Raw genomic sequence first — 60,948 nt, 5'->3', positions numbered from 1 at the left:
AAATGGCAAATGATCTGAGATAGGTTATACATGTACAATCATAATAAACATATTTCCACATAAGTCAAGAATTAGAACAAAAGGGAAAAAAAACAAAAAAGAAAAAAAGTGAAAATGGTATATGCTTTGATCTTAATTCAGACTACGTAGTTCTTTCTCTGAGCGTGGATCCATCATGAGTCCTGGAATTGTCTTAAATCAGTGTATTTCTGAAAAGAGCTGAGTCTATCAAAGTAGATCATTATACGATGTTGCTATTACTATATATATATATGTTACTGATTCTGTTCACTTCACTCAGCATCAGTTCATGATAGTCTTTCCATATTTTTCTGAAATCTGCCAGCTCATCATTTCTTATAGCACAATTATATTCCATTAACCTCATATAGCACAACTTGTTCAGCTATTCCCCAATTGATGGACATCCTTTGAATTTCCAATTCTTTGCCACCACAAAGAGAGTTGCTAAAATATTTTTATATGTGTGGGTCCTTTCCAATCTTTTATGAGCTCTTTGGGATACAGATTTAGTAGTGGTACCACTGGATCAAAGGGTCCAAATTGCTCCCCAGAATCAGTTCACAATTCCATCAACAATGCAGTAATAGTCCAATTTCCCCACATCCTCTCCAACATTTATCACTTTGCCTTTTTTTTATCATATTAGGCACTTTGATAGGTATAAGATCTTAATTTGCATTTCTCTAATCAATAGCAATTTAGAGCATTTTTATATGATTATAGTAGCTTTAATTTCTTCATCTAAAAATTGCCTGTTCATATTCTTTGACCATTTATCAATTTTGCCTTCCTCCCTTAATCCACCTTTTCTTCTATCAGCCTATCCCTCTCACTTATCTCCTTTTCTTCCTATTTCCCTATAGAGCAAGATAGATTTCTATACACAACTATGTGTGTGTGTATAAACACAAACACACACATATACACACACATTCTTTCCTCTTTGAACCAATTCCAATAAGAGTGAAATTTAAGCATTACTTACTATCCCTCCATTTTTTTTTATCCCCTATAAAAAAAGTGCACTTCTTTTATGTGAGAAACATTTCTCCATACTACCTCTCCCTTCCCCTCCTCCTCCCAGCACATCCCTCTTTCTCACCCCATCATTTTTAGACCATTCCAAAATAAGCAACTTATATTCATGCCTTCTCACTATATAAGTTCTTTATAATTGCCCTAATAATAATAAAGTTCTTAGAAATTACATGTATCATCTTCCCATATAGGAATGTAAACAGTTTAAGTTTATTGAGCCCCTTATGCTTCTTTTGAGTCTTATATATGAATGTTAAATTTTCTATTCAGCTCTGGTCTTTTCATCAGGAATTCTTGAAAGTCCTCTATTTCATTAAATATTTTTGTTGTTTTTTTTTTCTGAAGGATTATATTCAGTTGAGTATTATTATTGGTTGAGTAAATTATTCTTAGTTGTAATCTTAGCTTCTTTGCCTTCAAGAATATCATATCCCAAATCCTCTACTCCTTTATCATGGAAGTTACTAAATTTTGTGTGATTCTAACTGTGATTCTACAATATTTGAATTGTTCCTTTCAGGCTTCTTTCAGTATTTTCTCTTTGACCTGGGAACTCTGAAATTTGGTTTTTACTTTGGGATCTCTTTCAAACGGTGATCAGTAAATTCTTTCAATTTTTATTTTACTCTCTAAATCTAAAAATATTGGCTGTTTTCCTTTGTAATTTCTTGAAATATGTGTAGGCTCTTTTTTTCTTTGAAGATCTGCTTGTGGCTATTTCATTGTATTATCTTCTGAGTTTGTGTCTTGGTCTCATTGTAGTAGCTTTTAATGGCCAAATTCTTTTAATATTGGGCAACTAGGTGGTGCAGTGGATAGAGTGCCAGGCCTGAGTTCAAATTTGGCCTCAGACAATTACAACCTGTGAGACCCTAAAAAAGTTTTCTTGTCTGTAAAATAAGCTGGAGAAGAAATAACAAACCACTGCAGTATCTTTTTCAAGAAAACTCTAAATGGTGTCACAGTGAGACACAACTAAAAAATGACTGACCTTCCTTTTTTCTTTTTTTGTTTATTGATTATTATTCCTTTCTAATTTTGACTTTGAATATTAGATACCTAGGGGTAGACAGACACTATCCCAAGCTTCGGGTATGTGATGTGTGTATCTGTGTGTGTGTGCGTGTGTGCACATGTGTGTATGCATATGTATGTGTGCTGGGCTACTCTTGTTTTCCATTGCTTTGCTTTTAAAGACATCCAAAATCTAATGCCAATATATTTTTTCTATTTATTTATTTCTATTACCTATTTCTAGTTATATTCCTCACCCTTCATTTTTAAGTTCCTGTCAAACTGACTTTCTTGCTATTTCTCACATGTGACTCTATATCTCTATCTCTGAACTTTGCAAAGTTTATGTGCAAAGTCTTACTTCTGTTCTGCCCAGTGAAGTGCAAGTGCCCTTTGGCAAAGTCCCACTCATCATGCCCTAGTTATTGGATTCTGTGCCAGTTTTTCATGCTTCTTTCACTTTGCATTCCATCTTGTATCCATGGAAGGATATCATCCTGTTATCCATGGACTTTCCACTAAGACTTGTAGATATTGCAGAAATCATTTTAAAATACCATGATATTCATATCAAGAGAAATGAGTTAAAGTCCAGGGACCTCTTTACATCTCCAAATAATTAGATCTGAGCCAAGGAGTGATCAAGATGTCACTTGCCATTTTAGGATATAACCAATCAATAAAGCATTTATTAAATATCTACTATATATCAGGCAGTGTCCCAGCATTGGGGATACAAAGGCAAAGAATTAAACTTTCTGTACCCTGGTTACTCAGTATGTAAAAGGGGTTTGAACTTAATGGTCTCTAAGATCCCTTCCTGCTCTGGGTCTTTAAATTTGGGAGATACAAGATGATTTGGATAAGAAGGCAGTAGCATTGGGGGATCAGAAAATGTTAACTGCTGAATGAGGCATTTAACCTGAGCCTTAAAAGAAAATAGGGAGTCTTAGGAATGGAGGTAAGGTGGCAGGTACTTTGGCCTGGAAGATGACCATAACAAACACAAGGAAAGTTACTAATGTATGGAGTTTCATTCTTTTCCCCTTAATTTGCTTTCTCTTGACTTCAAATTCATTTTTCTTCTTCATCAGAGGTTGTAGGATGATTTGAAGAAGTAGGAAAAAGAAAAGTAAATGCCTTAATGTTTACCAAGCCTACCTTATTTCCACAGTCTTTTGCCAACTTCATTTTTACTTTTATTTATTTTCCTTCCAGAGAAGAAGAGAATGCTTCATTATGGAAAAGACATTTGCTTTAGTGCTCTGGAAACAGAAACCTAAAATGGCAACCCTTTCCAAAGAAAACAGTTACTTTGAGTGGGACCTTGGTGCAATTGGGCTAGCTCCAGGATCCAGGAGGGGGTTCTAGTTTCCCTAACAGAAGTTATGTGGGCCCAGTTTGGTTTTCAGCACCAAGATCCTATGAACAATAAGCTGCTAAATCAACCCAACCCCTCCCACCCCCCCCCAAGTTGGTTGCCTGTAGGAGTCACTTCTGGCCATCTGAGCTGCTGCTTCAGGAATGAGTTAATTTCCTGAAGGCCAATTGGCCTAGATTAGTCTCAAATCTCTTTCCCAGCCTTCTCCCCTCCCCTACTCCAGAGGTTTGGGCTGAATAAGGCTGACCTCAGGAATGTGGCAAGGGAAACATCTGTTTCGCTCCAAGTACCCTTGTTTCACAGTCAGAGAACGTTTGGGCTGGATCATTTGCTCCAAACCTATGAGACCTGCTTCCTGGTTTTCCCTTTTGCCTTTTGTAGAGGTGTTAGGATGAGAGGTGGTTGTTGTTTTACTTTCATTCTCCAGGAGGACCGTGACATCAGGCAGGAGATGCTAGACATGCAAGTGAACTGGATTTAAGGGAGGGAGGGAGGGTGTGCAAAGGCACCTGGCTCACGTTCCCCTCCAGAGTCATCTGGGTCCAGTGGCCAGATATAGCTCAGGATGACGGGAGATGGTCCAGGATGCAGTGGGAGACCTTGGTCTTTTTAAGCTAAGGTATTCATATTTAACCAGTAGAAATATCATTACTTGAAATCACTAAATATTAGAAGCTCCTGTTTTATATTATCCAGGTTGATATGGAAAGGATAGTTAGCTAGATGGACAGATATATGATAGATAGATAGATAGATGTAGACAGACAAACAGACAGACATAGCAACATAGAGCATTTGTTAAATTAAGTACTTCTTGGGTATGACTACACCAAGTATGGGGGCAGAAAAACAAAAAAGACACAGTTTCCTTGAACTTGTGATGTTCTTTCAGGTGCTAGTAGAAATATGATCACTTGAGTTCACTGAATATCAGAAGTTTCTATATTATAGCCAGGCTGAGCACAGAAAGGATAGCTAGTTAGACAGACAGATAGATAGATGATAAAGATAGATATAGACATAAATAAATAGATGTATATATTCATATAGAGAATGAAGCCAATAACTTCATGCAACTCTATCTCATTTAAATCCAGTTACAAGTCCAAAACAAATGTGTATATATGTGTATGCATGAATATATGTACACATATAAACACACATACACATAAGATCCTTCCCTATAAGATGAAAAAAAAAAAGATGGGTGGTTGGAGTCTCCACATGAATGTTAGTCTGAGAGATAGTGAAAGAAAGGATAGAAAAATACTGGGAGCCAAGAGAATTGGGGAAATGAAATTTTTAAAAGGTAGAAGAAATTTTAAAAGGTTAGATTTTAGCCAATTAAAGCTATTCAGTGTTTTGTAGCTGAGAGATAATATGATACAATAGAGAACTGGACTTGGAGTCAGTAAGATTTGACTTCAAATTCCACCTCACATTTACTAGCTGTGTGACTTAACCTCTCTGGGCCTGTTTTTCATCTATAAAATGAGAGAACCTGTCTCCATGACGTCTAAGATACCTTCTGATTCTATATATATAATCCTATAAAACACTGGTATGCTCTGCATTACCATTTCCCAACCATTCACTCCTTTTTAGGAAGATGCCCCTCCTTCCATAGTGCTCTTTATAGTCCTCAAAAGTTTCCTGCACCATACATAGGATCATAAAATCATCGCATAAAGGGACCTTGGGATTCATTTAGTTCATCTCCTTTATTTTATGGAGGTAAAAACTCAGGCCCAGGGAAATGAAGTGACCTGTCTGAGAATACTTGGACAAGTTGCAGCAAAACCTGGCTTTCATTCACTCCCACTAGTCTGATTCCAAATCCAGGCATTTCTCCATCAGACTAGTCTGCTTTAAGTGCCCAGTTAACTAAGCATATAAGTCTCAATAAAAGAAATACATGAAAAATTGATAGCTTCCCATATTTTTAATTATCATTCAATTTCTTCCCATTTAAGACTTTTAAGCTTTACTTGAGGAATTAATTACATGTAAGGAGGTACACAAAGGTATATCATAACTAAATACAGAGGCACTAAATAATAAAACCACAAATGTGAAGATTGTACCTGCTGCCAGTTTACTTCTTTGTATAACAGACAAATCAATTAGATTGATTGTTAGCTAGATAGTTGTTTAGTTGTGTCTGACTTGTGATCCCATTTGGGGTTTTCTTAACAAAGATACTATAGTAGTTTGCCATTTTCTTCTCCGGCTTATTTTACAGATGAGGAAACAGAGGCAAATATAGAATTAAGTGATTTGGCCAGGGTCATACAGCAAGGAAGTATCTGAGCCCAGATCTGAACTTACAAATTTGACTTGAGACCTGGCACTCTTAAGCCATTTAGCTGCTCCATAAGTAGGTAGACAGACAGACAAATAGAGCATTTCTTAGGTATTTAATATGTGCCAGGCATTCTTAATACAAGTACAAATAAGCAAGACAGTCTCTAACCTTTAGAAGTTTGTATTCTAATGAGGGAAGATGGTACATAAAGGTGAGCTGGAATGTGGAGGCAAGGATTGAGAGAAAGCCACGAGACAAGTCCTGGGAATAATGTGAAATATGGATCAAGTCCCTCTTTTAAAAAGTTCGAGTAGATAGTAACGGATTAGGAGCCTGGAGCAGAGATTTCTTGAGCTTGGGAAGGCAGTTGGTAAGGAAGCTGGAAAGCTGTGTCAGTAGTGAATAGGATATTGTTGCCTCTGAGAAAAGGAAACCAGGTTGGCTGCCAGCAGGGTAAGGTTGTGGTTCTTCTTCAGGCCGTTAATAGTAATCATATGAATGATGAAATTTTCTTCCTGGAGAAGGAAAAAGAAAAACTTAGGGAAAAGGAGTTTGGTAGTAGAGGCAATCCCTACTTCTCATCTTTATAAATCTCTAGAGACCATATAGAAAAATCAGAAGGGTGAAAAGTAAAACTTTTTTAATAGTTATTTTATAGTGAAAAGCCCTCTTTTTTTTAAAGTGGTTCTCTTGAATTTGTAAGGCAAGATGCTGCCTAAATTTGTGGGGGTATCAATAAGGAAGAAAGAAAGGATAGTAGAAACTGATGAATCATTGATTAAAAATGACAAATTAATGGTTAGAACCAATAAATTAGTAGATAGTAGAGAGGCTAGTGATAGAATTTTCTAGCTATTAGCTGATAAGCATATCAGTGAAAGTCAAACTGACAGAAAGTAGAGCCAGCTATATTTAACTTTCCCTGGGACAGAATCATATAGTTCCTTAGTGATGTCCAAAAGCCTATGTGTTATCTCTAAGTGCTTAGTTATTTCCAAGTTTATGGGGAAGAGCATGTAGACAAAAGAATAAATGACCTTAAAATGGTTCTTTTTGTTTCCCTTTGAAAAAGGATAGGACAGAGCTAGAGAAGTGTTACTAGAAAATGATCTGGTCATTTCATTGGACTATAAGTTCAGTATGAGTCATCCATGGTAATATGACAATCAAAGATGCTACAATCTTTGCTGCTTGAGGAGAGATATGGGGCACAGGGCCAATCCAGTGATGGTCTGAGAACATTGTGCCCTGGTCAGAACATACCTGGTGTACTATGTTCAGTTCAAAGTATCAAAAGTTAGGAAGGACATTGAGAAACTGGACAGAATCCAAAAGAGACTAACAAGAGTTGTTAAGGACCTCAAAATCATTACCATATGAGAATTAGTTGAAAGAACAGGGGAGACTTAACCTAGAAAAGAGATTTAGGGGAGACATAGCCATAGTGGGGATTAGAATTGGTATGCTTGATCTCAGAGGAGAGAAGTGGGAACCAGAATTGCAGGAAGATTTAAATTTGATATAAGAAAAACTTCATAGTGATTAGAAGTATCTAAAAGTGAAATGTGCTGTTTTGAGAGAGTGACTGTCACTCATTAGCTATCTATGAAGTACCTACTGTGTGCCAGGCACTGTGCTAAATACCAGGGATATAAAGAAAAATAAAAACATATTTCCTGTTCTCAAGGGGCCATCGTGTAATGAAGGAGAAAACAAACAACTATATAAAAGCATATAGAGATAGATTGGAAGTAAGCAACAGAGAGGAAAGAGTGAATTGTCGAGCAAAAACTTATTTAGGAGCTTTGGAACACTGTGTTTTGTTCTTCATGCCCCAGGACCTCACCCCTGATATGATGCTGGACCAGAGCCCAGAACTAATGAAGTGATCACAAAATAATATGTCTTACCAATCCTTTTCTCCCCATCCAGTATGTTCTACTAGTACGCACACTAGAAAATAATTGATGGCAACTTGCAAATTTGTCAAAAATTGTACATTTGCCAGCTCATTTTATATTTCAACCTTGAGGGTGAAATCAAGCAGAGATTGAGGAGGAATGTGAGTTTCAACAAGTTCAGACATACATACTCATTCCTTGACTTATAAAATGTCTTTATCAGAATCCATTTCCCACCCCAATCCCACCTGCACAGCTCCACATAGAAGTGAGACAGTACAGCTGAGAGATGGGTTGGAATGCAATGATGTGACAATGCACTATACGTTGGACATCTGAAAGCTCACTCAAGTTTTCTACTTTCTCTAGTATTACACATTTAACCATACATTCTTCAAAATGCCAGTACCTTAGCCTATTTTTCAAAATTCTACTCAATTACCACTTCGTCCCTGAAGGCTTCCCTAATCTCTCCAACTGTCTTCATCCTCAGACTTGGCATAGAATTTTGTATTTTAATTTTCTAATATATAGTATTTACTATTATGAATGAGGGAAGTTATTATTTTACTATCATATTAATAAGCAATTGGGTTCCAGACCTTCTTCCTTTATTTCCTCATTTAAAGTCCAGCTCTAGTAAAAAGTTAATCTCTGAAGAATGTGTTTGATGGATGATATCCTAACTCTAAGATACTTTTATATCTTGGATCTACTTAATTAGAAGAGATTCCTTCAGTTTAGAATGTAAACAAAATCTAGTTTTTATGTGGGAGGGAAGCTCCTATTCCCTCAATCAGAGTTTATGTTGACCAGCTCATGAAGAAGAAAACTAACCAGAGCCATCTTGATGGAGATGGATTATCCTGTATAGATTGCTGGAGGTGGCTGAGTCTCATGATCAAGCCACATTCTCAACAGGAGTAAGGGAAGACTTCTAGCCCAATTTCTCCATTTAGGTTTGGTTTTTCAGTTGTCAAGGGAATTCCCTTTTAAGTATTATTTAAAACTTTCAGGCTTTCCACATCTTTTGTCTTTAATTGTGAAAGAAACCACTAACCACTGATTTATTGATTATTGGCGATCCAAATTAATAAAATGACTATTGTTTATCCAGAAACTCTGACTCTTGGGATTTTTCATTCATCACATTACTTAGTTAATATAATTGTCTGAGTTGAATACAAACTTCATGAAAACTACTATGCTTTATCTAAGCTTTGCAGCTCTATCAGGATTTTGTATATACTTATGACTTGATTTCAATTCCACAAAGATCTGATTTTGCTAGAGTGGGCACTCTCTTCACTAATGCAAATTTCAACATTTTGATGATTTTGTATATAATCCCTAAAAGGGAAAAAACTAAGACTTTCTGTGGTTTAAAAAGTCACCATGATGTAGCCTCCAAGATTTAACCAGGCTGGTCTTAGACAATAGATATTCTGTCTGTCATCAAATCCCTGCTTTTAGTTTTTCCAGCTGTGTTGAGCCTGCCAAACACTGTGTATCACTGGCATAATCTCTGAGAACTAGGGTCACTCCCATGACACCAAGAGACATTGTAGGGGGACTTAAGTAGAGATCTCAATATAAACCATAAAATGATACTTCTTGACTTTTGTCTTCAGTTATTAAGGTTACAAAAATAACCTTTCAAAAGTTTTCCCAAATATCTACTGATTTTCCCCTTTAAAATAAAAAAGAATTAAAGTACTAGAAAATGTTGAGAGAAGGAGAGCACACAAATATGTATCACACTTTAAATATATATATATATAAAATAATGTCTAATGACATTTTAGGGCAGTTGTGGCTCAGTGAATACAAGGCCTGGAGTCAGGAGTCAGGAAGACTTATTCAACAAGTTCAAATCTGTTTTTAGGCACTTATTAGCTGAGTAATTCTGGGCTAGTCACTTAATTCTATTTGCCTCAGTTTCCTCATCTGTCAAATGAGCTGGAGAAGAGAATGACAAAGCACTTCAATATCTTTGCCAAGAAAACCTCTAATAAAGAATCAGACCACCTGAAACAACTCAACAAAAACAAAGATGATATTAAGACTTTCATAGAACACAGAACAAGTGCTAACAGGAACAATCAGGAGTGGTCATACTTCATTTGACAGATACAGTCATTGTGACTTACATTATGACACTCCACTCAATTCCAGACAAACTGACCAGGTAGCTGATAGCCATACTCTCCATTCCATTTCTCCCCTCCTTGCATATGCTATTCCAATGCACTCCCTACTTATCTCCACTTCTTAAAATATTTTAACTTTAAAGCTAAAAATCTGGATCTTTCACCTACTTAAAGCCCCTGTCTTTAGTGTTCTCTTCCTTCTCAAATCCTTAAAGCACTTACTTATCTATGGAAATGTAGTATACCTCCAGTACAATGGAAGTCTTCTGAGAGCAAGACTTATTTTTCATTTTCACAACATCTACCATAATGCCTAACACACAGTAGATACTTAATAAATGATTACTAATTGAAAAATTTTACTTAGAATATAAGTAGGTGACCCTTACCTGTGGCCAGTACAGATTGGATTTATTTACAGATGGGTCTGTAAATTATTAAGCACTTAGTAGGTCCTGAGCACTGTGCCTAATCTATATGTCTCAGAAATATTCAGAAATACTTTTCTTTCATCCCTTAACCCACCATCTTCCATTTTCCTCAAATAATAAATATTTTCTCCTTTTTTCTTAAAATCTTCATTCTCCCCTTCCTCCAGTCAAAGTAACTAGGAATTCCCAACAGAGACATTCAGTTAATTATCATTAATGATGATTTTTTAAAATGGTGAATCACCAATTGCTTCACTGTCTCTTTCAGTATGAATTTCACTTACTAGGGTACTTGCGAATAGTCCTGAATGGTTGGAAATTCACATCCGTCTCTATTATGCGACAAACATATTTCTCATTGAGTTTGACGGGGTATCTCAGGACAGAATACACTCTATATGCACCATTCATCTGCTCCTCGAAGATCTCCACGGTGCTGTAATTGGACAAATCCCTCTCTCCCCGGTCCAGCCAAGTCACATTTGGCAAGTAGTACCAGCCTGAGGAGACGCAGGTGGCCACGGTTTCATCATCGATTTCCTTGAATTCCACTCGGGGTTCCTCAGAATCTAATTATACAAAATAACAAAACAATTATTGGCTTTCTGATTTTAGCCCCAGTGATAACTGCCCTTGAGTGCTCTGGGATAAGCAGGAATCTTGGGCTGACTTTCAAATTAACCTCTTGTGCTGTGTGATCAAACACTCGTTTCCTGGGAGTAGAAACATAATGGAAAAAACCACTGATCTTGTAACAATGCTGTCTATCTCTACCTTAATCTTATGTATTGCTATTTTGGTCTGGATCTGTGATTTCATTTCAAGCCCTGCATAAAAAGAAAATTGTACATGTAGAAAGTAGAGAGTTAATTCAAAATCAAGATCTGTATTCAAGGCTTATCTCTGATATATGCTGATTACTGAAGTCAGGGCACCTGCCTCTCTCAGGCCTCATTTCTTAGGAATTGCAATCCCTGGAACAAATTCTACATCCAGTCTGAGAAGATTAAGAGCTATTTTATCCTCTCCTGGAAAATTCTAATATGTTTTTCAAAGGTCTGCCAGCCCCTTCTCAAAGCCAGTGTACAAATTTTAAATGGAAATAGTTCTAATTTATTAAATTGTTCAAGGTTTCAATAATCAAATGAATACAATATAGGAAATAAAGAATTTGGAAATGCATGAAATGTCCTTTTAAATATGGGGGCAGCTCTACTGAATTCCACGGATATTTCATGAATGTCTGTGACATACAAAATATGATGTTAAGGGCTATAGAGAATTCACTGAAATTTAACACACACCATTGCTCTTAAGAGTTACAATTTAAGGAAGAGAATAAGGTTAACTAATATGAGATCTTGGACAAGTCTTGCTATTTCTTCAGACCTCATGTTCCTCATCTCTAAAATGAAGGAATTGTTACAAGTGAGTATTTAGGACCTTTCTAGCACTGACTTTCAATATCAATATATACTTAAATATCACCTGTATATAGAGAAATCTGCTGGGCACTGAGAATGATAATAAAATTAAGACAGATATATTCCTTGCCTTTTTGGCTTTCACAATCTAGTATTCAGATATGATACATACACAAACACCTGGGCTGCAATATATGTGACAAATAAATACAAAAGGAACAAAACAAGTTCTTTTCCAGACCCAAACCTGGGGGAACAAGGAACACATGGATTATTGCCAAAGAGAATAAAGAAGTCTTCATGGAATAGATGGCATGTCACCTGAACCTTGAATGTTGGGGAGAATATCAAATAAAGCAGAAATAAAGGAGAGGGAAAAAAATTAACAAAGGCAGCCTAGCACAGAACAGGTGGGATGGATGACATTAGTTCCAAGTGGCTAGAAGGTGGTATACAGGGAGGAGAGAAGAATGAGACAAAACTGTAAAGAGAAAGTAATGATTATGAGGAATCTAAAACACTAGCAGGAGTTTGAACTTTGTTTTGCGGGCAATTAAAGAGTTTTGGTCAGGGGAATGACCTGATAGGATCCATTCTAGATTAATCCAGAAACAGTGTAAAAGACAGAAATGCCCCAAACACATCCTCTCCTTACTTGCCCCCTACTGCGATCTATTCTTCTCTTAAATGCAACTCAAGCACCATCTTCTACATGAAAACCACTCTGATTCCACTCCCCACCTCCCCAATGTGTTAGTATCCTTCCTTCCAAATTATTCTGTACTTAAGGACTTTGTATGCATTAGTAGGGCAGCTAAAACGGATAGAATGCCAAACATGGAGTAAGGAAGACATCTCCCTGAGTTCAAATCTAACCTCAAATATTTACTAATAAATATTTACTTAACTGTTCTGTCTCAGTTTGGGAACCAATAAGCGTCCTTTTTTAGCTCCAAAATTCTGTTCTAGTTCCTGCTTTGTCATTAACTGTTTGCCTCAGGTTCCTCACCTATAAAATGAACTGGGGAAAGATAGGGCACACCACCCCAGAATCTTTGCCAAAAAGAAACTCAGATAGGGTCACAAAGAGTTGGACATTACTCAAAAATGTATTAACTTTATATTTATACTGTATTGGTTTTTATATATAATTGTTATCTTCCCCATTAGAATATAAACTCTCTTAGACTAGGAATTTATCTCATTCTTTGTACATGCAATTCCAGTGCCTGTTCTAGCACAATGCCCAGCATATAGTAAGTCTTTAATAAATGCTTTTTGATTGGTTGGATGGAGTTTGGAAAAATGTAGATGAGGGGGAGAAAAGTGAAGAGATTATTGCAATATTCCAGGCAGTTGACAACGAAGGAATATGCTAGGATAATAACAGTGAAAACATGGAAAAAAGGATATATTCATTGTTATTCAGTAGTTTTCAGTTGTCTAATTTTTTGTGACTTTATTTGGGATTTTCTTGGCAAAGATACTGGAGGGGTTGATCATATCCCTCTCTAGTTCACTTCTTCACATGAAGAAACTAAGGAAAACAGGGTCACATAACTAGTAAGTGTCTGAGGCTAGATTTGAATTAATGAAGAGAAATTTTCCTTATTCCTAACCAAGCACTCTATCCAAAATAGTCAATGGAGGCTACACAACCTAGCACAATGTCTGTCATGTAGAAGGCATTTAACAGATGCTTTAATAGATGAATTCACAAAATCTTATAACTGATTAGATGTGAAAGGTAACAGAAATCCATTTTCCTTCCCTTCCACTCTCCATCTCATTAAAAAAAAAAAAAGTGTTATAACAAATATGGACAGCAAAGCAAATGCCCACAAAAGCTATGTGTAAAAATAGATGACTCATTCTGCACTCTAAATTCATTACCTAACTAATGCATGGCATGTTCCATCATGGAAAAGTTAAAGAAAATCCATTAACCTGACCATGTTCATAACTCAATGAATAATGGTGTCACTATCAGGAAAAGAGAAATATTAAAGAGGAACAAGCCTGGGGGAAAATATTTTAGCTTGAGTTTATTTAAGCCAAATTGATTTTGGAATATATAGGTAGAACTCCTCATTCAGAGTTCTCTCCTGCTAGAGGGACAACCCCTTTCCAAAGGACTTATCAGGCCTGAATAACTCAAACGAATAGTGGAAGGTATCTTCCAAAAGTTCTGTCTGAGCTCTCTCTCTTAATCACAGAAGAAAGTTGGGGGTTAGAGATACAGACTGAAAAGATTTCTGTATTGAAGATTTTGTGAAGAGGCATTAAATGATTCTAAATGTAGGAGAAAAGAGATTCTACTTGCAATTCTGCTATTAACTGGCAAAACTGAAGCTTTGGGCAAGTTCAATAACTCTGCAACCATAACATGAAGGGTTGCACCAAATAGCCTCTAAGGACCTTTTTAGTTCTAGAATTTCAGGTATACTGATGAATTGACAATGTAAGTAAAATAGTGAATCTGAGACCAAGTACTCAGAAATTCTCTAAAAGCAGTTAGGTGGTATAATAGATAGTGATGAATGTGGAGTAAGGCAGACCTGAGTTCAAATTCAGCCTCAAACACTTACTGTTTGACTCTGTAATTTTTCTCAGACTTGTTTATCCCATCTGCAAAATGGGAATAACAATTATATGTACCATCTAAAATGATATACTATAAGGATTAAATATTATAGGACATATTGTAATATAATATATAATATACATTATATATATTATAAGGATCAAATTAAATAACATAGGGAAAGTACTTTGTAATTTTTAAAGCACTATTTAAATATTAGGGTTTGCAGATACAGCTTCAAGTAATTCCCTTACCTTCTACAATTAGCTTAATTTTACTTTCTCCCCGTCCAGTTGGAGACATAGCAAAGCACTTGTAGATTGCTTGATCCTGGAAATTCACATTTTTTAATAAAAGGGATAAGCTTCCTTCAGAAATTTCTTCACGATCCACAGAAACTCTTTTCTCATACATGGAGTTCTGTTCCTCCACTTGTTCCTTGTCATTTTTAAACTGGTAAACCACTTTTGAGAACATCTCAAAAAAATCATAGAACCTGAAGAAACGGAAATAATCATTGTCATCTTCCACCTCAAATTCCTCTTCGATGTCTTCTCTTTCCCAGTAAAACTCAAGGTCGTCTGTGCCTTTCACGAAGGAGAAATGGCAAGGCAAGGTAACATCAGTGTAAGGGTGGACTCTTAATTCATCGATAGCCACTGGGAACATCAGAGATGGAGACAAAGTTAAGTAAGATGCCCACAAAATGAATGATTCTGAATTTCTCAGGACATAGTAGCTTTATAAGGACCAATGGTTACAGGAACTCAGAGGTCTGACTTTATGTCACTAAACAGAATTTCAGATGAAATGCATTGAAATTTTAGAATTAGAAATGTTTCATTCAAATCCCTCCTTTTCTTTCTCCCTAACCCTCCCATCCCCTAAAGAAAGGAAATAAAATGACCTAGCTAGTAAATGACAAAGCTGGGCTTAGAATTCAGGCTTGTGAAACTAAAAAGGATACTTGCTGGTTGCCAAACTTTTTGACCTCAAAGATTACTATATTTCATTTGGTAGAAGAGTAGAGTCTGCATTTTGTGAGTATGGGGATTCATAGAAGAAGGGAGGACTTTTTTTTAATGGAAAGAATGGGAAAGTAAGGAACAAGTGTCCCAAGGGGATGGGAGGAAGATCTAGTTAGTTTGAGATTATGGGTGACTTGTCTAATTGGACTAAAAATAAAAAAGTAAAAATAGATCATCAGGAAATCTAAGAAGGAAGGAATCTTAAAAAGAATTTAAACCAACATCCCCATTTTATTGATGATAAAAATGAGGTCAAAAGAGTGACGTGATTTGCTCCTAAGTCATACATACAGCTAGTAAATGTTGAAGAACCTTCTCTGCAGCACTGTACTTTTTCCATGACACTGTGCCTCCATTTTATAGTGATGTCTCACAGGCAGTGGGAAAGATCCAGCTCATCTCTATCGGAGAAAAGGCTAAAAAGAGTATTTTAAGGGGAAATTCTGCAAATAAATGAAACTTCATTTGCTTTTTGTAAGTGGAACTTGGATATTAAGAAAAGTAAGATTCCACAATTTTGGACACAATTTTGTACAAAGAAGCTAGACTTTCAGTAAAGATATTTGAGGATAATTAGACTACTAGGTAGCAAAGTAGATAAAGCACTGGGCCTGCAGTACAAAGACCCGAGTTCAAATCTAATTTCACATCTTTATATTACCTGTGTGGGCAAGATATGCCCTCTATATACCCCAGTTTTCTCATTTGTAGAATACAAAATAAATTTTTGTAAAAAAATAAAAAAAAATTTGTAAAAAAATTTATAAAATAATAACAATTACTTCCCAGAGTTGATGTAAGGATGAAATGAGATAATAATTGTAAAAATGCACAAAGTTTGGCATATAATACATGTTATATAAATCTTAGCTATTATTATATTTAATCTTTTTCTCATAATAACTTTTGGCATCCCTCTAATGTGATTATAATACTCTCTTCACCTACTGACAACCATACTCTAATCTCTCATTTGTTAAGTAACAAGGAATGCTGGTAAATGTTTAACAGCTGACTCTCCAAAAAGCTATGGGACACACTGTTAAGTTTAATCTTCATTATTAACCTTTTCTTCATCACTTTCTCAGTCTAGACAATCAACAAAGCAATAAATCAAGTCCCTATTTATAGCATTTGCAGATTTCCAAACTACAAATGTTCACAATGAAAATTTTATGCTGAAAAATTGTAGTTAGCTCTCCCAAGCTGGGAATATACAACTCATGGTCTAATATTCCAAATTTTAAATTTATATGCACCGGGACTGACTAGGAGGGTTATGACCTCCCTTTTTTTCATTCTTTATCTCATGCTGTCTTCACCCAGAGTTCTCTCCTGCTAGAGAGACAACCCCTTTCCAAAGGACTTATAGGGCCTGAATAACTCAAAACGAATAGTGGAAGGTAAAAATCAGTCCAAAAAAGCATTTATTAAATATTTATCCAAGTTCCTTGCTACTCCTCCGATTTCTTTATATTAGATCACCTTCCAACATCAAAAATTTTCCCTTTCTCTAGATAGGAAGCTAAACTCTTAGATTTCTCAGTTTGAGGTTGCTGACAGTCTGAAAGAATGAACCTGGCCAGGAAATCTATGCTTCTCTCATTAGAAAGCTGTATTCCAGGATTTAACTTTTCTTTCCTATGTTCAGGAGTCTGGGATTCAGAAACTCACCACTTAGCTATTTGGTCCATAGATCTATGGTCTCGCAAACTGAGAAATTATACCATTGCCTCTCTAAGGCTGAGCCAAAGAATATGAAATTTAAGACGTTTTTTCTTAAGCCATATCCACAAGAATACACCAAGGATGCCTCTAAGCAAATCTAAGTTTATTTTTCTTGTGGGTATGTCCATATACTCAGGATGTGTACAGGTCTTTGGAGGAAAGTGGAATCACTGATATTTTGTGGCAATTCCTTTCCAGAAATTCCATATTTGCTTTTCTTCAAAGGAAATTTAAAACCACAAGCTTATACTATTAGCTTGGAGTACTTTAGGACCTGGAAGAAAGATAGAACCCATAAGAGAGGAAGATGTTATGGGCTACTATGTTGTTCCATTAAGTCTGACTCTTCCTGACTTCATTTCCTTTTCCAGCCATTTTTACAGATTAATTAACTGAGGCAAACAGAGGTTAACTGCTCATAATCATACTATTAATTAAGTATCTGAGGTTAAATTTGAACTCAGATCATCTAGCTGCTCAAGGACAACTATTGATCTTGCCATTATATTTTCTGAAATAAAAGTTGTCCTATGATCAACATATGTATAGTTACTATCACTGTTTGTATGGGATCTGGGGACTCTATTAGTCATATCTGTTGAGCGCTATTCTGAAATTTCCCAGAGAGAATTTTGGATAGGAAAAGCAAACCAAAGAATGAATGATGTTTTGAGGGCAGGTCTCGAGATTGGACCAGATCCATATAAAGGATACCTAGGATTCTGGACCACAAATTATAATTAGTTAGTTGGTTTTTCTCTGACTCTCTTTATATGGGTTAGCTACTTCCTACTCCTATTTTATGTATGCAATTGAGTGATCCTTTTCTGTCCCTACATTAAAGAAAAGCATAGATCTGGTAAATGTTTAACAGCTGACTCTCCAAAATGCCATGGGACACACTATTAAGTTTAATCTTCATTATTAACCTTTTCTCCATCACTTTCTCAGTCTAGACAATCAACAAAATGATAAATAAGTTTTGTTTAAATTTTAATTAGCCAATTTAAATTAGATTGGGACTGAGGTTGGATCCAGCTTCCATAACCTTGGAGAGACAAGAAGAATTATTGGAAGTCATAGAGAATATTTGCGTGCCTGAGGATTGTTGAAAGGTTAGATCAGTTGGTTGAATTACCCCAACCATGGTTTCAAGGTATAGTATCTTGACCACAGGTGGGATTTTCCAGGGCAGACCTATTTAAAAAAAAATCTCAATTCAGGTTATTAACCATCTATCTATGGGAGAATGGGTCTCAGTCTTCTACAGTTGTGTTATTTCCTTTTATAGTTTTAATAATGCTTTCTAAAGAATATAATAATACTTGTTAGGCTGTCTGTCCAAATTTGGGGTTTAGAAAATATGGCCACTGCAATTTAAAGTTTTTCATTGTGGGTTGTGTGTGTGTGTGTGTTTGAGATTGCTACAATATGAAGCCCTATGATAGTACATGATAGTCCAGATGGGTTTCTCAAAAACAAATAGAATAAAGAAGGAAACTATTCCATTCTCAGGTAAACTTCAAAGTTAATCAAGGGAATACCCACAATCCTTTTTGTAAACCGACTCACCTGCATGCTGAATGAGCAGAAGTATGCTGATGATCATCACCAGAAAGGAAGACATCCTCAAAGCATCCCACGGGGAAAAACAGAACATCTGCTTTTGCAAGAGAGAACTTTAGTCAAAATGATCACAATGATGCTGAAGAAGAGATTGGGGAGATCCATACCAGTAACCAACAGTTCTCCAAATTCCCAGCAAGTATTGAGGGAAAGATTTGAACCCAGGTCTTGTAAGCCTAGAAACAGGCTTACAAGACTTTATACTGTACCATGATGCTTTCCTTATGCAATATGCAGTCTTTTTCTAGGCTCAGGAATAACTTCTGATATAATACTTCATGGATTCAGGATTTCTTCCAAACAAATGATTGCTAACCCTCTTTGGATTTTATTAAGGAAGAGGCAGCAAGATTAAAGTCAGGGCAAGAATGTAAGTGTATGAACATTTAGTATAAAAGAAAAGAAGGAAGGAAGGAAGGAAGGAAGGAAGGAAGAAAAGAAGGAAGGATTTGCATCTCTGGCATGTAGAATACTTCTTTGTACATAGTAAGCTCTTAATAAATACTTATTTATTCATTCATATGGTCATATGAAACATACTTGCATGTAGCATGAAGATGAAAATTTCTAGACCTTGCAATTGCTATCACCTTCTTCCTCTTTCTCTTTCCTTCTCTAAGCACAGATCAATGATGGGAACCCTAACAAATGGACATTTCCTATCTTAGGGAGTACTCCCCTTTCTTGAGAGGGAAGTATAGTGAGAATAATTGATATGATTTAAGTTATCTGTATATGGCCTTGCATAACTTTTTGAACTTTACATCTGATGTACCTCCTGTGGTGGAGGAAATTTTTAAAAATATGTCTTTCACTTGATATCCATATTGTTCAGTAAGCATCTTTGTGAGGAGAGACTCTATTATTTGCATTTCAGGGTGATCCTGGACAAAAGCCATACCTAAGGTTTTGTTTTGTTTTGGTTTTTTGAGTCTAAGTTCCCAATTTTGCTCAAGCTGGAAGGGTAGCTCCTTTTGGACAGATCCCACGGTGATCAGCATGACTTAAGTTGTGTTTAAATTTCCCTGGGGTTATTCCATGGTTAGAGAAGAACTGGTCAGAACCGGACCCTCTTTGGGATCAAGACCCTCAAGATGTGAGCCTGTCTCCTTTGAGGTCTTCCCTAGACCACAGATCCCCTCTAGAAGGAAGATTACTATGAACATGAGATGGCAGCAGATTTTTATTTCTTCTGCTACATTAACTGCTGTAGTAGTTAAAATCTATACAAGGCATCCCTAGAGAACTTAAAATACCCAAATGCCCATTACACTTATTAAATTTGCCCGTGGCAACTTTGTGGGACTATGGACAGAGTTTGCTTTCACCTCTCATTTGAAATATCCAAGCAACTCATAAGAATCAGATCTTGTGGTCAGCCAGGGTATGATTTTCTTTACTCATCTCTCAAACTCAAGAGCTCTCTAATTTAACCTCATGTTGCTTATGAAGTAACGGGGACAGAAAAATGATTTTTGGAATCTCTGGTTGTTGTATTGTGCTCAGAGAAGAATCTAGGGAAGAAAAGGAGAATTCCCAGCAATTGGGAAGTTCAGGAACCTTGAATCACAGATTGTATAGAGATCTCTTCAGATGTCTTTCAGGTAGGACACAGAGCGGGACAAGAGTGCGTCTTCATGGCCCTCAGTTAAATGATTATCAGAAGACAGTTCTAGCCACTGAAAACCAAAAAAAAAAGGCCTTCACCATATCTTTCCAGAAGATGTATGTCCTTCACCAAGGAGGGCTAGGGCCCATGTCCAGTGTCATGAGAGATGATCCAACATAACAAAAATCTACACCTTGTAATTTCATTAAGTGGATGTGTGATGGGACCAGATCAACCAGGGGCTGCCCCTGGTTACCCTTGTCACATGTGAAGCATGAAGAAAAAAGTGAAGTATTTCCCATTTTGGAAAGATCTACTCTAAACTTCTAGTAGAACACAACTTGGAGTCTGGGAGGTATAGAGGTAAGGGGGAAGAAAGAGACCTAAAATGCAGTTTTTGAACTCTCTAAACACCAGAAAATAAAACTGAAAATTGGAGTGAGGCAGGGCTGTGCAAAGTCACCAGCCCAGTTCTCTTCTCTGGAACCATCTGGGTCCAGTGGCAAGATATAAATTAGAATGACTGGAGATGGCCCTCAATGCAGAGTATTCATTTGCCTTCTCATCAAAGATAGAGTGGGCAAAGTCAAGCTAGAAGGAAAACAGTAAATTAGGCTACACAACAAGGTAGTTTTACCCATTTCTGTGACTATCCTCACCTTCTCTCCCTCCACCCATCCTTCTGCCTTTGTATATACCATTCTCCCTGACTCTACATCTTTTTTTTCATTTAATGCTTTTTTTTTCCCTTCATTTCATTTCTCAGTGGTTCTTACCCCAGGTTCATGAACTTTAAAACATTATTTTTTGATATGTTTCAACATAATTCTTTTCCTTTGTAATTCCTTGTATTTTGTTTTTAAATATGTAAAAATATTATTTTGAGAAGAGTTCCATAACCTTCATCAGAATGCCAAAAGAGTACGCAATACAAAAAAAGGTCAAAAACTTAAGTCTGTATCTTTCTCTGCCCGTTGAACTCCCTACCTTCGTTTTTTGCTTTTCTCCTCTCATTTCTGTTACCTTTGGCTTTTTCCTCCTTTTCTTGTTCCTCTTTGTTGTTTACCCTGCAGATGAGAGATTTATGCAAATGGATACTCTCATTCCTGATGTGAATCTCTTCCTTGCCCTGCCAGTTCATCCTAGTGGGTCACCCTTCCTCAAGCTTCTCCTCACCTCAGTCTAGATTCCATTCAGCTGTCAAACTGATCTTCTTAAAGTTCAGGTGTGACCATCACTACTCCACTACCCTTCAAGAACCTTTTGAGATCCTATTACTTCCTGAGGATTCAATATAAAATCCTGTTTGGCATTTAAGCTGCCTTTCATAATTTTTCTTCTTCTTACTATTTCAGTCTTCTTATAACTTATTCATATTCAACTACTATATAGATCTAGTGGCACAATTATCTTTCTATCTCCTGACTGCATTTTCATTGGTTGTCCCCCATACTCTGAATATTTTCCCTCCTTATCTATGCTTCCTGGCTTTCCTAGCTTCCTTCAAGTTTCAGCTAAAATTTCATTTTCCACAAGATATTTTCAATACCCTTTAGTGCTTTTGCTCTGAGATTATCTCCAATTTATCCTGCTTGTATGCCATTTGTACAAAAGTATTTACATAATTGTCTCTCCCATTAGACTGTGATCTCCTTAACATGAGGGACTAGTTTTATATTATTTTGTTTTGCCTTTTTTTTGTACACCCAGCACTTGATACAGTGTCTAACACAAGTAAGCACTTAAATGTTTGTTGATGACTTCACTTGATCCTTCATATCCTTGTCTATTCTTTCTCTCCACATCCCTATTACTCTCTTTCCCTTTATCACCTTTTTCTATTCCTTAACTGTTCCTTAGCATGAAATTTAAGTATATTTTTATTACCACATTCATTTTTTTCTTTCTCAACAGTATTTTATTTTTTAAATACATGTAAAGATAGTTTTCAAAGTTTTTTAAGACTTTATGTTCCAAATTTTTCTCCCTCCATTTATCTCCTCCCTCCCCAATCTAAGTTAAACTTGTGCAATCCTTTTAATTTCCATATTTGTCATGTAATATCACATTCATGTTAAATCATCAGTTAAACTTTCATGCTTCCTGTTATCTTTATTTTTAAGTGTGTTGGGTATATATTTTATATTTTCTTTTCACTAGTTAAAAAATGGAGGTACTTTTTACTTGCATATGAAGCATGACATATTTTTCCCCCTGTAAATCAATGACCTTTGATGGAGAAGGAATTGCTATTTCAGAGTTAGAAAAGTTTTAATGACATTGGAGAATAAATTTATTATACCCTCTTAAGGAATCTTTTTTTTCCTTTTTTATATATCCACTAAAAAAATATTAATGACAAGGTCTTCCAGCATCTCACCAAGTATGCTTTTGGGATCCTCTTCCCACAGATATAATAAGATGTTGGTGGGGAGCTAATGTGTAGATATAATACATATTTGGTTTGGGGCAAATGAGAAGGCATTTCCTTAGGTAACTAGTTTTTAACTTGATAAGCCCTAGAGAATGAAGCTAAATAAGCAAGAAGATAGGTCTGCTACCACTTGAGTATTCCCTGCAAATTTGTGGAAAGAGAAAAACTCAAAACACTTCAGGAGCAATATACAAACACAGAAGAATGTCCTTTCCCTTGATGTGAAACAATACTGGAACTAAGTGTAAGAGCTAGACAATCAAAATAACAATTGTTAGAAATGGTTTCATTTAGAACATGGGACACTAAGCACAATTTTTTAAAAAGTATTTAAAATAACAAGAAATAAATAAAAGAAAAAATAAAAGCCATCTGGCACACAAAGAGAAAGGAGTCAAAGATGGTGAGAAAACTAAATTACACACAAAGAATAAAGTGAGTCATGAAAATTAATAAAATAAATGTGTTTCATAGAAGACTAAGATTTTTCTTTATCACGGGTGAAAAACTGATTACAAAAAGGAATATGAATACTATACAATTCTACAGTTTGTGGGAAATTGAGGAAATCCCATAGAAAGAATACAAAATAGAGTAGGAAAGAGAATGTCAACAATGATCATGCATATTGCAAATAGGATATGTATCCTTGTAAAGGCTGTAAGAAATTAGGTCTGTATAAAGATCTAAGTGGAAAGCATTAAAATGGATAATGCCTCTCATCCTCCAAACTAATAAAACATTCCCTCTGAAGATGCTGCTGCTTACCTGTGTTACAACTGGTCCCTCTGCATAACCAGGTGAATCCACTGAGATGGAGGATGTCTGGCTTAGGAAGAAGGGTGTGTCCCAGATCAAAGTGGGAAGAACCAAGGATAGAGTGATGACAGTCTCCAGGGAAGGAGTTTAATGAGATGAATATAATACACCTACTAAGCCATGTTTATGACTTTATATTTTAAACTACAGTGGTATGGAATAAATACAATTGATTGGCAAGTATTCACCGCCTGCCTGCCTACCATGTTCAACCTTGTTCTACTACAAGCTACTACAAGCTTGTTCTACTACAATGGTTGGGGTTTCCAGGAATTTATTTTCTCAGTTACTCTAGTGAATCCTAAGAAGAGATTAAAAAAGTCATCACCAAATGGTTCTAGAAGAGATTATTCTATCAATTGATTTAAATAAAATTATCATATACTTACTATTTAATAATGTTGTTCCTAATAGGCTCACTTATACAATACAAGCACAAGGATCAATGGCAAGAATCTGACTTCTTCAGATATTATTTATTATTAAAAATATGTTTAAAAGAATTACGTTACCTATAGCAGATTGCTTGCTATCTGGGCAGGGGGGAGAGGTAAGGGAGGGAGGGAAAAAATTTGGAACACAAATATTAAAAACTATCTTTACATGTATTTGGAAAAATAAAATGCTATTAAAAATGAAAAAATAAGTTTATAAAAAGCAAACACAGGAAATGAGTAAACAAAAGAACAAAAGAAGCAAAGAATATTGTGAGTCAAGTTAATCAAATACCAAAACACCAGAAGTAAAGTAAATATAAAGAGAAATAAAACTTGATATCTTGAAATGTATGACATATTTCAGGAACATACATTAGAATGAGCCCTGCCAAGAAAAACATGATAAGAGATAAAAGAACCTGGAACAGCTAAACTATTTTAAAAAAGACTCAAGCTAAAATAACAAGATGTGTTCAAAAGAACAAAAGGTCAAAAATATCAAAGGAGTTAATGAAAAAATATGAAGGAAGGAAGTTTAGGAATACCAGATATTAAATTGTATTATTTGTTGTTCAGTCAATTAGTTGTGTTTGACTTTTTATGACCCCATTCTGGGTTTTCTTGGCAAAGATACAGAAATAGTTTACTGTTTCTTTCTTCAGCTCATTTTACAGATGAGGAGTCTGAGGCAAATAGAGCTAAATGACTAGCCCAGGATCACACAATTAGGAAGTGTCTTGAACTCAGGTCCTCCCAGCACTTTATTCTCTGTGCCATATAGTTTTCCCTAAACAGCATTATGAGGCAGTAATTAGAAACTCTATCTAGTAAGATTGATTAAAAAATAGAAAAGTGGATCAGTGAAACAGAGTAGATATACAATACATAGTAATAAATGATTACAGTAACTTTGTGTTTGTCAAATGTAAACATTTAAGCTTTGGGGATAAGAATTCACTATTTGGTTAAAAAAAATTGTTAAGAAAACTGGAAAGCACTCTGGCAGGAACTGGGTGTAGACTAACTTCTGAAACAACTTATCAATCAATATGGATACATGGCCTAGATATAAAAGGAGATATTATAAGCAAATTAGAAGCATATGGATCATATTATCTACCAGACTTATTAATAGGAGAAGAATTTATGAATTAAGCAAGAGATAGAGCGCATTATAAATTGTAAAATGGACATGGATAATTTTGATTATATCAAAATTAAAAGGTTTTTTTTAATAAATAAGAGGTTTTGTATAAATAAAATTGTCACAATTAGAAGAAAAGCGGAAAGTGCATGGGGGTGAATTTATAGTTTCTCAGATAAAGGTTTCATATCTTAAACATAGGAAGAACTTTATAAAATTTATGAGAATATGACATTACCCAATTGAGAAATAATTAAAGGTGAAAGGATAAGAACAGGCAGTTTTTTAAATGACATCAAAGCTATATGTAAGTATATGGAAAAAATGCTCTAAATCATTATTGATTAGAGAAATGCAAATTAAAACAACTTTGAGATATCATCTTATACCTATAAGACTAATTAACATAAGAGAAGGGGAAAATGACAAATCTTGTAGGGGATGTGGAAAAATCAGGACACTAATTCACTATTGGTAGAACTATGAACTGATACAATCATTTTGGAGAGCAATCTGGAATTATGCTAAAAGAGTTATAAAATTGTTTATATCTTTTGACCCAGAAATATCATTACTAGATATGTTTCCCAAGGTAATCGGGGAGAGAGGAAAGAATATATATATACACATATACATATGTATTATATACACACACACACATACACATATATACATTTGTATGTATGTATATAGGGGTGTATATGTGTGTATATCAAATGATGGTCTTCTCTATTGTGGGATGGGAAGGCAGAGAGGGAGATAGTTCAGAATTTAAAATTAACAAAAAATAAAATAAAATTTAAAACTAAAACACCTACAAAAAATCTCAATACTTAATGATATCAAAAAAATATCAAGCAGAAATAATGAAAATCTTTTCAATATGAAGAACATTACAGAAAATCTAAAAATGCCAATATATGGAATCATGGAAATTGAACCAATTAAATTTGCAGATAAGACAAGTGAAATGGAAAAATAAACAAAAAATAACCTAGTTAGAAAGAGATTTGGAAATCACATAGCTACAAATGATTAATCTAGAGGTTGAGACAAGATGTAGCAATTTCAGGGTCACAGAGATTCCAGAAAATTCAAAAAAGCAAAAAAGAATCTGATCATTATATTAAAGGAAATAATTAAATGAGGAGTTAAAAAAGTACTTTTTAGTAACATTTGGCAAATAAAAACAGTCCATAGAATCCCCAAAGAAAAGTTTAATTTCAGTTCTCCCACAAACATTATTGTTAAATTGCAAAACTACAATATCCATATTTATATATACATCTACACACATATCACATATATCTATACATGTGTATATATCTATATATCAGTACAGTGTAATAATGTGTAGATGTGATATATTAATATATTAGAATAATAACTTCCCTTTACTTATTGCACAATCCAGGCAGACTGTCTCTTTTGATATTCTATACACACAACATTACTGGCTTTGCACAGGCTATATACCCCAAGCTTTGAGAGCATTTAGATGGATTCTTCTCTCTCCTCTGCTTCTCAGGATCCTTATATTACTTCAAAACCAAACTCAATGAATTTCCTATAGAAGTCTCTTTGTAATATCTCCAACTGCTAGTGTCTTCTCCCAAACTACCTTGTATTAAATCTATATGTGTATATATGTATATACACACATGGACACATGCATATAATTATACATGAATGTATATATACACGAGCATACGCCTATATATGGATACATGCAAAGGTATATATATACATTTTTGCATGTGAACATAGATCTGTATGCATATATCCACACATATATGTATATACATAGGTTTATATATTCACATATACAAACATAGATATCTCTCTCTCTCTCTCTCTCTCTCTCTCTCTATATATATATATATATAGGGGTGTGTGTGTGTGTGTGTGTGTGTGTATGTGTGTGTGTGTGTGTGTATGTGTGTGTGTGTGTGTGTGTGTGTGTGTTTTATACATGTATATTAGCAAGAGGATCAGTTGGCTATTCTCTAGACAGGGGTCCTCAAACTTTTTAAATGGGGGCCAGTTCACTGTCCTCAGACTGTTGGAGGGCCGGACTATAGTAAAAACAAAAACTTTGTTTTGTGGGCCTTTAAATAAAGAAACTTCATAGCCTTGGGTGAGGAGGATAAACGTCCTCAGCTGCTGCATCTGCCCTGCGGGCAGTAGTTTGAGGACCCCTACTCTAGAACATGGGAACGGAAGTCATGCATCATAGTAAGGCTAAGATTTTGTGAAAGACTTTAGGTGCCAAACAGGATTTTGTTTTTAATTTTACACATAATGGGAAGCCACTATAGTTTGTTGAACAGAGGAATGATATGGTCAGAGTTATTATGCTTTAGGAATATCACCCTAGCAACTGTATGAAGGATGGGTTGGGGGAAAAGCCTTGAGATAGGAAGAATAATGAAAAGTTAATTGCAGTAATCAAGTAAAAAGTGAAGACCTTAATTTATGTAAACACGGAAGATGTTCTATAATAAAAGTGTATGAGCAGCAGGTATGGGCAAGTTTACCAGATAAAAATGAAATTAGGAAATATTTATTAAAATAAATATACAAAAGAACATGGACAATGATGTGGTTGATATAGCAAATGATGTAGTTTGTAGGTGATCAAATAAAACACCAAAATGTTGGGGTTTGGTCATTTGAAGAATTCATAATGGCCATTCTCTGCAGCAAAAGGTAGGTTTATTTAGAAGAAGAGATTATAGACAAAATGAAGAGATACAATGGAAACAGAGTTGGGAGAGGACATAACAAGAAAAGGAATTTTAATTATTTATAATGGAAAATATATGCTCCCTAGTGAAATTCACAATTAGCTAAAAGGAAGGAAATACCTCAAGAGGTTGGGGCATGCTTTTATCTGACAGGCTAAATATTAAAAGGGATTTATCACCCTCAAGGAGCTAATTAGCTATAAGGAGACAGACACCATAAGGCATAATGGGGGATGAGAGGAGAAAAACCATGTGGCATAGGGGAGGAGTAAGGAGAAAAACACAAAACAGAGTGTCATGGCAGACTGTCTCAAAGGTGTTCAGTAAAGATGGCATGGTTCCCTAGGCAGATTTGTAGAGAAATTTAACCTCAGGACATGACTGGGATTTCTTGGCTGGGCACAGCAAGATGGGGCTGCCCCTGACCTCTATAAAGGGTAGGGCTCAGAGGTTTGACCGTAACTTGAATTTCTGACTAGGGACCTCACCAGAGGGTGGGACCATGGAGCTAAACTAATCTCTATCAGAGCCTTCTCCTTGCCTGCCCCAGGGAACAATTCCTTCAGTGATCCAGTTTCTCCTTGCCAACTACACCCAGCTACCAAGAACCTCATTTTTTCCTGTAATTTGCTAAAGAAACCTTTTGAAAAGTGAGTTTGGGGGTCCCTAAACAGAAGAGGGTCTAGCAGACCAACACTGAAATTTTAGAGGCCAAATCCTGGGACACTTGTTAAGTAGTATCCAGAAACTAGGGATGTAATGTATGGCCCGTGGGATGGAAATGTTACAAAGATGAACTGAAGCCAAAGTTTGGTGACATCCCAGGGGTGCAAAGTTGGTTACCGGGCACAATAGCATAAATTAGCACAGGGTCAGTTTGCATCTTATTGGGGGGGCCCACTCAGATACTGTGTAGTTTTTGCTTAGATTCATTCACCCCAACAATCAGTTTCCCTTCAAACAAATGCAACCCAAAGGCCTTTGGGGTATGAGGTAATGATCTCATCTTGCTATTTCCTGCTAGAAATAGGCACACTGCTGAATAATCCCATAGGATCCCAATCTGGAGCGGTGCTGAGCTTAAAAGGTAGGCCAAGAATTGATTGAAGATTCAGTGAATTGGATCAGCTTCCTGAAATTGATCAATACCAATGTTTAGTGATTATTATTTGAAGGTGAATTGGCCAAAGCCTCGAGGGAAACAGAGCAGAGATTAGGGACAGAAAATGACTGGTTGAGGAGGTCTCCAATTGGACACATTTTTCTTATTAGGATTTCCAGAAATATTTAGAAAAGGCTCATATTACAGTCTGCAGTTTGGCCAAAAAGTTGAGAGAGAAGCCTTAAACATAGAACCCTCCTCATTCTTGGGCAATATTCTCTACCATTCAGACTTCTGTAAATATCTTGCTTCTTTTAGGAGTATTTCCAATAAATTAATATAAATCTTTTTATATTAAAAACATTTCCTTTTTCAGCATTAACAGCATCATGTGAAAAAGATTTTAAAGTGATGACCAAAAAATAAACCAAGATTAGCTCCAGATGAATAGATGAAGGGATGCTAAAGCCAGCTAGAATTACTTCCTGAGATCCAATTAGAGATCCAGTTATTAAATTTTTGATATGATCATTTACATCTCAGAAAACAGCAAACAAATCAGGGTTTGATTTATTGTTTTGGTGATTGACTAGGCTGAAGAAAGTGATGGGAAATATTAATAATAATATTAAACTTAAAAATGTGTCCTGCATGTTTTAAAAAAAAAATAGTGTTTTGTTACACTTTTACTAACACACCCCTGCAGACATGATTTAGATATAAAAGGTCACAACAAAAAATTAGAGGATCAAGGAAGAAATTACCTATCCTAACTAACGTTAGAAAAAGAATTCATTCTTAAGAGAATTAGAGAGAATAAATGGATATTTTTGATTACATAAAATTTAAAAGTTTTGGCATGAATGAAATCAAAGTAGTTAAAATTGAAGGGAAACCATAAACTGGAGGAAAACCTTTGTAGCAGGTTTTCTTGATAATGATTTTAATTCTAAGATATACAAAAAAGTAATTTGAATTTATAAGAATGAGGATCATTTCCTAATTGAAAGAAGTTCAAAGGATATTAATAGGTAATGTTCAAGGAAGTAAATCCAAGCTATCAATAATAACCTTATAAAAATGCTTCATATCATCAATAGAAAAATGAAAATTAAAGCAGCTCTGAATTTCTATTTCATGCCCACCAGTTTGGCAAAATTGATAAAAAGGGAAAATGACAAATATTACAGGTACATAGACCCCTTTAACACATCTTACTGTATTGTTAATGAAGCTATGAATTACTCCATCCAGTCTGAAAAGCAATTTGGAACTTTGCTCCCAAAATCAATAAACTATGCTTCCCCTTTGACTCAGAGACACCATTCCTAGCCCTATACTATCAAAGAGAAGGTAATCTAGTTGCTTGGTTTTATATAGTCAATGAAATTGAGCTGACAAAAATCAAGTGACTAGTCCAAGGTCACACAGGTGTTAAATTGCAAAGACAAAAATCTATGCCTTTTCTTTAAATCATTATGCCTCCTAAAAATATATGAAAAAGTGCTTAATGTAGCTTAAGAGAGAGAGAGCAAATTAGAACTCTATCCACTTCTTTGGGGGGGGGGATAGGAGGGGAGGCAATAGGAGTTAAGTGATTAGAACAGGGTCACACAGCTAATAAGTGTTAAGTGTCTGAAGCCAAAGTTGAACTCAGATCTTCCTGCTTCCAAGGCCAGTGCTTTATCCACTGTTCTGCTTAGGTGCCCCCTCACTTTCTTTTGGTCCAGGGATAAAAGTATCTATTGTATGTGTCTGCCTAATGAGGTTGTATTTGTGCTTTTTGATTTAACCTTAAAGCTCACATCCAGTAAGTTCTCTGTCTAACATAGTGTCCAAATCCTGCATCTGCATGTTTCAAAGAATTCTGCCATTAGCAAGAAGAATTATTGAAACAAATAAATTCAAGAGAAATAAAAGGTACAAAGGCCTTCTTCTCTGTAGGTTGCAGGAGCAACTATGCATCACTCCAAAGCAAAGCAGTCATTCAGCATCAATAAAGTAGCAGGGCAATGAAGTACCAGGGTTCTATTTTATGGTATGGGTTCTAGGAGAGAATACATATTGAACTTCCTCACCTTCCCATCAAGAGAGGAACATCCTGACAAGAATATAATTTAAAAGAAATACGAAGGGAGAAATAATAAAGTCTTTTAGAATTGTATAATTTCAGTTCTGGAAGGATCCTTCAAGATCATCTAGCACTTTTATAAACCATCTATGAAGGGCAAATCCAACATGGCAGAGAAAAGTCAGGCAGTTGCTCGAGCTCTCCCCAGTTTCCCTAGGAAAGAACATAAAACCAAGTTTCTGAACAGATTCTGGAGTGACAGAACTTACAAAGAGATGGAATGAAAACATTTTCCAGCTCTGCATAGCTTGGAAGAACTTCAGGAAAGGTCAGTCTCACTTGAGTGAAAAGGACATGTGACCCAACAGAACAGTGTCCAAGTAAACCAACTGAAGGGTCTTAGCCACAGCACAGATCGGTGACTGAAATGTCTTGGTCCTGACTTTATGAGACTGAAGAAGCACAGATCAATGGGGTGGCCTCCAGCCCCAGCTTAGAAGGCAAGTGGTAGACAACAATAGTCAGGACCAGATCTGACTACTCCAGTGAGTGAGTTAGAAACCCCAGAGAGGCCCCTGCACTCAAAGCCAGGAAGCTTGGGACAACATCCCTAATGGCTCAGGAGCAGGCAGAGAGAGAGAGAGAGAGAGAGAGAGAGAGAGAGAGAGAGAAAGAAAGAAAATGAGAAACAAAACAAAAAAACATAGAAAGTTAAACAAAACAAAAAAAACATAGAAAGTTACTATGGTGACAGGGAAGTCCAAAATACCAATCCAGCAGAGAGAAAAATGCCTGAAGATTGGAATATATGGCCCTGGCAATCAGTAGTCTCAGAAGGACGTTACAAATGGCCCCCGAGCAGAGATGGGATTGGCCAGGAACCTTATGAGTTTGGCTGGTCTGATCATGGGAAGGGAGATGAGACCCCAAGACTGATAAAGCAAGCCAAAATTAGGTGTGACATCACAGGAAGAGGCAGTAGGGAAAGAAGCAGGAAGTAGACAGATTTACAGACAGAATTAGGATGTATGTTACAGAAGGCAGCAAAAGAAGGGAACCAGGAAGTAAGGATTTGGCATGTTTGATAGCCCCCAGGAAAGAACACGGGCCCCATTAGAATGGAAGAAATTTGGGGAATTGAAAGAGGCAGTTAACACTTACAGGGTTGAATCTCCATATGTTAAGGAGATGCTGGCTTTCCTAGCCTCCAGCAGTATAACCTTGCCCTGATTTTGTGGCTCCCCTACTGGTGGCTGCTGAGAGGTTAGTAGGTAAAGGAGAAGCTGGTCTTCTTATCCAGAAATTAACTAGAGAGAACACTAACTCCCGTTGCCAGAAAGCCTCCTTAGATAAGGATGCAAACTTTGAGGAGATGATAAAAAGATGTAAGATTGTTGACTGCAGTGTCTTTCGAGCTCAGCTTGCAAACTCCTGTATCCAGTTGCTCTGTGGAACAAGAACCACTGCTCAATGAGGCCGGGGCCAGAGACTTCCAAAGGCCTGGGATTAGGCCTGCTGGCAATCAGTAGTCTCTGAGGGAGAGGTTACAAGTGAGGATTATCAGGCCCCAGAAGGGAAGGTTCAACAGCCTCATTGTAGGAACACATAATGGGTCAGGGTGTAAGTTTGCCCATGATCATGCCCATTGACACAGCTATGTAAGTTAGAACCAGATGGGTAGATGTGGATAAAGTCTTTAAGCGTCAGAGAACATTCAAAAGATCCTTTGAAAGGACAAGGAAGGACATTGGCAAGGTCCAACCTTAATACTTTGGAGCAAGCCGGGATATTTATGTCTTGCAGATTCTGATGGGGACGGCCGCTGGATTTCAGAAGAATTTCAGAAATATCAACCATTTGGTCAACCTGAAATCACCTTAGACCTGATCTTCACATTTGGTACCGGATGCTGCTGCTGCCTACAAGTCACTCATTTCCCCTCTTCAGTCTGGACCTCATTAAGCCAGCTCTACACCCCTTGTCAGCCTGAAGAAGTTACAGAAGATGAGACCTTTGTCCTTTTGTCACAGATGAATCTCAAACATACTTCCCTTCTCATCCCCTTTATTGCATCTTTGCACTTTTTTTATTCTAAGGCTATGTTTTAAATGTAGATATATTTTTATATTTTTAATGTCAAAGCTGGTTTTATGAGCGGTCCCCGCTAAACAGAAAGGGGGATATGTTAGGGACTTTCCTTCTGAGCCATGTATGCCTGGTCAGCTGGTAGGGTGGACCTAGGAGGTAAAAAGGGGCTTAGCCTCTGAGGCAGGAGGCTGTGCCTTACAGATGTTAGATCTTTTCTTAGGATGCAGCACTAACTCCAGGTATCTCCCTTCTGTGGATCCACCAATGCAGTGCTGAGTGGGCTAGACACAGGGTAATACCAGAGAAGAGTAAATATAAATGGCCAGTTTTGCCATAGGCAGGAGAAGGATGTGGAGAGAAGCAGAGATGTAGAGAGATTCGGGGAAGCAGAGAAAGAGACACAGAGACATATATACACTTGTTCTTGCTTCCTGCTGAGATTACCAATAAAGAAAGGCTTTTTGGTACCTTAACATCGCCTTGTCCCCAGGGAAGATTGGTATGTATGGCCCTGGCAATTAGTAGCCTCAGAGTGGGAGATTACAAATGCCTACATATGAAACCTCAAAAGGGGAATATGAATTGGTCTCAAGCCAAAATAATGATCCAGCCAAATAATGAGTCTTCTTGGAAGAGCTCATAAAGGATATTATTTCAAATAAGAAAAAAAGCCAAAAAAGAAAAATTGGAGAAAAAATGAGAATTATTGTTGAAGTGAATGAAATAAACTGAGTGAAAACTTCTCATAAGAATGTGGCCTCAACCTATACCCTAATGATAACCTGAAACTTTGCAATGACAAGTTGGGCCATAGCCAAAAGTCACAGGTGTTCCCTTATCTTAGAAAACAGCATTAAGTTCCTAATATGGCAAAGAGTGTGTCATGGGCTGGTATTCTGTATCTCTGGGTAGAATTTTAGTTAGTCTCTCAGTAGACTTTTTACTCTCTAAGTAGATTTTCATGTTTTAGAGTTAAGCTTGGACTCCCCAACCAATACAAAAAAAGATCAGAAGGGGGTGGGGGCTTCAGCATTAAGGGCTATATAATTCTGGATTTTGCAGCTTGTGCTTTGCACTCCTATACCAACACTGTTGTTCTTAGGAGCTGTCCTTTTCCCCAAGATTATAATAAATCCTTTTGCTTTTTACCTTGAGAGTCTAATTTTAATTAGGGTAAGGGTCACTGTCCCACACAGAAGTAACAGGCTGTAGTCAAACTCTCCCCATACACCAAAATGATAAGGTACAGGGAGTGATACCCCATAAGTATATTGGAATTATGAGCTGGTGTCTTAAGTCATCTCAAAAAAAAAAAATGTAGGTATAGACCTCCAAATCAAGGGGGAAAGATTTTAAACTCCTAAGAAAAGACTAAATTCAAGAGAAGTTAGCAAGAAAGGAGGTTTAGCAATTAACAAGGGGAAAGACAAGTTCCCTAGTGGAACTCATAATTAACTAGAAGGAAGATGCCATTAAAGAGAAGAGGTCATGAGGTAAGATTACACTATTGACTAGCAGGTTTAATTCCTTAAGAAGTTTTGTGAGGATCTACAGTTTGAGAAGATTTTTTATAAAGGAAATATAACCTTGGAGGTTTGACATCATAACTTGATTTTTTGATTGGATATAGTAAAGGTAGAGATTCTAGAGACCTCTACCTGGAATAAGAATATAATCAAAAGTCCATTTGGACAAAAAACTAACTTAAGAGCAACAGTCCCACTTACATCTGAGATGATTCTATCAGTGCTTTTTCCCATTTGCCTAAGGGAATACTATATAATTCTAACAGTGCTTTAAACTTTCTCTGCTAATGCCCACTTGGATATTGAGAACTTCATCAATATGTAAGAGAGAGTCAACAGTTTGGAAAAAAAAAAAAGACAAAAATTGACTGAAGAAAACACCGAAGGTACAAAAGCTAACTGAAGAAAATTGTGCATTAAAAACCAGAATTGGGCAAATGGAAGCTAATGACTCCATGAGACATCAAGAATCAGTCAAACAAACTAAAAAGGATGATAAATAAAAGAAAATATAAGCCACCTCATCAGAAAAACAACTGATTTGGAAAAGAGATACAGGAAAGGCAAATTAAGAATTATTGGAGTATCTGAACCACAATCAAAAAAGAGCCTGGACAGCATCTTTGAAGAAATCATCAAAGAAATGACAAATGTTAGAAGTGACATGGGGAAACTGGGACACTAATACATTGTTGGTAGAGTTGTGAACTGATCCAATCACTCCTGAGAGCAATTTGGAACTATGCCCCAAGGACTATCAAACTGTGCATACCCTTTGATCCAGGCATGTCTCTGCTGGCTCTGTATTCCAAAAAGATCATAAAAAAAGGGAAAAGAACCCACATGTGCAAAGATGTTTGTAGCAGTCCTTTTTGTGTTAGCAAGGAACTGGAAAATGAGTAGATGCTCATCAATTGGGAAATGGCTGAACAAGTTATGGTACATGAATGTTATGGAATATTATTATTCTATAAAAAATGATGAGCAGGATGATTTCAGAAAATCCTGGAGAGACTTAAATAAATTAATGCTAAGTGAAATGAATAGAAACAAAAGCTCATTGGACACAACAATAACAATCAACAAAGAAAACTGCCCTGATATATTAGAAACCAGAAGGCAAAATAGTCATTGAAAGAATACATCAATCATCTCCTGAAAAAGATCCCGCATGGAAAACTCCAAGAAATAAGGTAGTTTAATCTCAGAACTCTAAGATCAAGGAGAAAATACTATAAGCTGCCAGAAAAAAAAAAACAATTCAAGTACTGAGGAGGCATGGTCAGGATAGCCCATTATTGTTCTTCAATAACCTTTACAACTTTCTTCCCCTTTCCTGCAGCTCACGATGCTGTCCCTGACATTTCACAGTCACAGTTACTTAAAGCAATGATCTTTAAATTCTTTAAATCACACACATTTTAATATTTTTATATATTTGTGTATAAATATATCTGTTTGTATGCATATATGTATACATTTGCTTACTTGCATTATATGCATATATTATGTACATATACTCATGCTAGCAATTGTGTATATAAAATCTACAGAATAATGACAGGTAACATTTATACAGTATCTTAAGGTTTCAAAGTACTTAATGTATATTATTTTATTTAATTTTTACAACTACAACATTAGGTAAGTGCTATCATTCCATTTTATGATGAAAAATCTGAGGCTGAGAGGATATAAGCAATCACAGAATCACAGAGCAAGCAATATCTGTGGCAGGATTAAACTCAGACCTTCCTATCTCCAATTTGGTTGCTCTAACAATTATATCATCTATCTCTGCTTGTGTGTGTATGTGTATGTGTGTGGTTGTGAGAGAGACAGAGACAGAGATAGAGACAGAGACAGAGACAAAGACACAGAGAGAGAAAGAGAGAGAAAGAGAGAGAGAGAGAGAGAGAGAGAGAGAGAGAGAAAGAGAAAGGAACTAAAAAGATTAAAATAAAGATGAAATAATATTTGATTCTAAAGACAATAAGGAATCACTGCAGTTTATTGATTGGTTAAGCAACACAGTCAGACCAGCACTTTAGGAAAATAATTTTAGTGGTTGTAGGGAGGATAGATTATGTGCCAGGTATTGTGTTAAATGCTGGGGATAAAAAAGGGGCAAAAGATAGTTCCTTCCCTCAAAGAACCTGTAATCTAATGAAAGAGACACACATACAAATGTATATGGATGTATGTGTACATATATGTATATGTAGATATATACACATGTATGCATGTATAGTTACGTTAATCATTTTTAAAGAGTTTCAATGATTCCCTGGTGATGTCATGATGCATAAAATGGATTTAAGTGAGGTACAGCTGTACAGCATCATTAACCTTTCTCTTCCAGAATCATTGAAGTGCAGTGCTTGGGAAAGCTCTAAATGCTTCATAACACCTGCTTCAGCCCCTTCTTGGCAGTTGGAACAAATTGTTCCCATCCAGCCATTCTGAAGGGGTCTTCAAATGCTTGAGGTAGATATCCTCCTTATTCACCAATGGGGTTTGGACCCTCACAGTTACCCTAAACCTGGTTTAGTTCATCTGCAGAGGGTTTTACCAGGGTATGGCTGATGTGCATGTTACAGTTTCTTGGAACCACAGGTGAGAATGGGTAATAAGTAGATACCAAAGGTGAATGAGCAGCCCTGAAAAGGGCTTGGCAAGCCCTTGCACCAGGGGTGCTACTACATCCACCCCTCCCATACACACTCTATATCTCCCTCCAACACATACCCTACTACCCCACCCCTACCGAAAACAAATACAAGGTGATTTGGGCATGGGGCATTCTAGCAGTTTGGGAGATCAGGAAAAGATGAAGGAGATAGCAGTTGAGCAAGGTCTTGAAGAAAACCAAGGATTCCAAGAGGCAAAGCTTTTGAGGGAAAACATTTCAGGCTTGAGGAACAGCTAAGGCAAAAGACTAGAGATGGGAGATAGAAGGAAGTTCTTGGGTATGAAAAAGCAAGCATGTCAATGTGACTGGATTGTGCCACTTGTGGAGCAGCATAACGCTAAGAAGATTGGAAAGTAGAAAGGGATTTGATTATGAAGAGCTTTCAATATCCAATAGGAGTTATATTCAATTCTTAAGGAAATAGAGTCCCTGAAATTCAAGTAACAATGGTAGCATGATGATACTTTAAGAAAATCACTTTGGTTGTTGAGTGAAAGAAGGAAAAAAAAAAAAAAAGACAAGAAACTTGAGACTGAGAGAACAAACAGGATGCTATTGCAGTGATCTAATATAGATTTTATGAGGGCAATTAAAGTATAGTAAACTTGAAAAGGATAGTTAAAGTTGTATTTCAAATGATTTTAAATGCCAAATAGAGAAGTTTGTATTTATCCTACTGTCAAAACAGTGAAATAAATGCATTTTTTCCCTCAAGGATTTAATCAAGAGATGTAATAGGGAGTTACAGGAGATTACTGAGTAGGGGATGATCATGTTCAGATCTTTATTTTAGGAATATCATATTAGCAGCTATGTCAAAAATGGATTGAAGACAAAAGGAAACATCTGGTGGCAGGGTGATTAGTTAGAAAAGCTACTGCAGTAGTCCAGAATGTTGAAATCCCAATTTCTTAAACTGTGGTTCTCAACTCCATAGGGGGTCTCATAACTGAATATGGAGGTTGCAAAATAATGATTTATTGTCAGCAAATGTTTGATTTGATTTGTATACCTATATACCCGGGGCATGCAAAAATTTCTTGGGTGAAAAAGGATCGCTTATTTCAAGTTTAAAAAGATCTGGTTTAAACTATGATGATGGTTGTGTGAGTGGAGAGAAGGAAACAGATGTGAGAAATTTTGAGATTGAAACTGAATGAAGACATCTTAATATTTTATTAAATATATGGGATGAGGAAAGGAGAGGATTTGAGGAATACTCCAAAGATGTAAACCTGTATGACTATAAGGAATACAGCTTTCATAGAAACATGTAATACATAAAATAGATTTGCAAAGTGTGATTTCAGATCCAAAGGAGAGAATGATCCAATGAAAGCTTTGTAAAGGAGGTGGCATTAGAGTTGAATTTTAAAGGAGACGTTTTCAGCAGTGGAAGGATGGGAAGAAAGACCTCTGAGGCACAGCAAGAGCAAAATTGTGGAGACATGAGAGCACAAGGCCTTGTGGATAGTTTGGGGCGGGTGGTTTTCCTGTTTGATAAGAGCATGAAATGTGTAGAGAAATAGTATGTTAAAAGTCTATGTAACAATTTAAGGGACTATAAAGTATGGGGCACTGGGCTAGGAAACAATTCCTGCTATCAAAAAGCTTTATGAACTCTCCTTTAAGGCAGGTGGGTGAGAAAGCTGTGATCAAGCACCCAGAGAGAGATTTCTTTTTCATGTCGTAGCTAAAAAAATAATCTCATTGAACATTATGCTGGTTTGATACTGGGAACCACAGCTAACTAGATTTTATTGCATTCTGTATCTAGTGTGATCTGACAAGTAGCATCTCTTCCATGACTATAATTTTAACAGAGGACACAGAAATCAATAATCAATGTCAGGAACAATTGGTCTAAAGTCAAGAAGGCTCATCTTCCCAAGTTCAAATCTAGCCTCAGGAAATTACTAGCTCTGTGTCCCTGCCTCAATTTCCTTATCTGTAAAAATGAGATGAAGAAAATAGCACCACATCTCAGTATGTTTGCCAAGAAAACACCAAAATGGGATCATGAAGAGTCAGGCACAACTCAAACAATGAATTAACAAGAAACAATGAAAGAAATGGGTTCAGAGAATCCTAAGTTAGTAAAGAAATTGCACCGAAGTGATCAAAATAGGAAAACAATTTATAAATAAAAGTGCATTTCTAAGTTTTAACAAAAAATGAAGGCAGGTAAAATAAATTGATTAGCACTTTTAAACCATAAATCCTTAGGTATAAACATTGACAAAGACTTACACAGTTTTTATTTCCTATTTCTTAAATACATGAGGAGATTTAGTGCTGACAAATAAGAATAATATTTTACAATTTTAAGTGAGTTTGGGAACACAAAGTAGGAACACAAGAGCTACTCAAGGAAGTCTCTTTTCATGTCAGTGTTTATACAGAAGGCATTTGGTTGGTTGATTGATTGTTTTGAGGCAATGAAGTTATGATAACTTACTCAGAGTCACACAACTAGTAAGTTTCTGAGTCTGGACTTTTTTAATGCCAATCTATTTATTTTATATACCTTCAGTACTTGTCAAAACAGTGAAATAAATGCATTTTTTTCCTCAAGGATTTAATCAACTTTTAATCAGTGAAGAATTATTAAATCAAAAATTCTGGTCAAATTTCATATAAAGGAAATGCCATTTCCAGATAAGAAGACAAGATTTTCATATTGAAACAATGTATGCTTGGGGAAAAAAATCGTATCTATGGTCTCTTTATGGTAGGGAAGAAGTACAACTAATGTGATATAGGAACCAAATGATATGATTTAGGAGAGCAATTTCTCAGGCATCAAATGTTGAAGCACCCAATGTGGGGATTCAGTGATGTGAAGAACTCAAAGGCCATTCTCTTTGGCAAAAGATGGGTTTATTTAGAAGAGATTACAGACAAAATGAAGAGATACAATGAACTTCAGGATTGAGAGAAGATGTTAGCAAGGAAAGGGATTTTTAATAATTAACAATAAGAAAAACAAGTTCCCTAGTGGAATTCATAATTAATCAGGAGAAAGGGAGTACCCTATGAGATTGAAATATGCTGTTAGCTGACAGCCTAAATCCTAAAAGAGATTTAACACTCTAAAAGAACTAGTTAGTGATGGTGGAGAGAAGAATAACAAGAGACATACCACATGTGGCATAAGGAAGGAGTTAATGGAAAAAGTGCCATGGTGGGCTATAACCCAAAAGGTTTCAGCAAAGATGGTGTGAACCACAGATAGTTTCATAGGGGAAATTTAAGATTAGGAATTTGGCATATGTGAAGTCTGGGTTAGCATCCTGATGCTTTAGAATCAGCCGGAGTCAGGATAAGCAAAAGTCCTTGGTCTTTATTCTTGGTCTTTAGGGGAAGAAGTAAAGTGGATGGACACAAGCTCTCAACAACCTCCCTTCTCCTTGTCCACCATCAAAGTGACTTTGGTTTGTCTTACTCCACCCCCTAATCTCTCCTACAATTATCTGTATACACCAAAAGATGGAGCCAGCACAGAATAGTGAGAAGGGTCATTTTCCAAGCATATGTTAATAGACTATTGTCCAATAGGTAATTAGCCTTAAGTGCTTGGTTGTCTGATTCCAGTGCACCTATTCAGAGTTTCAGACCTCTACATCTCCTGCTTTCTTTTGTTTCAGAACACAGGTGGTCACTCCATCCCTGACTTCTCATGGAGGTGAGAACCCCAAAAAGGAGGTGATCACGCCCTCCCCGACTTCTCAGGAAAGGAGGTGAAAACACCGAAAAGGAGGCGATCACCTCCCTTCCTGAGAAGTCGGCGGGGGGGGAGGCGCAAGCACTAAAAAGAAAATGATCATGCTCTCCCTGACTTCTCAGGAAGAGAGATGAAAAACACCAAAGGGAAGTGGGGAGTCAAGCCAGATATTGGTAGCGGATTTCTGGGCTGAAAGGTCTTAATAGAAACAGGTATGCACAACAGCATGGGAGGTATTACACAAGCACATAGCAATAAATCACAGGCTATTAGTGATAGCTCCCCCACAGTCAGTGCAGGCACCATGTGGTGCAACAAACATGAATTGTACATGCAAATAGTGATATAACAAAATATAAATCAACTTGGTGTTGTAAAAGATTTTCAGAAGTCCTAAAAGAAGGGTATGTAAACAATAATCACATATACGCCTCTTTCAGCAGCCAAGAGATAGTCCAAAACCAATCTATTGTCCATTGCTTCACATGTCAGGGAATCCAATGATCCCTGGAAGTTTTTGAAGTCCTACAACAGTCTTTTTATGTGTTAGGGAATCCAATAATTCCTGCAGATTTTGAATCCTGCAACAGTCTTATCCTTTCTCAGAAAATCCAATGATTCCTGAGAGTTTTCAAGTCCTACAATAGTCTGATCATGTCTCAGAGAATCCAATGATTCCTGAGGGTTTGAAAGTCTAACAATTTTTGATGTCCATGAGTCAAATGCCATAACTGCCATGCTCTTTCAGTGGTGGGCACAGTCAGCGATGGAATCACCCAATGTTTCTTGGGTCTTCTCCTTCGTTTCAAGGGTCTGCTCTGTCTCTTCTCCAGTGGACAAGGCAAACATGACTTGTTGGCACCCATCTGATTCCTTCTCCATCTGTAGAGATACAAGCAAACCCTCTCCCCCAACCAGTTAACTTATCTGGTCCCTTTCATTCACCACTTTCTGGGTCTCTCTACATCACCTGGCAATTATCTAAAAATAGTGGAGCTGCTCGCACTGGACACTGTCCTTCCAGTGGATTATAAAACCTGTCTGCCAGAGCCAGTGCATCTTTGTCAAAAATCAAGAAGTTAATAGTATAAAGAGCTAGATTTGGAAGTTCTCTAGGGTTACCTGTGGCTCCCCCTTTCTTTTGTTTTTGGAGGAGCATCTTAATGTCTCTGTTTCTTCTCTCTACTATTGCTGTCTTCAGGATTAAAGGGTATTGCCAGTAGTGTGTAAAATCTTATACTGTGCACAAAAGTGTGCAAAATGTTTAGAAGTATATGCAGGTCCATTATCTGTTTTTATTGCTTGTGGCACACCCATAATTGCAAATGCTTGTATAAAGAATTCAGTGACCATTTGGCCTATCTCTTTTGCTGCTGGTATTGCAAAAGTGAATCCTGAAAAGGTGTCTACCACAACATGGATAAAAGACAGACGACCAAATCCATTTGCCAAATTTCATTGGTTCTCAAACCATGAGGGTTCTTCCCTGGAGGGAGTGCAGGAGCGTGAAAAGAAGGCAAGCTGTACAGGCTTTTACTATGCTCCTAGCTTCCTCTCTTGTTATTCCAAATTGTAAATATAAAGTTTGAGCAGCCTGATAATATTTAGAATGATATTCTTGGGCTTCTTGAAATAAAGGCATATTGGCCAACATAGTTAGGTGGATATCTGCCTTTGAATTACCATCAAAAATAGGACCTGGAAGTCCACTATGAGAGTGGACATGCAAGATATAAATCTTTCCTAGATGCTTTCTCACTTGCTCTTGATGTTCCTTTAAGAGCTGATATATATTAGAGGCTACAAATTTTATTTAGGCTGTGACAATTCTTTGTACCACACCTACTGAATAGGCCGATTCAGATATTATATTTATATCTTCTGGATAATAAGTAAGAGCTAGAATGATTGCATACAATGCATTCTACTGAGTCGACTGAAAAGGAGTTCTGACTACTCTGTTTATAGTTAAATCACAAGAGTATACAGCACAAATATTATGTTTAGATATATATGTAAAGATAGTTGGTCCTTTAAGAGGAACTTTAGAAATGTTTTCTTCAAGAATCCATTGCCAATTATGTTATAGTCTGGTTATCTTTAATGGAGACCTGTGTGTAAGATTTGGAGCTGTGGCCAATAAAATTTGCCACTCTCGGATGGTTTCACAGAACATTAATTTGTGCATTGGTATAAAAGGTGTATATCTTGTCAGGTTTTATCCCAGATAATTGTACTGCTCGCTTAACGGCCTTTAATAAAATTCTAGCCACAAGCACTAGGTAAGGAGAAAGGCTTTGTTCTGATTGTGTGGGGAGATTCACCTACTCTATCACACTATCTCCTTGACAAAGAACTGCTGTGGGTGCCTCTTGTGTAGCAAAAACTGATTATTTCCAAGGGTTTTTGAGTGACTCAATCACATTGGATAAAGCCAATTCAACTTCTCTCAAAGCCTCTTGAGCTTCTTTTGTAAGGTGGTGTGGTGAGTTTAAAGCACTGCCTCTCCTGAAAATGTCAAATAATGGTTGCAATTGATAGGTAGTCAAACCTAACACTGGACGCATCCATTGGATATCTCCTATCAATTTCTGAAAGCCATTTAAGGTGTTTAGCTTCTCTGTTCTTAAGGAAAGTTTTTGTACTGTAAGCACCTTAGGGTATACTTCATATCCTAAATATTGAAAAGGAGCATGTCTTTGAATTTTTTCTGGAGCTATGTGCAATTTGTAGTATCTTAGTGTTTCCATGGTCTTTTGTAGACATCCTTCTAACATTTGTTCCTCAGGTGTACATCCCAATATATCATCCATATAAAGTAATAACATTACTTTTGGAAATACTTTTCTTACTGTAGTAAGAGCAGCAGCAGCATACATTTGACACATAGCAGGGCTGTTTTTCATTCCCTGTGGCAAAACTGTCCATTCATATCTTTTATAAGGCTTAGCTAAGTTAATGCTGGGCACTGAAAAGGCAAATCTTTTCATATCCTCCTTATCCAGAGGGACAGAATAGAAACAATCCTTAATGTCTAAAACTCAAAGAGGCCATTTTCTAGGCAATTGAGTAGGAGATGGAAGTCCAGGCTGAAGAGTTCCCAAAGTTTCAATCTGTTAATTTACCTTTCTTAAATCAATCAGCATCCTCCATTTTCCAGATTTCTTTCTTATAACAAATATTGGGAATTCCAAGGACTTAGAGAAGGTTGTAAGTGTCCTTGGTCAAGTTGCTCCTGTACTATATCTAATAAGGCCTGAATTTTATTGCTAGCTAAGGGCCACTGTTCTATCCACACTGGTGTATTAGTTTTCCATTGGATAGGAACAGGTGAAAGTGTTGGCAAGCCTTCAACAGCAGCTCTGCCTAAAAAATCAAAGTACTCATTTGTAATCCTAATTGTTGTAAAAGGTCTCTTCCCCAAACATTAATAGGGATTTTTCAACTATAAAAAGAGTAAAAACTCCTGTTTCACCTTCAAAAGTCCATCTCAAAGGGGTAGCACTAATTTCAGCAGCTATTTATCCTTCTACGCTAGACATGTAGGTATCTGCCTTAATCTTTGGCTAGTGACTGGGCCAGTTGGCACCTCTAATGACTGTACGATCTGCACAAGTGTCTACTAATCCGTCTAATGGTATGCCATTTATATAAATAGTGAGCATAGGTCTGTCAGCTGTCACAGCTGCTGTCCAGTATATTCCTGGATTTTGTGGCTTGGAGTCAGAATCTGGGTGACTATCACCAGATTGCTTATTAGGAGTCTGTATCAATAAACCTGATGCTACTACTTCTCCTGGTTGATAAGTCACACATTGTCTACCTGTATTAGTGACTGGGATATTATCTACAAATTCCCCAGTTTCCCACATTAGTGTATGGATGGATACTGTTTTGTATGTACTCTCAGGAGGTGAAATGGTCAATCCTACTGTGCCTGGAGGCAAGGGATCCATAGACTGGAAAGGAACAGATTTCACCTCTCCAGGGGGTATCTCAGTTGTCCCAGATGCATACAACTCTTTCTCCCCAATTGTAATCCCTTTATCCCATCAAGTTGCTTCCTGGCTGATTGATTGTGTAATCCCTTTCTCCCATCAGATTGCTTTCTGACTGATCAGTCATGTCATGGGTATTGAACTTCTAAAGGCTCTCTGGGTGTAGCATCGGCTGCCATTATGCCCCAAGTATTTTTTGTCTTGGGCCCTGGGGCTGGCTCCCTCATCCCGTTTTCCTGAATCAGTCTACATTCTGAGGCCCAATGGAAGTCTCTGTTGCATTTTGGACATAGGGTATTGGGTCTTGTTCTTCCACCCTATTTTCTCATTCTGTCTCTATGCCAACATTGAGCTTTCAGATGCCCTACTTTACCACATTGAAAGCATTGACAAGTCTCTCTGGAAGTCCCTTGCCAAAAGAGATACTGTCTTCCCACGTTGGGATTTGGGGAAGTCTGCCTCATAGCCTGGCTATACAAGGTATTTGTGCCCACTATGGCACAGCGTCTTATGATCTCCTGTAAAGGAGCATCCTTGTGTAGTCATAGTATAATTCTTCTACAAACCTCATTAGCATTTTCTTTAGCAAGTTGCCTTATCATAATATCTGTTGCTGCATTTTCACCAATAGTTCATATGACAGCTGTCTGCAAATGTCCCACAAAATCAGCAAAGGGTTCATTTGGCCCTTGTGCTGTTTTTGTGAAGGCTTCTCCCTTGACATGTTTGCCAGGGATAAAAGCCCATGCTTTGATGCAGCAGCAACAATTTGCTCATATGCTGCTATGGGGTAATTAATCTGTACTGAAATGTCTGCATAAGAACCTATACCTGTTAGCTGGAGTATTAATTCCACTTTGACTATTTCATTGGGCTTGTATCCTATAGAGCTCACTATATTCAGAGACCCACAAGAAGTTTTGTCCAGGTTCTAAGCAGGTCCTTGCTATAGATTTCCAGTCCCTAGGGGTTAAGACTTCATAAGCCAAATTCTGTAATAACACTTAACATAAGATGATGTAGCCCCATAAAGAGTGCAAGCCTTTTTCAGGTCTTTGGGGATTTCTAGATCAAAAGGAGTGTATCTTTTACTTTCTTGACCTGAAGAGTTAAACTGTTAAATCACAGGATACATTTCTATTCTCAAATCAGCTATATTCTATCCTTCTTCTGTGGCTTTAAGTAGTGTCTTTTGTAATCTAGTCATAGGAGGTGGTGATTGCTGGGGGGAGGGGGGAGGTGCTGGTGGTATCACTGCTCCTCCCACTCCTCCTCCTCCCTCCATCCCAAAAGGTGGAGTTGATGGGGGTATGTCAAGGACCTGCTCCGGTTTAGGCGGGATTGAAGTTGCCTTGTAAGAGTGAGAATCAACATGCCCTTCAACATCACTTAAGTCCTCATGCCCTCTGGTGATATTGCCATTAATCTGTCCTTTGTCTTCCTCTTTTTCCTCAGATTTCCTCATCTGGCTGTTCTTAAAACTTTTTTTTTTTTTATAACTTGCAGGATTCTTTAAGGCCAATTGTATTATGGTGTATATATAGAATGTTTCCTTGGAAATTGAATCAGGACCTTTATCATTGTAATATTCACATAGTTGATCTCCTACTAGTTTCCAATTATCTGCCCCTATATCTTCTTCCTTTAAGAACCAAGGGGATGTGCATTCTAATGTACCTAAGAGTCCAGCGATCTGCTCCCAAGTTACAAGTAAGCCTTGTCCCTTGATCAGCTTCAATATGCTTTCTATAGTGCCCCCTCAGGGTGGGGGTGGGGTGGAGCTGGGGATGGGGGACAATCTTTTCCTAGTATCTGCCCCTAGTATCAACTAGAAAAGGTTACTATAGTTTAGCCCTTAACAAAGTAAGTTCCCTCTTTGTCTATTAAAATACTCACCCTATTTCCTGGTCACCAGAGACTTCTTCAGTGAAATTAGGGTCCTTGGTTCACATGTTGGGCACCAAATGTGAAGATCGAGTTACACCCTGGATGCCTTAGAATCAGCCGGAGTCATGATAAGCAAAATCCTTGGTCTTTATTCTTGGTTTTTAGGGGGAGAAGAGAAGTGGATGGACACAAGCTCTCCACAACCTCTCTTCTTTTCGTCCACAGTCAAAGTGACTCTGGCTTGTCTTACTCTACCCCCTAATCCCTCCTACAATTATCTGTATACACCAAAAGAGTAAGCCAGCACAGAATAGTGAGAAGGGTCATTTTCCAAGAATATGTTAATAGAGTATTGTCCAATAGGTAATTAGCCTTAAGTGCTTGGTTGTCTGATTCCAGTGCACCTATTCAGAGTTTCAGCCCTCTACAGGCATAAATCAGATTTCTGATTGGGCATAGCAAGGCAGGCTGCCCAGCACCTCCAAATAGGGTAGGACTCTGGGGCTAAACTGATACTCATCAGTGCCCTTTCTTGCCTGCCTTAGGGATCAATTCCATCAATACTCCAGTCCCTCTCTGACAACTCACCTCATTACTCAGAACCTCATCACAGCTAATGTAATTTCACCTAATCTAATCACTTAAATTCAAGTACCCTTGGGATACTCAGAGAGGTTAATGTACTTGGGGTCACATAGCTAGCAAGTATCACATTTAATTCTACTTCTTTTTGATTGAGAGTAGTTTTCTATCCATTCTGCTTCTCAAATAATATATTATTTTACTACATAGCCTTGTATTAATTTTTAAGTAGCACACAGTAGTTAATATTAATAATTCTACAATTTGCCAAAGGCAAACCATCTCTTTTCCTCTTTTTGTCCAAAGGGGCTCATTGACTCTTTATCATGGATACCTATGGATGGAAGAACCATACAAGATATGGAACAATTCTTTTAACTACCTAACAGGCTTGCCTTTTTAATACCTTCATTCTTCCTCATATTATTTTATGAGAGCACATCATGGCATGCTCCAGGCTCCAAAGAATTCAAATTGAAGATGCCCAAAGGACAACAAAGAGAAGTATAATGTAAGCAGGCTTCAAACACATTATTAAAAAAATAATTTTTAAAAAAAAGGAATTTTGAAGAAGACGCCTAAAGGATAGTAGAAAAATCAAAGGCTCTCCCCCCTCGTGCACATAGTTATAACCAATGGTCAATTGGCACCCACGCAAAATCAAAGGAATTATAGGAACATCTTGTCCCAAATCCAGTGTTAATTTGTTCCAGACACCTGGATTCAGCAATCCCTGGATTTAGGTGACCTTTCTCTAGAGGAAGAAGAAAACCTAGCTTAGTTCATTAGGGAACATGAGTAGGTACATTTCTTAAAGCCTGTGAAGGCTTACCAGGAGTGGTAAAGAAGTAGATTTGGGAGAGCATAATTATAAGAGAATATTACATAAAATAATATTACAGAGATTGTTATAGTTTAGTCAACATAATGAAATCAAATCGGACCTACACCATGGGTAATAGAGATTTTACTATTTTATTTTATGTGAATAGCAAGCAGGCTCAAGCAAATACAACACAGAGTCATAAATGAATGTTTTTGGGAACAGACTTTTTACTGTTCAGGGGAGATGGAGAGATGGGGGGCAGGATCTAGGGAATAACATCAGGAGCGGTAAATATGAAATAGAGTTGGGAGTGTATATAAGTTAGCAAGGATAATCTGTCCCAAAAATAGTCTGGGAAAACTACGTTCCCATCAAGTTTATCTCAAAGATTGTAGTGACCATCTTTAAACATGCTAACTTGGTCTCAGAGAAAATCTGTTTCAATCTCACAGCATTGAGACAGCATGAGCGTTAAGAGTGTCATCATTTTATGCAAACAGGACAGTCTGGGAAGCTGAAACGAACGGGGTTGACTAAGGAGCAGAGATTCCTGGTATTAGCTAGTTTAGGGTTCGCATCACCTGGAAAAGGCAGGCACTCCATCCTTTCTTTATATAAAAAGAGTGAGGTTGGGAAAGATGTATGACAGCATGAGCGTTAAGAGTGTCATCATTTTATGCAAACAGGACAGTCTGGGAAGCTGAAACGAACGGGGTTGACTAAGAAGCAGAGATTCCTGGTATTAGCTAGTTTAGGGTTCGCATCACCTGGAAAAGGCAGGCACTCCATCCTTTTTTTATATAAAAAGAGTGAGGTTGGGAAAGATGTATGACAGCATGAGCGTTAAGAGTGTCATCATTTTATGCAAACAGGACAGTCTGGGAAGCTGAAACGAACGGGGTTGACTAAGGAGCAGGATTCCTGGTATTAGCTAGTTTAGGGATAAGGCAGGTACTCCATTCTTTCTTTATATAAAAGGAGTGAGGTTGGGAAAGATGTATTGATCATTGGAAGCTTGCTAGTAGCAGTTCTAATTCATTCTCCCCCGCTGGGCACTGAAAACTTTGGGTCGGGACACAACCCGCCACAACAAACGGCTTATGAGAAACACTACCGGCAAAACTCAGTGGGTCGCTAGGTAGCTCAGTGGATAGAAAACTGGCCCGGAGTCAAGAGTTCGAATCCGACCTCAGACAATTTGACATGGGGTAACTGTATGAACTTGGGTAAATCACTTAACCCTAACCGCCTAGCCAAGATACAAAAACAAAAGCAAAAACAACCAAAAAATCCGCAATGGGTCAAAGACCTAAGTGTGACGTAAGAGGGTGAGGGTCGGAGGTGAGAGGTGTGAATACTTCGGACACCGCCTTGTGGGATTGCACAAGCACCTACTAGGTGTTTACTTAAGGACCGGAGGGTTGTCTTTCTCGGCACTGCACACCGGAGGCTTACAAAGGGATCTCTCGGCCCTGCTCGGCCGCAGCGAGCAGTTGGCCGAGAGAGGTCCCGGGACTCGGGGATTCCAGGATCCGGAGCCTCCGCGTGATCCTGGTCTCCGCGGGGTGGTCCCAACTGCAGAACCCTGGGAAGAACCACCCCCTGAATCAATCCTCCTCCCCGGCGCGGCCGCAGCGAGCTGTTTACCCAGATTCCGGGACTGCGGCGGAAGCGGCCCAAGACCGTGAATCGCGCACAATCCCCTCGTTGCCAGGCAGGAACAAGGCGGGGCGTATCCAGGTTACGGGGCCGCTAGGTCGTCGGCCCGAGGAGGTGAAGGATGGAGGAGGCCGGAGCGGCGGCGGCCGGGGCTGCCGGGGCTGCCGGGGCAGGAGCCGGAGCCGGAGCCGGGACCGAAGCCGGGGCCGGGGCCGGGGCCGGACCCGGACCCGTGGCCGCCGAGTCGGAGCTGAACCTTTCTCGCCTGGGCGTGACCCCCGAAGCCCTGGCACAGGAGCTGGAGATGCGGGCCGAGGAGCGGCGGGGCTCCCGCGAGACGCAGCGGCTGCTGCTGCCGCACAACCGGCTGGTGTCGCTGCCGCGGACGCTGGGCGCCAGCTTCCCGCAGCTGCAGCTGCTGGACGTGAGCGGCAACGGGCTGGCGGCCCTGGGGCCCGAGCTGCTGTCGCTGCGCTGCCTGCGCACGCTGCTGGCCAAGAACAACCGGCTCGGCGGCCCCGGCTCGCTGCCCAAGGGCCTGGCCCAGGCGCCGCTCTGCCGCACCCTGCAGGTGCTCAACCTCAGCGGCAACTGCTTCCAGGAGGTGCCCGCCGCGCTGCTGGAGATGCGGGCGCTGCAGACGCTCAGCCTCGGCGGCAACCAGCTGCACGCCATCCCGCCCGAGATCGAAAACTTGCAGAGGTGAGTGGGAGGCGCGCGCCCCCGCAGCCCCCTCCTCCCGCTGCTGCAGAGACCCGCGGAGACGCCCCCCTGCCGCGCTGACGGGGGTCTCCCCGCTGCTCCCGAGGAGACCCCTTAATGCGCCGCCCCTGGGAGACCGTCTCCTCCAGCCTTCCGGGAAACTGCTGTTCCTCGAGGGAGACACCCTCTAGTACATATTCTCCGGGGATAACCGCCCGCCTCCCATTGAACAGCTTTTAGAGAAATCCCCATTACTACAGAGAGAGGCACCCCACCGTTCTCTTCTAGGGAGAAATCCCCTCGATTGCGTCTCCCGAGCGAAATCAACCCCTACTGCTGCTTCAAGGGGAAATTCTCCTGTTTATTCCAGGGAAAGACCCCCTCCCCATTACTGCTTTTCCTTCTGGGGAAGATCTCCTCTCTAGTCCGGAGAGAGTGCCCTTTCCTCCTTTCCCCAGCCCGGAAATCCTTCTAGTTATTCCCTAGGGGGACACTGTAGGATTTTCTGTGTAGATTTCTAGAACCGGTGGTTCTTTATAAATCAAGTACCCCGTCTCTGTCATACCAATGAGCACACTTCCTAGCCAAGGTGAAATGACCTAGCCAGGCCACAAATAGAGTAAAGTGGCTTTATGCTGAATGTGGTAGAAAGAGGTCTGTTTTAGAATGAGATCTAGGGCAAGACACTGAATCTTGCTGACTCTTGGTTTCTTCACCTGCGAAATGAGTGCCCTAGATCAATGGCATGGAAATCGGCTAGAAACAAGGTTTTATTAAGTGTAAGTATGGGGCAGCTAGAGTCTGGGGCCTACAGTCAGGAAGATTCATCTTCAGCATTTAAAGCTCTGTGACTCTTGCCCAGGGAAAAGGCATTTAACCCTGTTTGCCTCAGTTTCCTCATCTGCAAAATGAACTGGAGAAGGAAACAATTGGCAACCACTCTAGGACCTTTGCCAAGAAAACCCTAAATGGGAGTTAGGAATAGTTGGACTTAAACAAACTTACATAAAGATTGACTTAATTTAATTCCATCTATTCTTTATTATAGTTTCCATTTGTTAAATATTTCCTATTACATTTTAATCTAGTCTGGGCAGTATTCTGGGGGTGTCATGGGCTGCATTTTTAATGTCTTTCATTTGGAGCAGTAAGGTAGAAAGAATATTGAGTTTGGAATCTCACTTTTTAGGAAAGGTCTTTTCCTGGTCTCCCCTAATGCTACTACCTAAACTCCAAGATTATTTCCCATTTAGGCTGTCTATATAGACCTAGTTGTAAGTTGTCCCTTCCATTAGAATATGAGCTCCTGGGCAGGCATAAGGACTAAGTCTCTATTGAATACTAGTTGATTGAATAAATTAAAAAGTAGCCTTGACAAAGTAATTTTAACAATTGCTCTAGGCCTCCAGTTCCTCATCTTCAAATCAACAGTACAACTGTTGAAGTAGATGTTATGGTAGAAAGACAGATGAGGTTCAGAAGCAGTCCTGTTGGAAAGGTATGTTAACCTTCTATAAGCCTCAGTTTCCTCATCTATGAAATAAAAGGGAGTTGGATTAGATCAGGAATTCTTAACATGGGATTCTTGAATTTGTCTTTTTAATACTTTAATAACTGTACTTTGCCAAAATTATTTTCCTTTTTAATTGTAATATTTTATTTTATGTATTTAATAGTAAAGAATGGAATTTATAGACTTTACCAAAGGAAAAATGTCAGACTCTGGACTGGATAGTAAGAAGGAAAAAGTGCTAGATTTGCAATTAGAAGACCTCAGACAAGTCATTCAATCTTTCAGCTTCAGTTACCTCATCTGTAAAAATGAGGGATTAGACTAGATCTTGACTCTTCTTTGTAGGCCTAAGAAAAGCTATCTTACTCACCTGACTCCAGACACCCTTCATTCACCAATTCATGACACTGTCAAATATTTCTGTTCAGTTATCTCTTAAGTATCACAAAGTTGCAGGACCAGAACTGGAACCACTTTTGGAAACCATTGAGGCCATTGAGTAGAGAAAACTGATTCCCAGAGAAGGCAAAGCGGTCTGCCCAGAGTCACACAGTAAGTGGTGAAGAGACAATCTTAAAGTTAGGTCCATTGACTTCAGGGATAGTGTTTCTCCCATTGTTTTCCTGCTGATCTCTGTGTCCTTTGGCCTTTGTAACTGTAATCTTTAGGTTGCCACTGGCCTTTCTCAATCTTTAGGTTGCCACTGGCCTTTCTCTATTCATGGATACCTGTGATACCCAAAGTATACTGTCTTAGAGAATAGCTCCTTAATCATAATCAAACACAATCACAAAGTCATAGAACATTGAGTCCTGAAAAAAAACTTAGATATTAACTAATTTAATCCTCTGGTTTTGTACATGGAGAAACTAAAGAAGACAAGCTGGGACAAAATTCTTGGTCTCTTGAGTGTTGATTGCATTTTCTGTTATACTCCAGATTTACTTTAGAATGACTTCTTAGAGGACAAAGCAATGGATAGAGCGCCAGACCTGGGATCAGGAAGAACTGAGTTTAAATTTGGCCTCAGACATTCACTAGCTATATGAGTCTAGGCAAGCCACTTCCCCCTGTTTGCCTCAGTTTCCTTATGTGTAAAATGAGCTGGAGAAGGAAATGGCAGACCATTCCAGTATCTTTGCCAAGAAAACCCCTTGGAGTGAGGTAGGACTGAATACATCTGGATAACAACAATTTCACAAGTATAAGATAGGGAAGGCCTGGTTAGACAGTACTTGTTCTGAAAAAGAGCTAGTGGTTTTACTAGACAGCACACTCAGTATGTGTAAAGAGTGTGATGTAACTGCCCCAAAATGCTGTTGTGATCTTTGGCTGCTTCCAGAATAGGGATGTAATATAGTGCTCTGCCCTTCCCAGCGGCGTTAGGAGCTGAGTTCAATTCTGAGAATCTCAGTTCAGGAACAACCTTGATAGCTGGGTCCAGAGGAAGGAAACCAGGATGGGGAAGTGCCTTTAGTCCTGAACATATGAGCATGACTGAAAGACACCTGTGCATGTCTTTTGAAGAAAAGACGCAGAAGACACATCAGAGTTGACTTCAAGTTTTGGAAGGGGCTGTCATTTGGAAGAGGAATTCTTTATTTGACTTGGCTCCAAAAGGCAGCACCAGGTATGATGAGTACATGTTGCAAACAGGCCAGTGCAGGCGTAACGTCAGTCAGAACTTCTGGCCTCCAGTTAGGGCTGGCTCCAGTGGAAGGGTCTCCTCCAGAGAAGTGGGTGTCCCCTCCTGGGAGATCAGCCAGCAGAGGCTAGACAGCCACTAGTCTGTACATTATAAAGGGGAAACAGAGATGACGCTGGGTGGGTGGCTCTTTTTTGTGTGTGAGTTGAACTTAGCTGGCTGACTGCTGAGGTTCTTTTAAGCTCAAATTTTGTGATTTTATGAAGCCAGTCATTTTTTGTGTAGTTTTTGTGTAGTGTTATTGTGTAGATACTGGGATATGGTGTCTTAACAAAACTGAAGGATTTCATAAAGGATATATATCTGAAAAATTCATTTTATAAGTCTAATTTGTTCATTTAAAATGTTGGTACATTGGGTTTTTGTTGTAGTTGTTGTTTTAGCTAGTGTCCTTAACCCCCATTCTTGAAGAGCAAGAACTATTTTTGGATGTTTTCTTTGTATTATCCCCAGAATCTAACATAGGACCTAGGATCATCAATATAATAAACCTGTGAATTCGGTATTATGTAGTGTTGTCAAACTGAAATAGAAACATTCTAGTACAACTTAGATGTTGTACACAACACAAATTTAACATTATCTATGTTGAATTTTTGTTTATTTTGTTAAGAATTCCTCAGTTGCATCTTAATATGATTTACTCTGCTAAAGGGAACTCACAAGTAAGAAAATTTCCTTTGCCTATAAAATTCAATTTGTAGTTTTAGCCAATTGTTTAGAGCATTTTCCAATTAAGTGGCCAGAGTTACATTTTAAGCATGTGGCAGAAGGATCTTAATTCAGATCTTTTTGACTCTTTGACCACCTTGCTTCAATGCCTCTCTTGCCTAGCTCATAATAGTTATTTAATCCTTATTGAATTGAATTCTAAAATTAAGAAAAATATTTTTCTTTTAGGGCAGTTTTAAAAAGATCAGAGTATATAACCCATGTAAATCTCCTTTAGTTCACAGGAAAGGGACCTTTAGTATCACCAATTAACTAAATTAGCTTTTCAGCAAATACTTTTGGCTTAATCTTTGTTGACTTGTTTGGACTTGGCAGTGATTATATCATGTGGGTTATTCCTGATTCATGTATGCTACTGACCCTTACCCCCCTTGCAAAATATTTGAAGATGAGAGAACTGGAGAAGCCTTTTTGAAGTATAGTGAATAATTACATAGAACTTTAACATCACAGGAATAGCTGGAACCAGCCTATAGAGTGAATTCTTCTAGAATCAAGATTTTATATTGAACTAAACCCTCAAAAAAAAGTTAATTTGATCTTGAACAGAGTTGAGAAAGGCATAAATTCCAGGAATAAGGAGGTGATGGCAATGTATCCTGCCATCATTCTCTAGTTTATTGTGTTCAGTTCATGGTGCCACAGTTTAAGAAAGACATTGATAAATTAAAAGGTGACCAGGATGGTCATCTTTAGTTCATGTCCTGTGAATATCTGTTGAAGATAATTTGAAAGCAATGGGCGGAACACCTAGGATAGTGGTCTTCATACACTTGCAAAGATACATCTGTTATATTTGACTCCAGAGGTCAGATTTGAGAGCAGTGGGTAGAAGTTGCAAAGAGAACACTAAGCTTGATGACAGGAAAAAAAAAAATCCTGTCCATCAGAAGTGCAGTCAATAATCTGCCTGGACTACCACTTGTGTCAGGTGTATAATAGGGGAATTTCTTTTATGTATGTATTATATCAGATGGCTGCTACCTTTTCCACTCAAATTCTGATTCTGTGACTGACTTTGATGTGGCTAGAAGTGCAGAAATATAGCTCCCCTCCCCTCCCCCCTGATTTATAGGAGAGCTTTGACATGCTGGGCTTATTTACCTCTTTTTTAAAAAGTTAATAGCATTTAATTTTTTTAGTAACATGTAAAAGTCAATTTTCAACATTTTTTTAAAATTTTCCAGATTTTTTCCTAAATTGTTCCCTTCCCTTTCTTTCTCCCTTTCCCTTTTTCCAAGAGGGCAAGCAATCTGATTTAGATTTTACATCTGCTGATTTCACCTCTTCTTGAGCAACCAGGTAGTCCCATACTAGTTCAACACTTCTAGGGTATACTATTGATGAATTTAATGTGGACATTATATTGGATACTACAGCTCAGATGCCTCAGCCAATAACAGATTACAGATTTATGGCCAACGTTCCTATCTCAAAATCTAATAATATTTACTGTCCTTATAATTATGATTAATATTAAAAATATTTTATGATCTCCAAAGGAACTAGTTACAGATAAATTTATTTAAAATAGTTTAATAAGTGTTAGTGTGAAATAATGCTCTGAATTTGGATAGCTGAACTTAACAGTATTTTAAAATAATGGAATGGACTCTTGTATAGTACTTTAAAGACTAGCTTTATGAAAGACTTAAGTAATGTATCTTTTCCCTAAGTTTGTTTCCCTACAAAGTGGGACATAAGTTTAAATTCAGGTGCTTCAGCCAGCTGTGTTCCCCAGGGAAATCATTTAATCTCTCTGTGGCTCAAGTTTTCTCTATTTTAAAATAAGATTAATAATGGCACCCACCTCCCAGGGTTGTTGTGAGGACCAAATAAAAGAATATATGTAAAGTGATTTATAGTCCTTTAAAGCACTTTATAAATGCTAAGCTACCATTATTTCACTATAGGTAGTGCAAAAAAACATTAACTGAAATTAGTAAAGAGGTCTGTGGTGCTAAGTAGAGCTGTCATTCTTGCTTCTTTAACAATACAAAGTAAAGGGAACAAGTGATTTTTATATGGAAACCTGTCTCAGATAACACTTAGCCTGAATGTCTCCCTTTCTCATCTTAAATTGTCTTCACAAGGTCAGAATTCCTCTAAGATTATAATGAAAATCAATAGGAAAATGATTTCTAATTCTGCCAGTTGCATTCTGTTATAGAGCTTAACGTCAAAGTTAATAGAGTCAAAGTGAGGGTTTATCAGAAAAAGCTTTTGGTAAGGGGAGAGGGAAAATCTCACCAAGGTTTTATTTTGGCACTTAATCCTGACCTAGATTTTAGTTATATATTAAATAATTAGTTAAAAGATCAGTAATTATTGGCATATATTTTCAGATTCTCTAATATTTAACCCACTTCAGCCCTGGAGGGACCTTAACTCTCTTCCTTAAGTTACCATAGACCTGAAGAGCATTAAATTTTTATGACAGGTCCTTAAAACGTGTTTGCCAAGATAACTCTCCCTAGTTTTTTTTTGTTCTGCTTTAGTACTAGAATTAAACCCCAAATGGTTAGTTACCCTGTGTGCCCTCCTGAAGCACTATGGTATAGAAGAGAGGTAGTCCTGGATTAGCCATTTGGGGATGAGAGCTTGTAATTAGCTAGTTGATTGGAACAAGTGCGTTATCTCCCAAGACCTCAGTTTCCGGAGCTCTAAAATTAGGGAATTTAGTAAAATGATCTTTCAGCCTTCTTGGTCTTATGTTTCCCCTAAAATGAATACTTATTGTTCAGTTTCTTAAAGAACATTCACATCCTCCAGATTAAGCCTGTGTTCATACCCTGGGAATAGCTGTACTATCATTCTAAGTTAGTTTTTATCTAAAACACTTTAGATTTGTGGAACATTCCATATTTTGCAAAGCACTTTGCCTACCACACTCAAGACTTTTGCTCTTCGATTTACTGAGACTGCCCTGGTTAGATAACCTTTTTTTCCAGCATCTCCCCTCAAACGGGAGCTTCATTCCTCACTCAGTAATGCCGATTCTGCAGGCATAAGGGCCACCAGAGCTACCCTTAGTATTTCTGGATCTTTGATCCCAAACAGAGACATGTCTCTTCCCAGATTTGTACTTGAATTTCCATATACAAAGTTTGGAAAAACGCCAGCCAAGCACATCAGTTTCTCTTGTTCCTCCAGCCTCTTTTCTGCATGGATATGTTTATTTATCAAGATATTCCTTATTCGTTCACCAGCTCTACTTCAAAGAACTCTCTTCCCAGAACAAAGCTCAAGATCCATCAGTAAAAGAGAGATCAGAGGCTGGTCAAAAACCCTAATTAGCACGAGAACAAAGTTTTCTCAGGCTTAACTGAATGTACTCAATAGTAGATTCATGGAGCAAAAATACCCATAGCAGATGCAAAATCTGGCTGAGAATATGAAGCTTACTTATATAAACAAGTCAAGACATGGTGTCAGAGCCAGGGTGAAAGCCTATCTCAGTCCTTTCCAGATTGCTGGCGGTTTCAGAATTAGGTACTATGAGATACAGTATTGAAAGTCCACAAGTTTCAGAATCCTGATCAAAGTGACAGGATGAAACCCAGTGTCACTGGTGCAGAGATGCAGAAAAGTCATGTAAGTGAGACTTTATATATTTAGAGTAAGTTAAAACTACTTTCTTTCTGAATTTTTTTATCCTAATATATATGTTTTAATAGAGACAGAAGTTAATGCTAATGCTATTGCCTTCCCTCTGAGATTATTTCCCAATCTATCATATACCATATATATATATTTACATATACCCACACATATATTTCCCAATTTGTCCTTATTTATACATAGTTGTTTGCATGTTCTCCCAGTTAGATTATGAACTCATTCTGGGCAAGGACTGTTTGCCTTTTTTGTATGCACAATGCCTAGCCCATAGCAAGCTCTTTAATACTTGTTCACTTGGAAGAGGATAAAAAGAATAGAGGAAATTGTGACAATTGATTATATCTTCTAGTTTTTTAGGTGTAGAGTGATTTCACTATAGTTTAACTTCCTTAGTCTCAAAGATACTTTGTCACAAAAGAGGAAGTTTGTGCTTTTTTTTTTTAACCTTTCCAGGGAGATGAAGCTTTTTTTTTAAAAGACAAGAAATTTATAGCCTTGAAATATTTAGGCTACATGAAGCACTTTGTAATTGCTGCCTGAAATTTACCCCAGATGACCATTTTGTTTCTTCTCCTTCTCCCTTTTTAAGATTTTCTTGGTAGAAATTCAGTACTGACTAGAGATTATACAAATTTTAAAAGAAAGGAATATTGGTCATTTTATTGTAGGTAAGCAAAAATTAGTTGTTTAGTGGAGAAGAGAGAATTAGCATTGGTAGATCCACAAGGGATTTAATGGAGGAGCCTTCTCACTATCTCTGGAAAAACTCTTTGAGTTTTACAATTCCATTTTGTTACAAAATACATTTTGCCTAGTTTCACTGTCATGACAAATTTGGGTGTACTGAGATTGGCTCTAAAAGCTGGAAAGGGTGTCCCAGACTCCAACTTGAGTTATTTAAATACTTTAATTATGTCTCTTACTCAAAAATTTTTAATGGTTTCTCACTGCTTAAAGCTTCAAGTCTAACATTTTTAGCTTAACATTCAAGGTTTTCTACCATCAGTCTAGTCTGCCTTTCTTCTCATCTTTTTCATTCAGTTCCTTATCACAGAGTCTCCATTACAACTAAAATGTTTTGTTCTAAACAGCATAGTGTAATTAGGTTTAGGATCAGAAAACTGGGTTCAGATTCTGAGTGTGCCATTAGGAGTAATGTAACATTGGGTAAAATTCACTTTTGGGGGCCTCTGTAAGATTAGGGGATTAGACAAGAACAACCTCAAAGAACATCCCACTCCCTACCATGAAGTAGCCTGTTTTCTTCCAGCTCCCATCTTTTAGAATCTCATCTCTATTCATTCTTTTTTTTTTTTAATCAAGTGCCTTTTCTATGTCTATTGAGATAAATCATATGGTTTTTGTTAGTTTGATTATTGATATAGTTAATTATGCTAATAGTTTCCCTAATATTAAACCATCCCTGCATTCCTGGTATAAATCCTACTTGATCATAGTGTATTATCCTAGGGATGACTTTCTGTAATCTCTGCTAATATTTTAAGATTTTTGCATTAATATTCATTAGGGAAATAGGTCTATAATTTTCTTTCTCTGTATTTATTCTACCTGGTTTAGGTATCAATACCATGTCTGTCATAAAAGAAATTTGGTAAGAGTCCTTCTTTTCCTATTTTTTCAAATAGTTTATATAGTATTCGAGTTATATAAATCCATCTGGCCCTAGAGATTTTTTTCTTAGGGAGTTAATTAATAGCTTGTTCTATTTCTTTTTCTAAAATTCAAGTAACTTATTTCCTTTTCTGTTAATCTGGACAATCTATACATTTTTAGGTATTCCTTCATTTCACTTAGTTATCAAAGTTATTGGCATAAAGTTGGGCAATATAACTCCTAATTATTGTTCTAATTCCCTCTTCATTGGTGGAAAGTTCTCCCTTTTTATTTTTGAGACTAACAATTTTGATTTTTCCTGTTTCCTTTTTCTAATCAAATTAACTAAAGGTTTATCTATTTTGCTGGGGTTTTTTTTTCATAAAACTAACTTAGTTTTATTTATTCAATAGTTTATTTTTTAGTTTCAGTTTTATTAATCTCTCCTTTTATTTTTAGGATTTCAAGTTTGGTATTTGATTGGAGGTTTTTAATTTGTTCTTTTTCTAGCTTTTTTGGTTGCAAGCCCAATTCATTGATATTCTCTTTCTCTTATTTTATGCAAGTAAGCATCTAGAGATATAAAATTTCCCCTTGTTATCACTTTGGTTGCGTCTCACAAATTTTGATATATTGTCTCATTATTGTCATTCTCTTGGATGAAATTATTGTGTCTATAGTTTGCTATTTCACCCATTCATTCTTTAGGATGAGATTATCTTTTGGTCTATTTTCCCCTGGCCTTTTATTGAATGTAATTTTTATTGCATTGTGATCTGAAAAAAAAGCATTTACTATTTCTGCCTTTCTGCATTTCACTTTGAGGTCTTTATGTCTTAATATAAAGTCAATTTTTATATATATTCCATGAAGTCCTTTCTGTCTCCATTCATTTTTGTCCAAAGATCTATCATACCTAACTTTTCTAGTATTCTATTTACCTCCCAAACTTCTTTCTTATTTGTTTTGTGGTTCAATTTATCTAGTTCTGAGAGAGCAAGGTTGAGATTCCCACTATACAATAGTTTTACTGTCTTACTTACAGTTTTACTGTTTAGTAAAACAATAGTTTTACTGTCTAT

The 60,948-nt window shown here is 37.5% G+C and overlaps 2 protein-coding genes across 3 annotated transcripts in view; one reads left to right on the top strand and one right to left on the bottom strand.

Moving 5' to 3' along the window:
• Window positions 1-5,677: 5,677 nt before the first annotated feature.
• On the bottom strand, window positions 5,678-18,688 carry LOC111719696 (butyrophilin subfamily 2 member A2). 2 transcript variants are annotated; one of them, XM_023499052.2, is made up of 4 exons: window positions 18,581-18,688; window positions 14,507-14,911; window positions 10,529-10,813; window positions 5,678-6,277 (listed from the first exon to the last, which is right to left on the bottom strand). In XM_023499052.2, exons 1-4 carry the CDS (start codon window positions 18,666-18,668, stop codon window positions 6,243-6,245), a joined length of 813 nt encoding a protein of 270 aa, XP_023354820.1. In that variant the 5' UTR covers window positions 18,669-18,688; the 3' UTR covers window positions 5,678-6,242. The 2 variants fall into 2 exon arrangements, with proteins under 2 accessions (XP_023354820.1, XP_031815570.1); XM_031959710.1 differs by lacking the exon at window positions 18,581-18,688 and adding an exon at window positions 15,572-15,827.
• Window positions 18,689-50,027: 31,339 nt separating this feature from the next.
• LRRC58 (leucine rich repeat containing 58) overlaps window positions 50,028-60,948 on the top strand; it is a 22,590-nt gene continuing 11,669 nt past the window's right edge. Inside the window, exon 1 of the mRNA XM_031959709.1 lies at window positions 50,028-50,681. Within this exon, the coding sequence (XP_031815569.1) occupies window positions 50,101-50,681 (581 nt within the window). The 5' untranslated portion in view covers window positions 50,028-50,100. The remainder of the gene's footprint in view (window positions 50,682-60,948) is intronic.

This window comes from Sarcophilus harrisii, chromosome 3 (genome assembly GCF_902635505.1).
Source record: "Sarcophilus harrisii chromosome 3, mSarHar1.11, whole genome shotgun sequence".
Lineage (NCBI taxonomy): Eukaryota > Metazoa > Chordata > Mammalia > Dasyuromorphia > Dasyuridae > Sarcophilus > Sarcophilus harrisii.
This window is presented reverse-complemented; position numbering and strand designations above follow the sequence as displayed.

What these genes read in the sequence shown, in the direction of transcription:
- LOC111719696 (XM_023499052.2), bottom strand. Translation starts at nt 18,668, where the DNA reads ATGTTCTGTTTTTCCCCGTGGGATGCTTTGAGGATGTCTTCCTTTCTG. An exon ending in AATTAAGCTAATTGTAGAAG is followed by an intron (nt 10,814 to 14,506) that starts GTAAGGGAATTA and finishes TTGTATAATTAG; the next exon opens with ATTCTGAGGAACCCCGAGTG. An exon ending in GACTATTCGCAAGTACCCTA is followed by an intron (nt 6,278 to 10,528) that starts GTAAGTGAAATT and finishes TTCCTTCTCCAG; the next exon opens with GAAGAAAATTTCATCATTCA.